General features: G+C 44.2%; 2 protein-coding genes and 1 long non-coding RNA gene across 4 annotated transcripts; all 3 read right to left on the reverse strand.

The window, feature by feature from the left end:
- Positions 1 to 4702: 4702 nt before the first annotated feature.
- Positions 4703 to 9845, reverse strand: LOC119159892 (3-beta-hydroxysteroid sulfotransferase). Its single transcript, XM_037412702.2, has 2 exons — positions 9608 to 9845; positions 4703 to 5701 (listed from the first exon to the last, which is right to left on the reverse strand). Exon 2 carries the CDS (start codon positions 5682 to 5684, stop codon positions 4725 to 4727), a length of 960 nt encoding a protein of 319 aa, XP_037268599.2. The 5' UTR covers positions 5685 to 5701; positions 9608 to 9845; the 3' UTR covers positions 4703 to 4724.
- A 20113-nt stretch (positions 9846 to 29958) lies between these two features.
- On the reverse strand, positions 29959 to 31919 carry LOC142785354 (uncharacterized). The gene is made up of 2 exons (XR_012888935.1): positions 31599 to 31919; positions 29959 to 31188 (listed from the first exon to the last, which is right to left on the reverse strand). It is a non-coding gene; the product is annotated as an uncharacterized LOC142785354 (long non-coding RNA).
- A 2249-nt stretch (positions 31920 to 34168) lies between these two features.
- Positions 34169 to 38826, reverse strand: LOC119169910 (sulfotransferase 2A8). Of its 2 annotated transcripts, none has more exons than XM_037420918.2 (2): positions 38671 to 38826; positions 34169 to 35163 (listed from the first exon to the last, which is right to left on the reverse strand). In XM_037420918.2, exon 2 carries the CDS (start codon positions 35146 to 35148, stop codon positions 34192 to 34194), a length of 957 nt encoding a protein of 318 aa, XP_037276815.2. In that variant the 5' UTR covers positions 35149 to 35163; positions 38671 to 38826; the 3' UTR covers positions 34169 to 34191. The 2 variants fall into 2 exon arrangements, with proteins under 2 accessions (XP_037276815.2, XP_037276812.2); XM_037420915.2 differs by lacking the exon at positions 38671 to 38826 and adding an exon at positions 37963 to 38173.
- Between the last annotated feature and the right edge of the window lie 22732 nt (positions 38827 to 61558).

The raw sequence follows: 61558 nt of genomic DNA on the forward strand, positions 1-61558 counted from the left end.
TAGTGTGCATACGAAGTCAGCATTGAAAAGTGGATGCGAACAGGCTCCCAAGCCATGTAGACACTGATAGGAGCCGTGATTCCTCCATGGACAAGGGTGCTGATGTAAACCACAGAGGGCTTGGAAAGCTCGCAATGCATTGACACGGCGGACCTCCAGCGTATGGATATTATTAGTTTACCGCATAGCTCAAATTTGTATACGTGGTCAATTTCGGCAAACTGAGGTTCCCACATCTAAATCTGTCATGTGGGCCCAGTGGCAACAAACTCTGTTCAAATTGTCTTTCTGGACCTCCAACACAGCTGCAACTACACCCACGTAGACACGGCTCCTTTTCGAGTTAGAAACGACACCCATCAAACGGAGATTATCAGTCATTTTTCTTGGCACTTATTCTTTTCTCTCTGACTCTCCTGTTTGCTACTAACAATGTTCCAAATGGGAAATGAATGTTTTTTTCTCACCTTCTTTTCGTCCACTTACAGTTTGTCTGCGTGTGTGTGCCTCTTGTTGAGAGAAGTTTATTCTTAGAAGCAGTGGACATTAATAGCATTCCAGCACAATATCTCCACACAACGAAACATGCATAGACACAAACATTTGTTACAAATATATATATCATCATCATCAGCCTGACTTCGTCCTCTGCTGGACAAACGCCTCTCCCATGTTCCGCCAGTTAACCTGGTCCTGTGCTTGCTGCTGCCAATTTATACCCGCAAACTTCTTAATCTCATCTGCCCACCAAATCTTCTGTCTCCCCCTAACCCGCTTGCCTTCTCTGGGAATCCAGTTAGTTCCCTTAACGTCCAGTGGTTATCCGGTCTACGCGCTACATGCCCGGCCCATGTCCATTTCTTCTTCTTGATTTCAGCTATGATATCCTTAACGCCGTTTGTTCCCTAATCCATTCTGCTCTCTTCTTGTCTCTTAAGGTTACACCTACCATTTTTCTTTCCATTGCTCGCTGCGTCGTCCTCAATTTAAGCTGAACCCTCTTTGTAAGTGACCAGGTTTCTGCTCCGTAGCTAAGTACCGGCAAGATACAGTTGTTATATACCTTTTTCTTGAAAGATAGTGGCACTCTACCTGTCATAATTTGAGAGTGCTTGCCAAATGTGCTCCACCCCATTCTTATTCTTCTAGTTACTTCAATCTCGTGGTTCGGCTCCGCGGTTATTACCTGGCTTATGTAGACATAGTCTTTTACAACTTGAGTGTACTATTACCTATCTCGAAGCACTGCTCTTTTCCGAGGTTGTTGTACATTACATTCGTTTTCTGCAGATTCATTTTAAGACCCACCTTTCTGCTCTAAGACCCACCTTTCACCTCCCACATGCATACGTCAAATATATATATATATATATATATATATATATATATATATATATATATATATATATATATGTATATATGTATATATATATATATATATATATATATATATATATATATATATATATATATATATATATATATATATATATATATATGGGAAAGAAGTGTATACCTAACGGCTTGTTTTTCCGTGTTTTGACACAATATTAAGGAGATCTAACAGACAATAATGCCTAGAAATGTATAGGGGAAGTTATTAGAACCAATAAAATGTAAATAGGAAAAAAGAAAAGTGGGTGAAAAAATAACTTGACCTGAGCAGGAATCGAACCTACGACCTTTGAATAAAGCGTTTGATGCTCTACCACTCAGCTATCATGGGGGCTATCCCCCCAGCCACTTTATTTGGTTTATATATATATCAATATATAAGTATGTGTTTTTATATGTAATGAAAAGAGCCTCGATGTCTGATTCTCTGTGTCTATGTAGCCTATTTTTTGTATTTATATGTCACCTATTTATGCTTTTATGCTATTTCTGTGTTCTGTTATTATGCTGCTCCACGTTTGTCCTATTCATAAAGGGGGTGCCAAAAATGTATTATCCAACTACCACCCGATATCGGTTCTACCGGTACTCTCCAATGTTTTTGAAGGAATAATACACTCCAGACTTTAATGCTTTTTCACAAAGCACCTGATCATCAATAAAGCTCAGTATGGGTTTCAAAAAGGTAAATCTACGGAGTCGGCGCTATTAGATACAAAAGAGGAGGTATTAAAATTATGGAAAACAGAACTTACTCCATAGGTCTTTTCATTGACTTGACGAAGGCCTTTGACACAGTCAAACATGATATTCTTATATCTAAGTTGCATGATTATGGTGTAAGGGGCGTGGCAGCTAAATCAATTAAAGTTATCTTACCGAAAGAAAACAATATGTTAAGGAGGGTAACCTTGTTTCCCCAATGAAAACTGTAAAAAATGGTGTACCGCAGGGTTCAATCCTCGGACCGTCACTATTTATAACATATAATAATGATCTGTGTGACATTCCACGATCCCCAAAATTAGTTAATTACGCTGACGACACCAACGTATTTTTTACAGGTAGAATACTATGCACCTTGAAACTGAAGTAAATGATTACTTACTCAAATTGGAAAAATGGCTTCATCAAAATAAGCTCATGCTTAATATATCTAAAAGTAAGTACATAGTATTCCAGCCTATCAACAAGCCCTACGAGGACGATATTAACATCTTTTTCAAAAAGCAAAGGCTGGAGCAGGTTAAATCACAAAAATTCCTCGGAGTGTGGTTCCAAGAAACTTTGTCTTGGAATACTCATGTTAATAGTCTCACATCCGAACTAAGTAAGACTGTTGGGTGTATTTTATTTATTTATTTATTTAACATATATTTAAAATAAATCCACTTATACCAATTTTGCTAAAAAGAAGATATATTTATAGCAATTTTGCTAAAAAAAGATATACTACGCTCTTTTTTATTGGCGTTTAAACTATAGTAGGCTAGTATGGGACACTACAAGGGAGAAGAATTTAAATAAGCTAGAAATATCACAGAAAAAAGTTCTCCGCCTATTCGATAATTAATATGGCAACCCAAGAGAGATGCCTAGCGGTCCATTATTCATAAAACATTCTGTACTCAAAGCAAGACAGGTGTATGGATATAAGCTATTACTTTACATTTATAAAAATAAACTCCACACTGTTACGGCACAGGAAGGCGCACTCAAATACTCGCTCCGTAAGCAACAAATTCGCGTTCCTGCTACTAGGACTGGATATGGTAGAGCCCTAACTGCATACCGCGCCCCACAGCTTTTAAATCATTTAGGTGAACAATTAAATTTTAACCTCTCATTAACGCAATTCAAATATCACATAAAACATGTCCTCAGTATTAGAATATAGTAAACATCATGTTTTCAATAAACTTCTTGTTAGGTTCCACTTATACTCTCACCTTTAGGTACAAAACGCGTGTATATACAGTAGTATGTACGTACATATGGGCAGATGTACGTATGAATATATGAGTGTATTATATGAATATATCAATAATTAAGTATGTGTTTTTTATATGTAATAAAAAAAGCCTCGGTGTCTGATTCTGTGTGTCTATGCAGCCTATTTTTTGTATTTATATGTCACCTATTTTTGCCTTTATGCTATTTCTGTGTTCTGTTATTATGCTGCTCCTTGTATTGCGATAGTTACTACTCAATGTAGCACTGTTTGCTGAACTTTTTTCGCGTAGCGAAGCCACGTCAGGCTGAATGGCCTTTAGCTTCGATTTGTTTTAAGGAACGCGTTATTCGAAGGTCGCAGGTTCTATTCCGGCTCCCGGCATGTTATTTTTTCACCCACTTTTCTTTCTTCTTATTTGGATTACATTGGTTCTAATAACTTCTCTATACATTCCTTGGCATTATTGCTACTATATATATATATATATATATATATATATATATATATATATATATATATATATATATCACGTGGTAAACAAAGCAATATATTCTCGAAAGTTTAAAGAAATGCTACAGTGTAGCTATTGTTTCCGAACCATGACGCACACTTCCTGTTATACAAATGTGCGTGCGCTAATATGGCCGGGTTTAGCTCATCTCGATGATCACTTTTATCTAACGACACTTACATCCAAAACTTTTCTTCTTCATTATCATTGTATTATCTATAATTGATTCATTCGATTTAGTAACCATACTACCACAAAGGTGTTGAAAAATTCCTTAGTATGGCGGCTAGTGCCGTATGCCCAAACCAAGATGACAGTCTTTAGTGTTGCGATAGCTGTTTGCTTGCTTGCTTGCTTGCTTGTTTGTGTGTGTGTGTGTGTGTGTGTGTGTGTGTGTGTGTGTGTGTGTGTGTGTGTGTGTGTGTGTGTGTGTGTGTGTGTGTGTGTGTGTGTGTGTGTGTGTGTGTGTGTGTGTGTGTGTGTGTGTGTGTGTGTGTGTGTGTGTGTGTGTGTGTGTGTGTGTGTGTGTGTGTGTGTGTGTGTGTGTGTGTGTGTGTGTGTGTGTGTGTGTGTGTGTGTGTGTGTGTGTGCATAAAAGGCACAGGCTACTATTCCCTACAACAAAAATAATCGTTGCTTACTCCGTGCACTCTAAACTGAATTCCACTCGGCCAAACTCATTCAGCCTCCCGATTATCTCTGAGACTAGGTGAGCTTGAAAGTGAATTAAGGGGCTTACCTGTATATGCAAAGCATCAGACAGTTTCATTTTCTTCATATTCATTTGACTAAGTTAGCGAATATGATGGAGCAAACGATGACACTAAAGAAGGAAAGTATCGTAAGGGCGACAGAGAAAACTGTTTATTCATCTTTCTGAATGCGCTCAATCGCTTCAGCTCGAATGTCCTTCCACAGGTCCATGAAAGACGACTTCCTCTCCGCTTCCAGAATCCGATTCTCCATCTTTCTTAGTAGATCAGGTGTAAAGTAACTCTTCCAGCTACCGACTTTGCCGATTCTCACGTAACAGTACTTGTTCTTGTCTCCTTCGTGGCCTTCTTTGCAGGTTATCTTGCGGCGAGAGAGCACTTCGTTCCATTGCGGGTTTCCTTTGCCACTCATATCAGCAACCACCACACTGCGCATGTAGTCAGGCTGCGATCTCTCGAGCAGTTTTTGTAGCAACGTGTCGTGTTTCTCCAGATCGCGGCCATACTTCTCCCCCAGGAAGTAGGCCAGCCTCAGCGCCACCTCTCGGGTGTTCCTCTTGAGCTCTTCGTAGGTGACGAAAAACATGTTCAATTCTTCTCGCAGAGCGTAGCCAGCTGCTACGTGTTCAAAGTAGTCGCCGTAGCCAAAATCGCCACCAACAAACGTGTCGATGAAATCTTCGAACGAGCCGTCTTGGAATTCGAAAGTACTCATGTTGGTCGCCATGTGGTAGAAGGACACGCAGACATCCCAAGGATTGCGGGCGATGTAGACATACTTCCCTTCTTTGGTCATCGAGTGCTTGTCCAAAGGCATGTGTGTGACGAACGTTCTCAGAGGTAGAGATGAGCTGAATTCCTTGATGTTCATGTACTCGAGGAAGCGCCACTCTTTGGCAAACTCTTCGTACGTGGGGATGGGGTCTCCCTCTCTAAGAATTAAATGCATGATGTACAAAATCCAATGCGTGCCGTTCTTCGGAAACGTTGTCTGCACAAGGTCTCCATTCTTGGCTCGGAACTTGAGACCTTCTTTGAGAAACTCGGGCTCCACGGCGACGCATCTCCGAACCCCGTCTATTACCTTAAAGGCTGGCCTTCTTGTCTGCATCTTCGTCTGGCTTTTCTCTGAAAGAAGTAAAACATGAGTTTAAAAAACATTTGTTCTACACAAGATATCTATTATAAAAGAAGATTCTGGGACCTTGGCCCGGGATTTCGGGCATTCACAATGTCACGATTGCACTAATCATCCATTTGAAGGTGATCAGACCTCACGAGCGTTTCTGTAGTTTGTGTTGTGTGTGTTCTCAAGACTGTCGATTTCTTTGTTTTTTCTTTGCTCTTAATCTCACCTAGTATTTCCCTTTCCCCCACCTTTTGTGCAAGGCAGCCAATGGAGCCAAGCTTGGTTACCGTCTAGCTTCCCGTGTCCTTCGTTTCTAGCGCTTCCTCTGCATATATATATATATATATATATATATATATATATATATATATATATATATATATATATATATATATATATATATATATATATATATTTATTTATTTATTTATTTATTTATACTTTTTGGTCTGTAATGCAAACTGTTCAGGCACTGCAAAAGCCTTTAAGTGCCTGCTATGCTCTTGAACGCGTTTTTAAAAAATGTAATACAACGTCAAGTTCTTTCAGCTGAACAGTTCGTAGACCACTCTTCGAACTTAGTGAGAAAAAAAACGCGTACGTTGACCAATACACACGGCTACGAGCATCTCAGCTAAACCTGGCATTCGTACACGGCAAATAAATTGAGAAGTGTAGCGCGGAGTTGTTGTTGAGAAATGGAGCGCTGGGTGTTACTGCCTGCCAACTCCATAGTTTGCTGACGTTACACATTGAGCCACATTCGTGCACAGGAATCGAAATTGGGGGAAAGCATTTCAACGCGTTAACTGAAGGTGATGACGTGCGCGGATGTAATATTTTTCGCCAGTGCCCTCCATGACGAAAAAAAAAAGAAAATCGTGGAGTATTACGTCATGCAGTGAGCCTTGGCAAGCCAACCAGTCTTGAAGCTAGAAGAGTGAAGCCTGCAGAGCGGCAATACCACGTAAAAATGAGTTTAGCTGAGACATCGTGGTATAACGCCCAATAGCGTTTAAATGAAGCACGCTTGTTCGGCGCAGACTGGCCGGCTTATGGAAAAGCTTCATAAGTGGCACGCCACCAGGAGTGCTAATTAAAACCCACCGCCCACTCCGACGTTTTCATCAAGTGTTGGGACGACACGGGGGCCTTCAATCGCATGGCAGAATGCTCTCTATTTTTCTTCCTACATAGCACCCATCCCTCCTTGCTTTAATCTGGTGCGCTCGTCGATACCAAAAGAGAGTGAGAGCGCTCAAAGCAGATGACAAATACCGTTAACTCCGCTCGTGCTTGAAATATCCGGCAATCTTTCGCGACAATCGAGTTGTGATGCGAAAGAACTCCTGTACTGCGGCCATTTGACCGACTACTTGGAAAAGAGCTTTATGGCACCTTGAATACTTGATCATGTTGAGCCCGTGATAGCTGTTTTAGGCTGCTGTGTCGCGTACCGCGCATATTATCCGGAAGAATATCTCAATTTATTCCAACATTTCAGCTTGCTGTAGTTGGCCACACACTTATTTAATCTGCCTAAAAGAAGTAAATTGAGCAAGATCTAGCAGGGTGTTCTCACCCTCGTCTTTCAATATTTGAACGTGACAGTGCCATCAGGCCCTATTCGCCTCGCTTTCTCATTTACTTGCCATTGGTCGTCTCTCATTGGACGCAACCACGCCGTTAACGGAGGAGCGTCTGTTTATGCCGTATTGGCCGTTGTGAACTTTACTGGGATTCTTGCAGGAAGCACAGGTGCCAAGTACCTACTTCATCGCAACTCGTCGTTTTGCGAACTATACACGCGCGCCTGCGTATCTGCTGACATTGTCGATGATGTGACTGATGACGGTGATGAATGATTAGGGCTGAGCACTGTTCAATGGGTGGGCAACAGGAATCCACCCACTTTTTTCGCGACTCCTGGGCGTGACGCCTTTCGCGACTGTGTGCGCTTCTGTGATGCCATAATTATCTCCAAAGCAACTCCGCCGTGGCACGCCTGCATGAAGTCTTTATTTGAAGCATTTTGGAATACTGTCGTGGCTATCTGGCATAAAAGTTCACCACAACACTGCATCCCCAAGTTTCAATCCTGTTGAAAACCAGCTCATCTCTAAAATGCATCGGAATTTTAGCCTCATGGGAAACGTCACTGACATTCTCTTCCCCTACGTTTTCTGTATTTTTCGTGTCCGTTTCCTTCTCTTTCTTTCTATAAATTTTTCTATGTCTTTATTTCTTGAGTTTCTCTCGTTCTTGATTTTTGATTACACACTCTACCACCCGGGCTCTTTAACGATATTGCGTCGACAAAACGTACGCTGTCAGCTGAAACATCTTGCCTCAAGATGCAATAAATACCCGCTGACCTAGAACACGTCCCGAAGCGGCAAGCGCAAAAGATAGGTGCAAACTACTTGACTTCTTTCAAATGACAGCTCTCAGAACGCAATGTCACCCAGGCTCAGCGTCAAATGACACCTCCCAGGCGTCTCGTGACGCTCTAATAAAGCCGATCCATTGCATGGTTCACAGAAGCCACGTTCATTCATTGTGACAACAAACATTCCTTCCTAGCAACAAGGACCAGGAAAAATATCGGATACTGTATCCAGCAAGGGCCAACAGCTGATCAAATAAGAATTGAATGCGATGGCATTTCGGGCCACGTTCGCATTGAATTTTTCAGAAGCTTGCCACGCTTTGCTTCTGCGTAGACACCTCAATTGTGCCGGCAGGGAAAGAGCGTGTGTGCGCGTGGCAAACTTCCACAGAGGGCCTAAGGCAAGTACAGTTTCGAACCAACGGTACCTTGTACTTTGTAATTAACCCCTTATTGAAGTAGCGTAGCGTCCACTGTACGAACGGCCTCCAATTCGAGCACGTACGCAGGTTCACACTATCTTGATGCGGCAGCGTATATGATGGAATATGGTTGAGCTCTCTCTAAAGGGCGTGCCGCATTAGATCCCTCACTTGTTATTCAGTCCGCATGGTGTGAAAGAGTTGTGCAATACGCTTCTGCCAAGCAATGCCATGCCTGTTAATGAGTCTCCTCGCCCGACATGACACCTTCGAATTGAACTTTGCGACAGCCCTTTCCAGCATTAGCGAACTCTTGACAGCCACCCAGAATGTCTGCGTTTGAATGCGGCTCGAACCCAGCAGGTTTTTTTATTACTTGCATCTATCGGGATTTTCGGCTCACGAGGAATACGTATTTTTCTTTTAGAGGCAAGGCCACCAATGCTAAGGTGGTATTTTTTATAACACGGGCTCTTGAACGCCATCGCGTACAAATACTTTAGTGCGAAACTGCTTTAGCGCAGCTCAGTTTAAGTGTGAAGGAAAGATACCATGCAGTCAAGAAGGGGAAAGAAACACACGACAGTTTGAGCGCTAACTTACAATTTTTGTTTATTGCGTACTCTTACAACGCATTATGAATTGAGCTATATCATGTGTTGTAAGGGTAAACATTAAACAAAAGTTGGAAGTTAGCGCTCACCCTGTCGGCTGTTGTTTTTTTTTTTTTTTCGTCTTGACTGCATACTATCTTTCCTTCACGCTCAAACTGAGTTGCGCTAAAGCAATATCATTTTATCATACAGCAGCTCGCCCAGTCAGCAGTACTTTAGCGCGAATCACTCTGAATATGTGAAATAGTCTCATTGTGAATTATGTTGTCAGTTACCATTAGCAGAATTAGGCAAACGAAATGCCCAACCGGAGCATACGCGTTGCGCAGTGAAGTATTTGTGAAATGAAAAAAAAACTTGAAAAGAAAAGATATAATCAGAGCAACTAGCACACTTGTATCAATGCACTCCCCACCTAAATTGCACTAAAAACCCAAAATTACACTCAGAATCAATCCAAAAGAGAGAAAACCAACTCACCTTATCTTTATTTGCAAGTACGATTCAACTTCACACAAGTGGTCTTCGAACTTGGTCTATTGTTGAACACTAATCCAGAAAGAGTGCCATCGTGTCCCGTTGAAACTTTCAGCGAGTGGTGTTCATTGTGCGAGAGCGAGCCCGCTACTGAAGTCCACACCAGCCCTAGTGAGTCTTTATTATTTCGCTGGAGTCCAGCCGGTGGCCAGCTGCCCAACGTGTAACTTAGACGTTTACCAGTGCTGACCTTTTCAACGTTTCTAGGAGTCTCTAAGTCAAGACTCCCTATCAGTGTAGGAGGATGCATGGCGTAATCATGCTTTTGTTTGCGCCGTTTGCCATATCGTAAATGCATACCACGATAGCGCACGCCTCGCAAGTGCACTTTTCTCTTCCCAAGCGCGCAGTGCAAGCTCAGTGCACCCAGAAAACAAGATTCCCAATTTACAACACTACAGCAATTCCTACACGTGTTAGCTTAATTTGTGCAATGTAATTTTTGAACTCGCCCTACTGAACGTGCCACATTCAATAAAATCTTCTTGTTTGTTCAACACAAACAACTGAGCACTGCTCTACATATCACCATAGTTTCCTTAACGTGTGCAAAGACACTTCGAATCTCAGAACCGTTCTTTGTGCCACACACGGCACAATAACTAAGAATCAAACAAAGCTACTCAATAAATTTGTTGATGAAAGTGGTGGGCTAGTTGGTTTGGTAGCATTCTAACAAAAAAGCAGCGCGAAAAGACAAGGATAAAACGGGCACACGCATGAGCCTGACTCACGATTGAATTTCATTTGCCGCTGTGCATGAAATGTACAGTATACAGCAAAATAAGAAGACGTTTAACAATCTCTTGCACTTATCATTCACCGATTCTAATCACTTGCTCATAATCCCTTTTATTTGTCAGTCAGTGACGTCATGCTTACACATGCCGCGTCCTGTTTTTCTGTGTGTACGTACAGTCCACAGCGCATACCTCACTTATCAGCAGACTGACGAATGGCACATTGGCATAGTGGGTGACTCTCTAATTCATCAAATTTAGGTGGACGTGTAGTGCGTGCATCTAATGTGCTGTGATGTGGTGGACATACGGTGGGCATATAGCGGGTACCTTGCATGTGCTGCGCCGGACAACGGACAACGGGCAAGCCTACACGCTAAGGCGATTCGCCCCTTAGAAGAGGGATGACAAGAATCAGCAAGCAGGCTTACACTGTGTGAGCCAGGAGCGTCGTCTCTCATTTTGGTTAATTGTTGAAAAATAGTTTATGAGTGGTCCGCTCGTTAAAGCTTCAATAACCGTGCGCGGCAGCGCTGCAGACCTAATCAATGTCAGTAATATTTATGGAAGCCTAATAGATGTCACTCATTGAACGAAATTCAGTTGTCATCGTAGCTGTATTACAAAAACGTTCATCTGGGGAGAAATAGCACTATAGGAGAGATATTGTTACCCTCATGATGCATCGTGAAACGGTGCGAGCTTGTGTTACCATGCTTCCCTCATATCTTCTTGGTCAGAAATCATTTTAGCCGGGCATCTACCTGCATTTCTTTATTTCTTAACATACGCTAACCTTGAATAATAGTACATTATGAAGTCATAATAAAACAATAGCATTTTGTATTACTCACGTTCCCTCACTATCTAACGAATGTAGACAAGAATGTCGTGATCCTCTCGTCTAAGATGATTTGTTCGCTCATACGAAAGCACACAGCTGTGAAAGGGAGGAAAGAACGGGAAAAAAAACAAGCAGGGTTAATAATCACTTTGGAAGGACCGCTATGCTACCCTATACACAAGTAGGAAGGCGAGGGAGTTTTAAAGAGAGAACACAGTGGTGAAAGCTTACTGCAGAGCTAGATAACCAACTTTGCAAAAAGTAAAGTTGAGAAAATGGCGCAACGAGCCAAATAAATGGGCTGATCTCTTCAAGGTGTGTTTCAATCCCACTATAAAAGAACACATTCACACCAAACAGTAAAGGTCAATATAATTTTTGGGGGTTTAACATCCCAAAACTACAATATGATCACGCGAGACGCCGTAGTGGAGGCCTCCGTAAATTTCGGCCGCCCGGAAATCTTTACCGTGCGTCGAAATCGAAGAATCGACGGCCTCGATATTTATCGCCTGCATCCAAAATGAGGCCACCGCCACCGACCGGGGTTCAAGCCCGCGATCTCTGGGTCGACAGTAGAGCACCGTAATTACTAGAACACCGCGTCAGGTAACAGTTAAGATTCACAGGACTTCTTTTTTTGTTGTCGTTGTTGCAAATTGCTCAGTTCTAAGCTTGAAAATATTGGTATTCGCAGAAGCATCGCGAAGAAAGATAGTAAACCGCAGTAAAAACGAATGCACTTATGCGTGTTTCATATTTAGAATTAAAACAGTTTTTGGTGATAGGGTAAGTGAGCATCCACTCGTTTTGTAGCACAAAGCGGCACCTGATGGCATTCGAAGGAATGGATATCCCATACTTTAGATATTGTATAATGTATGCCTAGTTTCCCGCTCACGTTTCAGATGTACCGTTAATCTTTCAAGGAAGCTTCCTCAATACTGTTTGGAACGCTCGCTACTCGCATGAGAGCTAACGTATCTCCTGCGCCGGTGCGTGAAAGGGTGAGATCGATGAGCGCACTGATAGACCTGTGCGCGTTGCCCCAGAAAGGTTCAAAAACCTTAGGTTATCTGAAGCATCGTTTCGGCGTTCACATCGTTTCGCTTCTTAAAGCAGAGTAAAACTCGGCTACACTGCAATATTTCTCGCACACGCAACCGCCAATGCATATGCTGTACAAGGTACAGCAATCATCACCTACGCCTATAGCACGTCCACAGAATGCTACAATGCATCGCGTAATGCAGGAGAACGATGTCGGGGTGTCGTAAAAACGAGAACGATAAAATATTGTTTGAGGAAACAACGAAACTGTGAAAGCTAAGTAAGAAAACTTGCATCATAGGTTGAGGAAAATCGAGGTCACACGCATTAGATAGCGGTATGCAACCGCTCCCGGAGCACTAGCTGCCTCGACCCCAGATATCGCATAGGCTCGAGCGCCACATCTACTCGCGTAAAGTTCCATCGCGTTTTGCTACTCTGAACGCGGAGATGGGCGGGGGTAGGGCGGTGGGGGGGGGGGGGGGGCAAACGCTTGAACATGCACATGAACGCTTGCATTAGACTGGAATAAAAAAATATAAAAATGGTGCGATGGCACCACCTGTCAGCAAGAAAGAAAACAATAAGGAATGATGAGTAGCGGTAGTATTACATTATGCCGATATGCTACTGCCATTGAAAAAATTATTAAAGCCATAATTTCTCTGGTGACAACAATTTCGCTCAGAATTCGAACCCTGTCTATTCCGAGAGGAGCCTATCTTCAAGACGGTCTGACACGGCCATAAGCGAACACCTTTCCGCCAGTGAATAATTGACAATTGTTGATATGTAACGTCTCAAAACCACTACATTGTTCGAAGAGATGCCGTACTAGAGAACTCTGAAAGTTCTGACGAACTGGGGTTTTTCATCGTATACCCAAATCCAATTTCATGGGCTTGAAAGCATTTTCGCTCCACCGAACATTTGGCCACCGCGGCCAAGATTCTATCTCGAGACATTGGGGTCATCAATCGAGCACCATAAAACTAAACCATCCTTACAGGTAACGGTACAACTACAGCGACAAAGGACGTATTCTTCGACAGTTTCTTCGCTGCCGATAAGGTGGCAAGCAGCGCATTCATTCATGCCGATTCCGAGGTCAGAAGTTCTGGTGAAAGCAGCAACAAGGCACAGTAGGCCAAGCTCCGTTGTCCTAAGTCGAGAGAGCTCACAAAAGGGCACAAAAGTTGACAAGGCGCTTCCTTTTGGTGCAGTCATGTGTGCTGTAAACTTGGTGTGTTTTATAAAGGCTGCATGGCTTCACCACCAAGCTCAAGAATTGTAATCGCAGCATCTGTTCCTCAGAATGGAATTGAATCTGCTTTGCTGGATATGCTTGACCAAGCCCAGCGAGTCGCAGGGGCCAGTCATCCACTTAGCCAGACACATTATTCATTAAATGTTTTCACCACTGCTTCTAGGTAATTTTATCTGCAGGTCTAGTTGCTGCATCACCATGTTTCGTTGCCCACAATGCCACAGCTGTTTGTGAGGAACTGAAATGTAGTTTGTCTACACTAGAAGAGGTCATTGATTAGCCCTGTAAATTTTAACGCTATAGTTAATCGTACGGTCCACGGCGTAAGTTACATATCAAGCACTGAAGTGCTGCTGTGAACAAGCTCCATTTTTCAGATGGCTTATCATGAATACGTGAAGCATGTTAAGAGCAGCAAGGTCCGGGTTTTCAGTGTTTTCTCGTAGGACAGTCTAAGATTCACGATCGTGGCTTTTGCATCAACGATCACCGATCCTGGACTCCCGTTCACCGTGATTTAACCGTCAGTATACGAGTTTATGTGCACGCTGAACGACTCCTACAGCAAGCGCAGAGAAACGTGCTTGAGAGGTGGCAGTGCTCAGGTCATAAGTTAGACATCTTTCTCACGCCCTAAACCTACTACGCGCCTTTTAAATGCGAAGCATTTCTTAGCGAACTTCGGCGACTTTGAGCGTATCTATCTATCTATCTATCTATCTATCTACCTATCTATCTATCTATCTATCTATCTATCTATCTATCTATCTATCTATCTATCTATCTATCTATCTATCTATCTATCTATCTATCTATCTAGCCGCTTACTTTTACGTGCTCTCGTGGTCACCCCCTTAACTTGGCATGAACCAAAATTAGCACGGGTGGGTAAGATGGTTTGACGAATATCACGCGCTTGTCAAGACATGAATAATGTCACAATCACATCGCGTGCATCGTCAAACACTTCGCACCGGACAGTGGCACATATCCACGGACGGGTATGTGCCACTGGCATGCGGGTATGTGCCACACTTAGCATCTGCCTAGAAACAAAGAGAACGCACATGGAAAATTTTAACGCGCGAGTGTTAAAAAATACCTGGCATTGGTAGCGTCGATCCTACGAACGCAAAGAATATATTTCAGGGTCGCAGCTGGAATCGAATCCAAGCATTCTGCGCGGCAATGAAGCATTTTACCACAGAGCTACGCCAGGTCTCGGAGCTACTTTTCAAAAAGACGCTAATCTTCGTGAAACATCAATAGTGCTTGCAGAGCTGTCTACCCAATTTTATAAATATTATATATGTACTCCTTCAATACAGCCGTCACGTCGGGTTAACGTCAATTGTGCTTAGTGGCCATGCGCTGAAGCTGACTACTGTAGCAGTGTCCAGGATCAGCATCCTCGCGAGCATCAGCACTTCATGTCAGCTTCTGGTGTTGCTAATACGCATGTTCCAGTTGGCATCGTTGCGCAAGTGCAAGCAACTGGTTATATAAACATCTGCAACACTTCAACATATCTCTGTGCGTGCTACATTTGTACACTAATGTAGCGTCATTTCATGGCGTGTCGCGCAATAAAAAAAATGGCAGCATATAGACGGAGTGAATGATGGAGAGTGGGGCGAAGAATTCGTCTGTCCATTCGTTCTTGCTTCCGTCCGTCCATGCGTCCGTCAGTGTGACCGTCCATGCGTCCATCAGCCCGTCCGTCCGTGCGTGCGTCTGTTCGTGCGTCCGTCCCTGCGTTCGTCCATGCAGCCGCCCCTGCGTCCGTTCATGCGTCCATCCATGCATCTGTCTATGTGTCCGTTCGTCCATCCATTCAACACTCCAAGTACCACCATCTCGCATCTTTTCATCATATATTCCCCATATAGAAGCACCGCCATCCAGCGGACATTCCAAGGATTAAACGAGAGGTGGCTCACGCACACTTTCTTACGGCTTGCGCTTCGGGTCCACTTCCCACCTTTAACCACCTCGAGTTCATGGTATATACTAGTTCACTGTATTCATGGCACTGCGGCCAAACGCTCGCTAAACCTTTCGAAAACCAAGGAGGTTACGCCCAGCGAGTATGACGTAGCAATCTTTTTCAGTCAGACAGTGCTCAATGTACATGCCAGCTGCTAATGGGAAATGAGAGGCGGAGAATTCGGCTTTTACTTTCTTACGGCTTGCGCTTCGTATCTACTTCCCATTTTTAACCACCTCGAGTTCATTCATGGTATATACAAGTTTATTGTATTCATGGCACTGCGGCTCAACGCTCGCTAAACCTTTCTAAAGCTAGAGTGTACTAGAAGCTTTTGAGTGGCGCGAGCAGCTGCCTGGGAGCGGCCGTTTTGGCGTGGAAAGATGCGGTGGCGCTGGCGTCGACCAATGTACCCTGGCGGATGGATGGCAGGCGTTCCGCGTACGTGTTGGTACCTCTATGTCGCGCCTAGTGTGAAGATGATCTCCCTCTTTTTTTTTTATTCACATACCTCCCCTTTTTTGCGCAAATGAAGGTTATTTGACATTATTGTTATTGAAGTTGCTGCTGACCGCACTGCAGCCCGAAGCAGCATAGCACATTGTACAATATAACGAGCGCGTTTTTTTTTTATTTTTAAAGTGTACGCATTTTAGACGAGAAACCAGCTGGCCGGTACACACCGGAAGCGCCCCCCTCCCCTCCCCCCCAAAAAAGGGATATGGTGCACACAAAACGAAGAACTCTTGGTCCATTCCACGTAAAACACCAAAGCTGGACTCAAATAAAAGGCTCATTGCTTGTGGCAGCGTGCACACACGACAAAAAAGTACGCTTTATAGATATTATTTGAAGAACAGCAGAGTTTTTCAAAACCTCCCTTTGGTTTTGAAATATGGGAATAGATTCAATGTTGTAGGACCCACAGAATTGCAAATACGTAATACTGCAAAAGAATGTCTTAGGTGAAACATAGTAGTGGAAGATTTTGAGAGTTTAAAAAACGGAACAACACTGCAAAGCAGAGTCGTAACTAATGTTAATCATAATTGATAACATAAAATGCAAGGTTTACATATTTATAAAACAATACATTTGCAATTAGGTAAAGTGTAAAAAACGTAAAATATAGAGCCAGGATACAGAAGATAACATAAAGCAAAGCAAACAGAACGACAGAGTTAAGGTTGTCTTTCCAAAATGCATTTAAAAAAAAAAAAGATGTTATAGTCGAAAGATCGTTTGAAGGGACACTGAAGTGCAACAATGAATTGGCTTAGATCGATGAATTATGCACCGAGATCCCTAATGCTGCTAAATTTACCATCACAGGTTTATTACAAAAAGATTCAAGATCAAAGATTTATTTTGAGATTTCGCGTCATTATTTGCACGTTCTCTCGCTTACAAGCCTCTTCTAGGAAAAATTGTTTTTCTTCTTGGTGTACCGTCAGAAAATTAAGAGTGTAAGAAAATATGCACGAAAAATGATATCCTTTTTACGCCACTGTAGCAATTTATAGCCTGCTCAGTTTTAGGTACTTCTGTGCGCTTTTGACACTGTAGAAGATTTCTCATCTTGACTTCATTTGCGCGTGTAGACCGTGGGTAAGGTCCGATGGTGGCAAAAATGAAGTTTCTGCTGCTCCACAACAGAGTGGGACGCTTGCAACAAGCTGCAGAGCATCTGAGGCTTCTCGAACAGTTACTAAACTGGACTTGCAGATTAGTTTCTCTTGCACGAATGCTTCACATTGCACGATTCCATTGTCTGCACAGGTGAAGTATACGTCTCGTTGAATGCAAAGTTCCCGAGTGCTAGGATTCAGTGAGCACGCTACGCACGACACGCCAACAAATCCAGGAAACTCGTGCAGCGCCAATGACTTTGATGGTAGGACAAGACCACGAAGGTCACCGAGAGTGACAACCGCGTCAGACGAGGGACTTGAGCTTGCCTCGTCAGCTTCGTCGCCATCTGCAGAAGTTGCACCGTTGGTATCCACAAGGAGCTGTGCAGGAGTGCTAATGCGTCGCCGTTTTCTGTTGTCATTCTCAGCCGGCACACACTGATGACGCCGCTTTGTTTGGGTCCGCGGAGCCGGAGTTTTGAGCGTCAAATATGCAGGCATGCAGGTTGGGCCAGATCGTCGGGACTGCATCAGGGACAAGTGTCGGCGTTCCCCTAGGAATTCGGACTTGAACACCATTGATAACGTGTACGTAGTCTCTAACAATGAAATGCGGTTTGAAATGTACATCGCACACAGCACAATCGGCGTCAAGCGTCTTGTCAAGCCGATGGAGGTTCTGCTCACAAAGAAGTCGTCGTTCTTCGTCTTTCGGGGCCTTGAAAAGTGATAACTTCCGACTTTTTTGCACACGCGGATATCCAGTTGTGCAACCTAGCGTGTAACAATGGTTTAGACGCTACTTCTTCGTCATTTCGCGACTAAAACCGAGATGCCGGCCATGCCGCCGAGCCAGCCGAGTAAACCAAGTGGGAAGATTGGGCGATGGCAGCGCCGCCGCTACTTTCGCCACAAGTTGGGGATGAAAAAAGCAAAGGGAAAGCGTTTCGGTCGCGCCACTCAAAAGTTCTAGTACACTCTACTAAAGCTAAGGAGGTTACACCCAGCGAGTATAACGTAGCAACCCTTTCTTGTCAGATAGTTCTAAATGTACATGCCAATGGCTGCTAATGGTGATCGGAGCCTGCGCGTTAACTAAAAGCCGAATGCTCCTGTCTCTCATTCCCCATTAGCAGCCATTGACATGTACATTGAGCACTATTTTTTATTGTTCAACAACGCACAGAAGAAGTCTCTCGCCAGCACCACCTGGGAGGTCAAAATTTTATACCTGTTACATACTACGGGGGACGAACGGGTGCCATTATAAGGAGCTTCGCCCCTAAAAACTTGCAACATGGTCACCTCCCCTCCGCATGCTTCGCATAACGTCAATTCTCAGGCACGTGGGATATGCCTAATTTTTTTAATACAATGTTGTCCTATTGTGCGCAACTACGCTTAAATTAAGGGCCACAACGATAGGTTCAACCCCCCTCGCGTGGTATTTCATCACTATCATCATCACTAGCCAGACCACCCACCACGGGGCTAAGGTTTCTCGCGTCTTCCACCAATCAGTGTGGTCATGTGCTTTTTGCTGCCACGTCGTACTAGCAAATGTCATCTCATCTGCCCACCCAGCTTTCAGTCTCCCCCTCGCGCGTTTGCCTCCTTTTGGAATCCAGTCACTTACCCTTAATGACCAGCAGTCATCTGTCTACGCTCTGCGCGAATCGTACTTCACTCATCGGGAAGTTTGACTCATGTCATCAGGAATTCAGACAAATGCACAACAACCAGCAGGAAGTTCTGATAACACTCATCCATTCCCCTTCATTTGCTGGTTATCGGCTGATTGGACCGAGTTGAACAGAGTGGATGGAAAAGCGACTGCCGCTGCAACTCAAATGATTCACTCGTTCGTTGTTCATGCGGTTCAGTGTTTGCACCAGGCGTTTACCGCGTTGAGCTTTCTGTTTTGCGAGACTTGACCGTTGCAACAGTTGTTTCAACAGTTTGGTCCTTAAGTATAATGCAACCATCTGCAAACAATCTTTTGATACGCTTTGTGTTAGTGATACGCCATTGATGCAAACTAAATATCCACGCATCTTCACGAAGTGAATCATGACGAGCCGTCGAAGTACTGGGTGCTACTGTAATTCACCTGTTACATTGCCCACCGGTGCACGTAAATGAGCTTTCTCCTACAGCAGCCGCCGCTTGCAGCGCGTTTAACCGCGGGGTAGCTTGTTGGCATTCCCGCTTTGGTGCTTTTATAGTGCTTCCTTTGTATTTCGTTCTGGCTAACAGCCTTTTGTTTGGTTCTTGATAACTTGATAACCTTTTTTTCTGTCATGTGTTTTGACTGATAGGTGGTGGTTGAATGTCACTGGTTTTGCGGTGTTGTGTCCCTTTGTTTTGTTTGTTTTTGTGAAAAGCCTTTTGTTAGACTTTTTGGTTGTTCACAGATGTTTTGGTTTGTTCACACAGGCCAGCGCTACATTTTCTGTAGACGCCAAACGGCAGTGTATGGACGCAGAGACATTGTGAAATATTGAGGTGATTTGCCCTAAAATATAATGAATCCTAAGGCCTATTCTTGGGAGACTCCATACGAGATGCGAACAATATATGATATGGCACTTTATCGAGAAAGAGCAATTGCGAACAATGGTAGCGAAAATGTACAGATGAAGCTCAAATACTGTCAGTGCCAAATATATCATCTAGTTTCGCAAATGGGTTTCTTTGGGACACGGAACTCAATGCTTTACTAAAATTCAGGAATATTATTTATGTAAAATTTGTTAAATATCTGCGCAATGTCGTCCATAACTTAAGTCATAACATTCCACATCCAAACTCGTGCTTTTTTTTGTTTTTAGTATGATATTGTTTTCTAAGTATACTGTAAGGTGCCCTAAATTTATGTTTTCGAATTTTGCATTATGTACTGCATGGTCAGGTAAATACAACGAGCGTTTGTGTCAATTTGTTTAGGGCATCGTCAGGGACACAAGATTTTTCGGGTCCCACCTGAGTAGAAGAGTAAAAATTACCAAGTCAGTTAAGTAGATCAATTCTGAGACCTCTAAAGGTGATTGGGGGAAGAAACTCGTGATTTGCTGTAAATAGCGACTGGAACTACTTTTTTGTATGCATTGGCTTCGAAAACATTTGATCGTGGGGTCTTTCGAGCATCATAATACTGCACGCACGCAGTTGCTTACAAAATTTGGTGAATTAGATTGGAGGAAATCAAATAGGTGAGTACTGAAGTATCTTGAAAGGTAACCACGTGTAACAAATTTCAACAACCGCTGTTGAAAGTTAACGTGTAACAATCTCTCACAGAAACTACAGTTAGCATCCCTGTTTTCACGCAAGCCTCCGGTCTTCCCCTATCCTGCAAGCCACGGTAGATGGTCGCATACCTTTCTTACGTATTTATTTATTTATTTATTTATTTATTTAATTCAGTACCTTCAGGGCCCGAAGGCGTTAGAGGATGGAGTGGGTAAGAGTATACATAATAAGAAAAATAAGACAAACGCTGCTGAGAGTAAACATCGCATTCAACAGCAGCCTTAAAAGCAGTGGCATCGGTCAATTGGGCAACCGAGAAGGGTTCCATTCGTTCGAGGAATAAAGGAATCGTTAAAGAACTTGGTATGTGAAAAAGGACTTTGTGGGGTTGGTCACATCTTATGTAGTGTGCTTTGGAAACAAGGTCTTCTTTTAGTTGTGGAAAAATTCATAAAAACGAAAGAGACGGGATACTTTCCGGCGCGAACAAAGAAGTGGAAGACCCAAAACTGTTTTCATAGATGATACACTAGATGTGCGTGCATAGTCTGAGAGGATGGAACGTGCACTCCGATTTTGGATGGATTTCAAGGTTTTAACTAGTGTGTTAGTGCCGGGATCTCATACAGCACTTACATAGTCGAGCTTAGGACGAACAAGTGTTTTATATAGAATGAGTTTAAGAGCTTAAAGAACCATTAAACGTGTCTTCATAGGTAGCCAAGAGTACGATTGGCATTGTTAGTTACGTAGGTGACATGAGTGTGCTATGAAAGATTAGAGGTAAATTTTATACCAGTGTACATGTAGCACGAAACACTTTCTAAGACACTATCGTTAATTAGGTATTCCGAAACATCAATAGAACTTGAGGTGCGAAAAACTCGCATTACGTTGCAGTTATTAGCGTTAAGTCGCACGTTCCATATAGTGCACCAGGAAGAAACTTCATTAAGATCTTGTTCCAGGAAATGAGCATCAGTATTAGTGCAATCATATCAATAGATAACACAGTCGTCAGCAAATAATTTAATTGATGATAGAATATTATTATGCAGGTTATTGATGTAAAAAAGAAAGATAGGAGGGTCCAAAACTGACCCCTGTGGCACACCAGAGGTGACAGGAGACTGTAGTGAATTGTTATTGTTGAAGGTGACAAACTGAGTTCGGTTAGCAAGAAAGTATTCGATCCATCTTAATATATTGTGGTAAATATTTAATTTACTTAGCCTAAAACAAAGTAACTGGTGAGAAACAACATCAAAAGCTTTAGAAAGTCCAAGAATATACAATCCACGATGACCCCACTGTCCAATGCCGCGAAAAGGTCATGTGTAAACGAAACCAGTCATGTTTCACATGAAAAATGTTTACGGAAGCCATGTTGATTGGGAGAGAAGAATGAATTTATATCTAGATGGCCTAAGAGAACAGAACAAATTATGTGTTCTAAAAGCTTACAAGGTACACTGGTGAGGGATATCGGTCAGTAATTCAAAGGGGACTGTGCATCACCAGATTCACATTATGGTACCGCCTTGTCCACCTTCAAGTCACGTGGTGAAGAACAAGATTCGAAGGACTGAGAAAACAGTTTAACATAAGACAATGTGTCATGCAAACCAGTGAAAAACGAGGAAGAAAAAAAATTCGGCAGATCCCACGTACCTGGGAATCAACGCTATGCGAAGCATGCGGAGGGAAGGTAACCGCGTTACAAATTTTTATTGAGTGACACGTCATGTAATGACGATAATTATATGTGCAAATGTTGCACGCACAGACATAAGGTGAACGTTGCAGTTGTTTATATAACCAGGTGCTTGCACTTGTGCAACGATGCCAACTAGAACATGCGTATCAGCAAAAACAGAAGCTGATATGAAGCGCTGATGCTGGCCCTGGACACTACTACATAAATCAACTTCAGCGCATGGCAACCAACCACAATTGACGTTAGCCCGACGTGACGGCTGTTTTAAAGGAGTACATATGTGATGTTTATAAAAATTGGTAGGCAGCACTGCAACCACTATTGACGTTTCAAGAAGATTTCGCGTCTATTTAAAAAGTAGTTCCGAGACCTGGCGTAGCTGTGTGGTAAAACGCTTCATTACCACGCCGAATGCTTAGGTTGGAGCTGGGACTTTCACCTTTATTCTATGCATTCATCGCGTCGACACTACCGATGTCGGGTATTTCCTAACTCTCACGCGTTAAAATTGCCCATGTATGTTCTCGTCGTTCCTTGGTAGATACTAAGTGTCAATTACCTGTGGCGCATACCCGCACATCAGCAGCACACACCCGCCCGTGGGTATGTGCCACTGTCTGATGGGAAGTGTTTGACGACGCACGCGATGAGATTGTGACATTATTCAAGTCTTTACGAGCGCCACATATTCATCAAACTATCCTACCCTCCCATGCTAATTTTGGTTCACGCCAAATTAAGGGGGTGACCACAAGAGTCCCCAAACGTTAGGCGGCTGGATAAATAGATGGATAGATAGACAGATAGATAGATAGATAGATAGATAGATAGATAGATAGATAGATAGATAGATAGATAGATAGATAGATAGATAGATAGATAGATAGATAGATAGATAGATAGATAGATAGATAGATAGATAGATAGATAGATAGAAAGATAGATAGATAGATAGATAGATAGATAGATAGATAGATAGATAGATAGATAGATAGATAGATAGATAGATAGATAGATAGATAGATAGATAGATAGATAGATAGATAGATAGATAGATAGATAGATAGATAGATAGATAGATAGATAGATAGATAGATAGATAGATAGATAGATAGATAGATAGATAGATAGATAGATAGATAGATAGATAGATAGATAGATAGATAGATAGATAGATATGCTTAAAGTCACCGAAGTTCGCTAAGAAATGCTTCGCATTTAAAACAGGTGGTCGGTAGCAGCAAAAAATAATGTTACAGTGGTTGATGCGTACGCACACACAAATAAGCTCGAAGGAACACGCAGTAGGTACAACGTATGAGTGCAAGTGATCTGAAACGGTGATGAAAACACCTCCTTTCTGTCTATTGTCGGGATCACAACGATAGATGTTGAAAGTCAAGTTACATTCTCGTATTTCGTCGTTAGTAATACTTGGGGAAAGCCACGTTTTGGTGAGCGCTACTATATCAGCATTACACGTGTTGATAAGGGAGGACAGGTCAGTTCGCTTGTTCATTACACTGCATACATTTCAAAAAGGAAAACAAACATTTCGACAAGTAACCTCAGGATTATGTTGTTCACAGGCCGATAGCTACGCTGAAGAGGCCTGTCCATCGAATAAAGTGGTAGCATCCTTCACAAGAGGCACTTCACTGCCGCCCGTGTCTATTTCGCCTACGCTACCAAATGACGGAAAATATGATTGATTGATATGTAGGGTTTAACGTCCCAAAACCACCATTTGATTATGAGAGACGCCGTAGTGGAGGGCTCCGGAAATTTTGACCACCTGGGGTTATTTAACGTGCACCCAAATCTGAGCACACGGGCCTACAACATTTCCGCCTCCATCGAAAATGCAGCCGCCGCAGCCGGGAATCGAACCCGCGACCTGCGGGTCAGCAAATGACGGAAAATAAGCATACCACTTTTTTATTAACAAATGATTTATTGTAGGAAACAGAAAATTGCTGGCCACTGGCCTTTCCGTATTCATGTAGTTTCTTACGTGAAGTACGAGTGGCAACGCAATAATCCTCGGATATCTGAATACAGGAATTCTTTACCTTTGACCGAGCAGACAAAACAGACTCCTTTAGCTTAAACTTTGAGGACTTCGCAATCACTGGGCGGAATTTGTCAGAAGAAAAGTTCACTAGTCTATCTGCCCGTTGAATTGCGTCCTCAGATAGTCGCAAGTCAAGCGTGAAAGACAAAAGTTCGCGCACTCTTTTTTTCAATTTGGACCAAGATTCAGATTAACTCTCCTTGAAGACATAAAAAAAGGAAATTATCGTGCCTCGAACGGTCTTCGAACTCGTCAAGACGTTTGGCGAGACTGCTTGCTTCTGAACAGGCTGCTTCTGAGTTTACTGCCTCAAGTTTACTCGACTTTCTTCTTTCTCTCTCGGTTCGTCACAATTTAGGTGAACTTGTTAAATGTGAAACATTTCTTAGCCAACTTTCGTGACCTTGTTCGTATCTATCTATCTATCTATCTATCTCGCTAGCTATATATATATATATATATATATATATATATATATATATATATATATATATATATATATATATATATATATATATATATATATATTCATCTATCTAGCTGCGTGTGAATTTTGTTCTCCTCGCTGTTTTGGTAATGGAATATATACCAAAATAATTGGAGAGTGAGCCATACAACCAAATAGGAAGGCAGGGAGATTAACCAGATGCTAGGATCCGGTATGCCGCGCTGGAGTAAGGTTGGGGAATAGAGAGTTGAAAGATAGTGAGAGAGATAAAAAAAGAATAAGAAGAAAGAACGCAGACACACACGCACACACAAAATCAATCCACTCGGAGTCATTCACACAGGCACACACGCACACACAAAATCAATCCACTCGGAGTCATTCACACAGGCCAGTAGTTCGCAAGAAGCCCCAGTAGCACTTGCACGGCCTTATTCTGTGATGATGAGTCTAGAAGATGGCGTAATATACTTTCCTCTGACAGCAGGTAGCTGGTCATCTAACTTGCTGAGTGTACTAGAAAGACATTATATATATATTTTATATTCCGCAAAGTTGCACAGGATGTGACGAATCATCTCATCTCTGCAGTGCACGCAGGTGGTGGGGTCAGCCATCCCTTTGCGGTACGCGTACGCACGAGTAAACGCGATGCCCAGCCATGGCCTGCACCATACAATAGCGTCCTGTAGTAAAAATCGTCTTGGATGCCGTAAGCTTAACATAGTATAAAAGGAGCGTAATCTTGTATGCGTAAAAAGAAAGGTGCATTCCAGTGTGACGTCCAACATTGGCGGGCAATCATACGAAGCTTCCTGGCAGCGTCGGTCCTAGAGAGAGGTATTGACAGGTCATAGTCTTCTGTATGGGCTGAATGGGCCGCTGATCAGCACGTTCATTACCGATAATTCCTCAGTGACTTGGTAACCACTGAAATATAATGTGGTGCCATTTCTGTGTTATGTGGTGTAGCATTTCAGCTGTTTCAAAAACCAACTGTTCGTGCGGACCATGGCGTAGATTTGACAGAAGTGCCTGCAGTGTCACCTTGTCGTCACAGAAGATCGTTCACCGTTGCGTGTTTTGGTCGTTAATGAAACGCTACGCAGCGCGAAGCGCTTCAGGCTGTACTGCCATTGATGTTGTTGCCTGACCTATTCTGATTGATTTATTTGCGGGGTTTAACGTCCCAAAACCACAATATGGTTATGAAAGATGCCGTAGTGGAGGGCTCCGGAAATTTTGACCACCTGGGGTTCTTTAACGTGCACCCAAATCTGAGTACACGGGCCTACAACATTTCCATCGGAAATGCAGCCGCCACAGCCGGGGTTTGATCCCGCGACCTGCGGGTCAGCAGCCGAGTACCTTAGCCACTAGACCACCGCGGCGGGGCGCATGACCTATTCTGAATTTGATGGTTGTGGCATGTGTTGGAATAACAACCGCCGCTTTTGAGCTGTTTGGCCGGACGTATCGGAACCATCGGTGTAGACGTGGGTACAGTAATAATTAGAATTTAACAAGAGAGTATGACGAACCAAAATAGCAGGTCCTGACACGAAAATCATAACGTGCATGCCAAGAGCGGCATAATTTACAATCTTACGTTTTCGATGCTCTTGCGACCGTTTTGTGAAATGGATGTATAGCAAAATAGGTATGACACGACGTGATTGTATGACGAACATAAGTGACAGACAAGTTGTCACACGCAAATCATGGCATGCATATTATGTACAGCGTGATTTACATAATCTGATCTTGAGCGGCTCGTGGTCGTTTATTTAAAAGATTGTATACCAAACCTGATACTACGAGACATTTGTATATGACGAACATAAATGACAGGTTTAAAGTTAATGACAATGACATCCAAGTCATTGGAGGCATGACTGGCACACCACATGCATTGTCAGATCGCGGCAATTTTGCTAGCTTGACATGTACCAAATTTAGTAATGCGTGACGTGAATGTACAACAAAGTGAAGGGGCAGGTGGTAACACAGAAGTCACGAAATGCGTGTCATGTTACGACTAAACTTACGTCACACTCATTGCACGCTCGCGACCGTTTTTCTGGCATTATATAAACTAAAATTGGTATTGCGTGGCGGGACTGTATGACCATTTTAAATGACAGGTGAAACATGAAAATAACGACATACATGTTATGTAGGACATCGTGTACATATCACGTTAATGAAGCACTCGTGGCCGCTCTGTTGCTGATAAGCACCGAAACTGGGATTGCGTCACGCGGCTGCATGAAAAATACAAATTACAGGTGTCCACAGGAAAATCATGAGACGCATGCCATATACACCATCATAAGCATACGATCCTCATGGGGCACTCGTGGCTTGCTCGCTAGCTTGATATACACCAAGATTAGTATTGTATGATGTCAAGGTATGGTCAACATCAATAGCAGGTCCTGACATGGAACTAATGACATGCATCTTATGTACAGAATGATTTACATTACAATTTCTGCGCGCTCTTTGGCTGTCGAGTTGGCTGGATATATATCGAAATTGCTGTGCTATGACATTAGCCCGTGAGGAACATACATGACAGGTCATGCATTGTAGGCAGGTGGAACCTTGGTCCTCGCCTACGGCCACAAGTCATCATTCCAATAAAGCATGGTTCTTGTCTACCTTTTTTTTTTTTTGCCCTGCCCCGTTTGACACGAAATTACACTGCCGTGCACCTTCGAACAGCTGTTGGTTGCGCTTTTGCGGAAGACACGTTAATGACCCGCTTCTAGAAATACCTAAGGGTGGATATTCGCAGTGCGCGGCCAGTTTGGCACACGACCAGCCATCAGCAGTGCGTGGTATCCTCCGAGATTGTGCGCGGGAATCGTGGAGGCCTTAATGAGCCATGATTCCTTTGGTGGGATTTTTTTTAACACTCGACTCGTCGACGTTCACTTCTGGGCTGAGGCAGTGATGTTGAACTAAGTTGACAGCTGCCTGCAATTTCCTCGCAATTTCAGTCCTGGTTGCAAGATGGATGAGGGCCCCAAAAAAAAGAAGGGGACGGTCTAAAACCAAGAGCCTTGCATCGTCAACGTGCACGCTTGTTTGGAACGCGCACAAAGTTCGCTAAATCACACGGGATATTCAAAGCTTTAGCAAACCTTTTGTCAGTCCAGACATGGCTGTCAAGCTTCCGAAAAACATCCTTCGCTCCAAAGCAATGACAAAATAACAACACAGGAAATTAATTCTCAAATTTGCTGACCTTTCTCTACCGTAGGCAAAGCGCTTCTGCAAAGCACTCCTCAGTAACAAGAAGTGGAAATCTACGCCAGCTTTTTCTGTTCTTGCATACGGATTTTTTATGTTTCCAGTTGGTCACAATTTCGGGTTATATGAATATCTTTCCTTACGCCACATGATTCGTATCACCGAGGTTTCACTACAACAGTATATGTTTCGTTTGCATGTTACATAGCTGACAGTACATGCATGCGTGCACGAAAGACGTGCCTCATGTATTGAACAAGTTGTCATGGCATTAATGAATTCATTTGCCCAAGAGGCTATGTATGCAGCTCTCTGCGGGCTAATTCACATTAAAATGATTCTCATAGTGCATGGTATCTGCCGCATTTTTAAACACAGAAGTATTTTATGACAGAGTCAAGCAAGACTTCAGGGACGTATTTCGTCACGGTAATGACGTCAAAAAATGCACATGATCAGAACACAAAGAAAAAAGTTTCCCTGAACAGGAGACGAACCTATGACATCTGGGTCTGCGACAGCACATGCCAAGCACGCTAAACCCGCTGTGCCACGACCGGAAGCTTACCAGGCTTTAAACAAAACAATTGGCAGCCTATCTACGGAGTGAATGATGGAGAGTGGGGCGAAGTATTCGTCCATTCATTCGTTCTTGCTTCCGTTCGTCCATGCGTCCGTCTGCGTGACCGTCCATGCATCCATCCGCCCGTCCGTGCGTGCGTCTGTTCGTGCGTCCGTCTCTGCGTTCGTCCATGCATCCGCCCCAGCGTCCCTTCATGCGTCCATCCATGCATCTGTCTCTGCGTCCGTTCGTCCATCTATTCAACACTTCAAGTACCACCATCTCGCATCTTTTCATCATATATGCCCTATATAGAAGCACTGCCATCCAGCGGACCATCTAAGGACTAAACGAGAGGTGGCACACGCACACTTTCTTACGGCTTGCGCTTCCGGCCTACTTCCCACATTTAACCACCTCGAGTTCATGGTATATACTTGTTCATTGTATTCATGGCACTGCGGCTCAACGCTCGCTAAACCTTTCTAAAACTAAGGAGGTTACACCCAGCGATTATAACGGTGCAACCCTTTCTTGTCAGATAGTGCTCAATGTACATGTCAATGTACATGTCAATGTACATGGCTACCACTGGGGATCACAGCGTGCGCGTTAACTAAACGCCGAACGCTCCTGTCTCTCATTTCTCAATAACAGCCATTGGCATGTGAATTAAGCACTATTTTTTATTGTTCAACAACGCACAGAAGAAATCTCTCACCGGCGCCTTCTTGGAGGTCAAAATGATATACTTGTTACACACTACAATGGCTACGAAGGACAAACGGTTGTCGCTATAAGAAGCTTCGCCCCTAAAGAACTATGGGCTATCTCCGCAAAGTGAACCCTGATGGAATGCGAAGCAGCAGCGGTGCGTACAGCGTTGATTCGTTTGAAATGGGCGTCGACGTGGGTGCTGCAAGAACGCAGTGAAGCGAAAGTCGGTGTAGTGTTTACTCGAGTGAACGTTTGTTTGAAACGCAAAGCCTTGGGAGGCGGGGTGCGTTGAAGCGTCACCCCCGGAAGCTTTTCAGGCCTGCGCGTCACGTGACGTGACGTCGACGACGTCACATCGCGCCGGCCGGCCGGCCGCCCTTCGCTGGGTGGCTGCGCCAGCCGCGAGCGCCCTTCACGCCTACCGACTCGGGCGAGGTTCCTTGACACCATGTCCGCACGATTTATCAAGGTATCCATTGATTGTATGGTTTAACGCGCCGACGCAACGCAGGCGATGAAGCGCGCCGTAGGGGAGAGCTCAGGATCAAGTTTTACTACCTGGGAATCTTTATTGTGAGCCGAAATCTCGTACACACGGGCGTTTTTGCTTTTCGCCTCCATCAGAAATGCGGCCGCCGCAGCCGGGTATCGAAACTGCGCCCTAATGCTCAGCAGCGCTACGCCTTAGCCACTGAGCCACCGTTGCGGGGGAACTTATCAAGGTATCAAGAAATAATGAATATCGTGAATGGAATAATGCGTATTTATTTATCACAGCCAGACGCCGTCTGTACAAATATCACAGTGCACATTGTTCTCGGTCCAGGCAGACGACAGGCAACACAAGATGTTGCCCTTAATGCTGAAAATATGCCAAAAGTACAAAACACAATATCTTGCCCGAACAAGCAACGACAAAAACATCCCCGAGCTTTGGAACAGAAAAATCACACTTTCATTTAAATTGTAGGTTAGAGGAGAACATACCATTCGTTTATCATAGTAGCAGTAGCAACACAAGGTATCAGGTTCAAACACTTGCCAAAAAATACAATACAAAAGAACACTGGTGACTAAATTGTGGTCCACAGCATGATAAATGACAGAAAGAAAAGTAATTGTACTGCCACAGGTAGGTGCATGTCCTAGAGAAAAAATCAAACAAAAATCTAAGAAAAAAACAAATCACAGTGCACAACATGTCTGTACACAGAGTGCACAAGGAAAGTGTACACAGCTTAGGTACCAAAACGGACTGTACAACTGCTACAGTGGGCACCGAGGCAGTTCGAGTTAAAAAAAAAGAAAAAAGTACAGCACCTTTAAAAGCTAACAACTTGTAAAGAGATACAAAACTGGAAACAAGGCTCAAACAAGGGAATGTATTGCTTGAGCCAGGTGGCAATAAGTGCAGCGCTCCTCAGACAGCATCGACAGGTTGTTCAAAATTTCCAACAAGGAACTTACTTTTTGAACTGAGTCTGGTACAACAGCGCTACCAAGGTTCTTGATTGGTGAACCTTGATAGCAGGCAAAGACTTCAAGGTTTGCAAACACGGTCAATGACGCATTCAAACAAGGTTCACGATAGTCGATAATGTTCAAAAACATGGAGCACTCTTCTTTATGAATCACAGTCCACTTTGGAGACACTGACACCCCTTGCAGGCGAGCCCTTAGTTCTTCGAGGGACGAAAACCGGTCTCGTTTTTGCTCCGCTTCATATGACGCCAGCGACTTTTCTACAGCACGGGCGAGTTGGGAGGCTTCTTGTCGGCTCCTCTTGGCGTCAGGGGTTTCTCTCGTGCTCTGGTCTCGTACTGATAGGTAGGACGGACAGCCGGAAAATACCGTTGGGACAGATCCAGGACGCAACCGTGGTACTGGGAGTGCAACTTCAATAACTCTCCCTGTCCTTGGATCCGTCTACGATGTCGTCTTCTCAATGCATGAAGCGTCGAAATGATTCGCGCACACCTGCAAAAACGTTTCAAGAACGTCTGAGACGCCACTTCTCAAAAGAAAAAAATGCGCTCCCGTTTGCATGACCGCGTTTACAGTCCGTGTAGCTAAAACAAAGTCTACCTACGTTTCGCAAGCATCTAAATAAAAGCGCTGCGCTAAGCGGTACAAGCAACATGAAAGGAAACACGGGAGCGTGATGTCACCGCACTCCACGAAGCGCTTCCACCGAGAGCTTGCAAGAATGGACGACACCACGGCACTGTTAGTGAACAAAGCGCAGCTGACCATTCTTGCTGCGAACGCTGCTGGCGTCAGCGCTTCGCGAGGCCCGGCGGCCACACGCTCAAGTATTTCCCATCATAGGTGATTTCTACCCGAACAAGCAACGACAAGCTAAGAACAGGAGCATCTCAAATTCTTACCTTAGTGCACGAAGTCGGCACGAAGTCCTTCCTAGGAATGGCGCGTAGCCATTGTTTGAGAGCGTCGGCGTCTTTAAAGAAGGAAAACACTTGTATCTTCTTTCCTGTTTTGTAGTTGCCGGTGCATCCGGGTACACAACACTTATTCGGCATTGTCGCATCACTCCAGCATCACGCACGGAAACGAAATTGCCGCAAAACAACAACGGAAAGCAACAAACGTGAAACACCGTCAACACCACGCCGCCGAACCGTCACCACCGCCGCCCGCGCTGCGCTCGCTGCCGCTGCGGCTTCCCCGAGAGTCGGCCGGCCGGAAATGACGTCAAATTGCTGGGCGCAGGCCTGAAAAGATTTTCCGGGGGTGACGGTTGAAGACGCTTGTTTCGGGTTTCTTGGCTCGCGTCTCGTCGGTGTCACTAGCACGCCGTCTGTATTCTCGAACGCGATCGGTGTTCTTGACTCGCACCTCGTCGGTGTCGCTGGTCTTTCACTGCCGACGCTTGCGTTCTGCTTTCCTGACCCGTGCCTCATCGGTCTTGATGTCGCCATTCGAGAAGGCGATCGGCTTCGCTAGCCGTTGAAACGCCGGCGACAGCCGTGAAAGGTACGCGCACACTAGTGTGAAGCATGCCACGATGGCGTCCCGCTCGTCATTGCGATCACGAGGCAAGCACCAGCTCACTGTCCACAATGTCGGTGTCGCGAGAGTTTTGAGACGCACGCAGCGTGCGCACCCGCCAGCTCGTGGCTTCTCGCCGACAAATGGAGAGATGTGGCATGGGTGAGATGATGCCCCCGTGGGGAGTGGGCTCGAGCATTGCGAGTGGTGGGGAGGGTGAAGCGAGAGAGAGCTTACACGGGGCGAGTGCGCGGCAGGCAAGGGCGAGAGACGTCACCGCGCATTATAGGAGGGCGTGAGCTACTTTGCACTGCTCCTACAGCTGCGGTGAGAGGAGCGATGCGGACGGAAGGACGGCGTTACGCAGGCTAGGCAAAGAGCCACTTCGCATCTAAGGCGCCTTTTATATCTATCATTGTGCTCTCACATCGTTATTAGTAAAGTGCGGTATTGTATTATTACCATGGCATCCGCGATTAGTTCGTTGCACGCGTCGTTTCTGCGCGTCCGTAAAACTTGGTAGCGCAATTTTGTGAGCGCCTTATCACGCCACCGGGCGGCGACCTTACCACGAGCATCGGCGTCACTAATAGGCACCCGACATTGGAGCGGAGGGCGCGACGAAGCTCTTTGGGCCGCCTCAGCATTGGTGGTACCGACCGCCAGGGATGGTAAGAAAATGGAACGCTCGCTGAACAATGTGACACGCTGGAGTGTCAGTGCCCTTTTTGGCACGTCTTCAAAGAACGCTTCCTGGGAGCTTACATAATCAGCCGTGACTCCCTTGCGCACAACTAAAAAAGGAAATTATAGGCACGTGCAAGTTCAGTGTTGCTGCGTCTACTCGCTAGGCTACGCGTTGGAAGACTCGGTTTTGTTGCGCCTACTCACTAGGCTGTGTGATCTGGCACTACCATCAGATCTCGTAAACTGGATTGCCGGGTGCCTATAGCATCTACTCATGCCAAAAAGCTCTGACGCCCATCGGCTTCGCATGGCTTTAACTCCGAATTCTCCGCTTACGCTTGTCACGTGAATAATTACAGCAGGTACACAGCAGCTGACTCGCAGTTCACATGATCGAATCCTGGCAGCTGCATTTTTGAAGGGGCGAAAACGCTGTAGGCCCGTGTGTTCATATATGGATGCACGTTAAAGAACTCCAGGTGGTCGGAATTTCAGAATCATTTTACTACGGCGTCTCTCATTGTCATATGAAGTTTTGGGACGTTGTAACCTACGTATTTATTGAGCAAATATTTGCGGTGGGCCTAAGAGAAGACACAACGCGCGCGGCGTTTTTCTCCGGCCAGACATTAGTGTTCAGTAACTCCAACACAGCGCGAGTAGTTGAACTTAGCCCAAGTTCGGTGTCCAGCCAATCGCGCTCTCTCGCTGTCGCATCGATTTCTTTGGTTCCGCTCTCACTGTTAATTAATACGCCCTCCACAAGCATCTACATATGACCACAAGGGTTTTTATAATCATTAACGATGGACGTTGTTCGTTGCTATGGAGATGTGTGACTAAGCGTCAGTCTAGGTTCCGGTGGATGCGCTTACGTTAAGTGCTGCTATAGCTGTCAAGCATTAATAGACATTGCGCAAGCTCTTTTATGCAATGTAGAGTAAACATTAAACTACTTCTGTAGTACGCTCTTTAGTTTCGCGTTTCACCGAATCCTATTACGGAGGTATCAACCATGCTTTTAATGTACTTCTGTAATTGCTCAGTTGCTTTCCTGAAGTTGTAATTGAAAATTGTAATAAATTACGTGTTTATTGTAGTACTTCGAATTGTAATTGGTTACTTCTGCAACGTATGCAGGTCTGTAGATGTAACAGATCACTACTATGAGCGAAACTGCACCATTACTCGCATGTTTTTCTTCTTTTTAGCGATTGAGTAAGAGCATCAAAGCATACTATATTCACAAAACAAAACATGGTAAAGGTGCCAGAGGAGGTCTGTTTATTGGGCATTTTGCATAGCTCTGATTGCTTCGGCTCGAATGTCTTTCCACAAGCACACAAAAGAAGATTGCTTTTCCGCCTCCAGAATTTTATTCTCCATTTTTCTTAGGAGATCGGCCGTGAAGTAATCCTTCCAGCTTCCAGTTTTGCCGGCTCTGACGAGCGCGTATTTGTGCTTGTCCCCTTCGTGGCCTTCGATGCAGGTGACCTCACGCGAAAGTGCAACTTCCCATTGGGGGTTACCATCACCTTTCAGGTTAACTATCACCACGTTGCGCATATACTCTGGCTGCGATCTCTCGAGCAGTTTTTGGAGTAAGACTTCATCTTCCTCCAAACCGTGACCGTACCACTCCCCCAAGAAATACGCCAGCCTCAGCACAACCTTGCGGGTGTTTTTCTTTAGCTCCTCGTAAGTCAGGAAGAGTACGTTCGGTTTCTCCCTCAGAGCATAGCCCCAAGCCACGTGTTCGAAGTAGTCACCGTAGCCGAAATTGCCCCTTAAAAATGTGTCGACGAAATCTTCGAACGTTCCCTCTCGGAAGTCGAAAGTGCTCATGTTGGTCATCATGTGGTAGAAGGAGACGCACACGTCCCACGGATTGCGCGCGAGGTAGACGTACTTAGCTTCCTCCGTTATATCTCGCTTGTCAAACAACAAGTGTGTAGCGAAGGTCCTCAGGGGTAGAGACGATCTGAAGTCCTTGATGTCCGTGTACTCCAGGAAGCGCCATTCTTTGGTGAATTCCTGGTACGTTGTCATCTCTTCTCCATTTCTGAGAAGGAACTGCGTGATGTACATGAGCCAATGCGTTCCACTCTTCGGAAACGTTGTGAGCACGACGTCTCCTTTCTTTGCTCTGAACCTGGGACCTTCTCTTAATAAATCGGGGTTCACATTCACGCACCTCGGAACTCCATCTATTATCTGACACGCAGGTTTCCGCCTCTGCATTTTCACCAGGTGTTTCTGAAAACAGCAGAACCACGTACTGTCATTTACTTATAACATGTTTTATATTAGACTGTGGTATTTGTTCTCTGACAAAGTTTTCCCCGCATTCCAAGTACAAATTAAAGTGAAAAAAAGTATGACAGACTAATATGAGATATTTAAATGCCTTTCTTAGTACCGTGTACAGGTTAGGTGTGTAAAGATATGCGGATTATTATTATTATTATTATTATTATTATTATTATTATTATTATTATTATTATTATTATTATTATTATTATTATTATTATTATTATTATTATTTGATTGTCATGCACAGATACACAAGGACACAGAGGAAAGAGGGAGAAAACAAGCTGGCCACTGCCACCTGGAGGGGCACAACGCCTGCTATACGGATGCCCGCATTACGACTACCTCCTCTGAAGTAGCGATAACAAAGAGCATGTGCATATGAGAAATAATCAATGGCAATTTTCGTTTCCCTGCTCAAACAGCCGTAGCTCCTCAGAGGATTCTGTAACTATGTTTTGTTTTTGTTTTTCGGGAGCCTTGATGTCAATAGAGCAAGTTGTTTTAGTTAAAAACTTAGAACATGATTGTCATTTTGGGTTTCGGCGCTCCGCAGACAACCCACTGCTCTTACATTTTGAAGCGCTGAAGCGCCAGAAATATTGTATCATGTAAACCTTCTCACAAAGCCACGTTACTAGAGCGGAAGCTACTGGATAATTGCTGACATGACGTTGATCTGATGAACGAAACGAGAACAAGGGCAATCGCTTTTCAGGGAAAGCTTTCATGGAATCCCGAAAGCTGCTTTTTCGCCCCTAATTGTCCGCCGCCGCTGGTGTGCGTAACCGCTACCGCGGTATCGTACTTTTGCAAGTGTGGAGCACACGAGGGGGGCAGGCTGCCTGCCATTTGCGGTCGTCGTCACTTAGCTTAATGCAGGCAGAACTGGCCGTAGCATGCTGAGCAAGCACTCGCGCTAAAAGAAAGTCTTCTTCCTGTTGCTCTTCGAGTGCCTAGATGGTAACATATAGTGCGGTAATCGTAACTATGGATAGATAGTTAGGACAACACAAACCATGCAAAAAATTAAGAGGATGCAAGCAGCGAGAGGTAAAGAGAGAAAGAAAGAAAGAAATGGGAAGAAAAATAGAATTAAATGAAAATAAACTGCAAAACACAAAAAGTGGAAAGGAAGACAATGAAGAAAAAGGCGAGGAAAGGAAAGCAAAACTGGACAGAAATAAAGCAAAGTGCAAAGTAAAGTGAATAAGCAAAGACTTGGCTCCACTGAGGCGAAACGTCCTTTTTTTTTTCATGAAACGTAGTCTCCAGTCGTTTATAATCCTTGGCTGTCGTACTTGCACCCGAAAAGGATTTTTGAGCAAAACATTTATAAGTGAAATATTTCAGTAGCAGCGTCACAATTTGAGAAAACATCCTCATGCTTCGTCGTTCTGGTATTTAATAAGAACTTTCCAGCTAAATTTTTGTCAAACCGTTTCACGTCACTTAAAACCACCATACGCTCTCCCGGACTCTGTGGCGTAAGGTGTATTATATCCGTTGCGAGACAAGCAGACAATGAAACAGCCTCAGTGTTAGACCGAGTAACCCCTCTCAGAGTAAAAGGCTCAATATCATTTACATCTAATGTCATTCGACACATCGACAGACATAAGTTTACATGCCTTGCTACGCATCAAGGTGTAATGTGATTTGTAGATTATGACAATCGCAATGTAGCGAACATGGCATCAAAAAAAAACGTCACACCCTGTGAAGAAACATGTTGCGATGTATACAAAGCTATAATAGGATTATTTACAAAAGATTTTCGCCAGACTGCTTTGACCTTACTTATCAAGCAGCGCTCTTGACAATGTCAAAAGCGCTGCTTGAGAACGTGCGTACTCACATTTGAGAATGAATAAGTTGAATAAAATAAAAATAAATAAATATATTCTATTGAAATAATTACTCATTTACGGTATTCTACATATGTGTATGCAGGCCCTCTTCGCCGTGGTGCACTGTAATGAGTTGAAGAAGATATAGTTACTTTCAACAAGTACTTTTCATTTAATGATATTGCATGTGCCTGTGTTACAGGCCACTCAGCTCATGGAAATCACATCAACGTTTCTCGAGGGACAGGTGTAAAATGAGCTCGTTGCAGTGCCAATTTATTTCTGGTAAGCCGGCACCACACATCTCATGAAGGAGGAAGGTTGCATGGTGTCTCAAACCGGTGAACTAAAGCAACCTGCACAAAAATATTGAGTGATCTACCCCGACGGGTCTCACCAAAAATTATATGAACTAGGGTCATTTACTATTTTGAAATTTTTCACTTGTGGTCGATGGTGTTAACTTATATGAACAGAAAACGTACACGCTCTTGCTTCAATACCGAGTTTAAGGAATTTTAGTCAATGTATGAGTCGTGCAAATAGCTCACGGATGCTTTACAAGGGAACAGAAAAGTTTTGCTACAATCATATTTGAGTGGCGAAATCGGCAGCGAAGCCTTACTATATTAACTTGTATTCGAGTATGACGAAACAATACCCTGCGGTGCTGCTAATTATTTGTTCTGGAGGCCAGAGCACATAAGCGCTGGACGAAGCATTTGGACGGCAGGTTTGACACCTAGATATTTCTTGTATAAAAACGTTAAGAGGAACAAGAAACAAACGTCTACGGCAGGTAAATTTAGAGCAAACGGCGTTCATTGAAACGGCACTAGCATTAGTGGCACCATGCCCTTGCCTCACTGTTAAAGATTGAGTGACCACTCACCTGTTGCAAAGTCGCAAGCACGAGTTCACAGGACAGAACAAGACTTTGTTATTTGGCTAGGGCTACACAGCAGCACGAAAAGAGTACTGTTCATTCACATGAAATTCACAGAGTCTCAGTCGCATATGAGAAAACAAGTATAACAGTCTCGCGTTTCTGCGCAAATGGCTCTCTTTTACTAAGCTGCAGTCCTCAAAGCTGCGTGCTGCGAGACATGTACCTTATCGGCATGCCAGCTTACTTTTTTTTTCTTCCTCGGAGTCTCACAAGCTACGCTTCCTTATCAGTGTTGAAGGAATAATTGCTTAACTGCGTCTCTTCGTTTCGCTGTTTGTCGCAGCGAATATGACGATAACGCAACTCGTAAATGTATAGTATTTTCTTCTCAAGCACGCATAAAAATGCTAACTCAGCTCATAGAGAAAAAAATACGCAATTTAGCTACTTCTCCACATTCTAACAAATTTGTTACGCGCTCTGTATTCAATACCAACATTGCGATTCATGTTCACAACACTCCACGCTGCTGTATAAATTGTCAGCTGTGGACTAATGCATTAAGGCAGCAAGCCTTAATGCATTACTAACTAAGGCAGTAAGCCGTATTGTCACTCAGCTGTCACAGGGAAGAATACAACATAAAACGCTTGGTGAATGACTAACATTTGTTTCTGCAAGTTTGTACCCAGCAATACAACGAAAACTCACTGTATAAAAACAGTTGGGACTGTTGTAGCCTGTCGTCGGAAAGCAGGTCTACGAGTCTAACATGTCGGCTGCTGAAGCTTTGCAGATATGAAGCGTTGAAGGCAGAGAAGAGGAGCGCCAACGTGGCACGCCTAGGTTTAACTCGTGGAACACGTCACTAAGCTTCAGCTCTTTCGCTTGGTCAGCCGGCAAGGGGACGGAAACTCGTCATACGTCCCATGTATTCGCTCTCGGCAGCAGCAGCGCCGCTTTCAACTGGCGTTTACCGGCCATCCTACTAGAAATAAATCACAAACACAAAGTTTTTTTCATAACGTCACTGCTTATCTCCCTAAATAAAGGGAAAAAAGGGAAAGTTGAGAGAAGGGTCGCCGCGAAAGCTCTCTTTTTGCACTTCGCATGTAAGCGGAATGCACTCGTGCCTTCTTTCAGGCCGGCTGGTCGCTTGGCCATAAATTTTCTAAATCTTTTTTTTTTGCTCGTGTTTTCTGAAAAGGTGAAAAAGCTGACTCATTTCTCTATAGGACCAAACTCGATCGACACAATTGAAATGCACTTTTTTATTGCATGTTTTGTATAAAAACATAGATACATTAACGTAGTGTGAAGGTGTCGGTCTACATATGGAGCTTTCAATTACAACTGACATATGGACATCATGAGCGAACATTGAGCTCAAAATATCTGAACCAATGCGAAAATTATCAACAATCACGAGTAGGATACATCGTATTTGACTCAGTCGCGTTTGTTATGACGGCGCGCATAGCTTTCTTACAGAACTTGAGTACTAAATCAGACTGAAGTACAGAGGCACGGAAAGGCTTGAAGCGATCAGAAGTTTTGGAGAAAGAACGTCGCTGGAAACAGTATTTTGGTAAGATGACTTGTCTTCGTCAGGACAACAGCATTGCCTCGACGAAGAAAAGGTCACGTGTCAAAATGTTGGCTCCATTGAAAATCTCTGTAATAGTTTTAGAATTTAGTCTATTCCGTGTAATTGAGATACTCTATTAGAAGTAAAGACTCAAATTGCGAAACCGCGGCTGCAAAAAGTTCATGCACAGCAAGTGGCCTACTATTACCTGACATCAATTGAACTACACGCCAAAAGTAAAAAAAAATAAAACTATGTAGCTGAGCCAATTCGAATTCTAGCTTCTGAATAAAGGCATTCTCCTGACAAGAGCTTGACTGCCGTCTTCGCCAATTAGTCAAGCGACACTGCATTTCTTTTAGTCCAGTCGGGCTTGCAGTGAACTGAGTTTACTTATATGTACTTATGCAAAATCAACACCTCCTCAAATGAAATGAGTTCAAATTTTTGTGTTCACAAGTTGCCCTCAATAAACGCTATACGACCTCCGCGGAATTAGAAATCCTCGGGTTAGCACATCGCAGAGCCGCAGAAAACTCGTGTCCCGATTAAGTCGTCTTCAACGAATGCATGGTTGACTTGTTCGGCGTAGCTAACCCCTGCTTCCGTTCTCTGCCCGCCACAACTTGCTGTCTTTATCTTCCCCGTAGTGGAAACGCCCACCGAGCGAGATGCAGCTTCTAATATCACTGAGCGAGGGGCGAGAAAGAGCGGAGGCTGGCACTATAGGAACGCAAGTCAATCCCTTCCCGTGCTTCGCCATAAAATTAACAAAAAGAAAACTGAGAAAAAGCATAAACGAAGGGCAAGTTTTTTACAGAGGTACTACATTTTTTTATTTGTAAAAACTTGCGAAAGTCAATAAATGCCAACATTCACATCGACACCACTCCACTGAACCATATCTTAAGATGCCCGGCCACCGCTACTAGCGTGCACGTTCTTTGAAACCAAAACTAGCGCTGAATTTTCGAGGCCACCCAGCTGCATTGCAGATAAAGATGTATATTCTAAAGACTTCGCTCACATTCCACCACGATGATGGGACAAGTGTTGAAGAAGTAAGGTAAAGTATTTATATTATAGAAAAGAAAATCATGTCTTCTTTTATTCTTTAACAATATTTTAAGAATATGAAAAATTTCGCCAATATTCTGCCTTGTGGGAACCGGTTTCATGCTAAACAGCTGGCTAGTAACTGTCTATGCTGCATTTTTTGCTTTGAGGCATGCGTTAAGAGTTTGATCGATGTGTTATTGTGTATAAGTGTGGCAGTTAAGTGCACATGGTGGGCGCACCAGGAACTTCACCTACACAGGCCTTCAAAGCATTACTTAGGGTGGGACGCAACTTCAAAACACCCGTAAGAGCACTGACGCACAGACGTTAGTATCAGCGAAACGAAAGCCACTTTACAGAGCACTGGATCTTTCTAGTGTGAAGCGCCGGTCACAGTGCATTAAACGTATTCGCGGATGTATACCGTCCGGGGTGACCACTACAATGCACTACCCTATTAGAGTTGTGAGCGATTATTTTTATTCAGTAGCGAAAGCGTTGAAGAATGTATTGTTACCTTAAACAACGCTACGCAGAAAAGGTTCAGGCTGCAGCGCTGCCTTTAGTTGCCAACGCGATGCCGTCAACTCACGCCGACAGCTTACTTATATTCACTGATTAATACTCGCTTCCTTGTTTACTTGCTCAATCACTCGCTCACTCGCTCACTCACTCAATCACTCGCTGACTTGCTCGCCCACTCAATTTCACTTAATGTGCACCTTCAAACACCTTGATAAGTTTCAACGCTATATTCTAACGTTGACACTATACTGTTCAAAACGCCGTGAAACTGGATTCCGTTAAATATAGGCGGAGGCGTCATCCTCACCAATCATCATAATCACTCTGAAACACATCGAGTACCAGAACCTAAACAATGCAACGGTGGGGTTTGTTAACAGAAAACAAAAACTAGGGTCATTTTTACACGAAAAGCCCGACGATAGCTTTTTACAGCGATATATATAACACAATTTGCATAACAACACATGCTGAAGATACGGCGCAACAAACCAGATGAACAATCTGGAATTTGTAATATATGCGTTTGAAGGACACAATGTGAGGACACAATCAGAATTAGCACTTAATAGGAAAATAATTTGTTTTATTGCAGATAGCTTTTTTAAAACTTCAACAATACGGTGGTCGGCATGTGATCGCGTTGCAAGGCGACAGTAACACGTGCTTGAAATGAATGCACATGCGTGTCCTTTCTACTTATGCTTGAGTTACGGTAGGACTGTATGAGATATGGTAATAGAAAATATAAAAAATAAAAAATTACCATTCACCCGTTTTGTTGCACGAACCTCCATTTAGCGCCTACCACGAAACAGATTTTCCAGTCTTGGGCATCTACAGTGTGTGCTGTCTATCCAGAGCACGATTGAGTTGCATCACTAATCTTTCAAGGAAGCCGTCCTGACGCCGTTTCGTAAGGTATCTCCTCGCGTAATACATCGCACATCTGCAATGCCGCTGCGTGAATGAGGTGAGCGTGCTGATCGGAGGCTGTGCACGCTGACCCAAAAACGGTGCAGAACTTATGCTTATTCGGAACATCATTTCGGAAACCGCATCGCTTGGTTTTTGAGACCAAAGTGTAACTCGGCTACGGAGCGATATTTCGGGCTCCAGCGACCGCCTATATATATGCGGTATGCGGTACGCCAACTATCGCCTGCATTGAGGACACCTCTACGGAGTGCCATATGTGCATCGAGCAACGCAGGAGCATGGTCTGGGGGTGTCGTAAAAATGCGAGAGATTGAAATCTACGTTGAGGAAACATTCAAAACGTGCGTGTGGGAACAGAAACACTAGCATAAGTTCCATTAGGTGCTGAGAGAAATTGAGGGCACCTGCACTTGTTATCGGTACGCAACCGCTTACGTCACAGCGACTGCCTCATTGTCAAACATCGGGCATGCATCAGTACCGCATTAGCGTATGTCACAGTCGCGCAGCGTTTCACCGCTATGAAATACGGCAGCAAATGCTTGAAAATACAGCGGTGAAAAAAGATTTCGGAGAGAAGTTCAACTGATCTCAGGCATTGTGAAAATCGATTACGTGCGAGGCAGTCATTGAGTAGCAGCCAATGTGAAGTTTTTTTTCTTTAATTGATTCAAGCGGTATGAGTTGGACCGTGTCTTTGGCTAAATGTTTTAATTGTGCTCACAAATTTTGCACGGCATGCAAGTTCACAACACTGGTGGATAAAAGATGCCTCCTGGATCGAGGTAATGTCGACACTCACGTCGAAGCATCGCCAGCTGCCTGGCAACGACGGGCGTGCTCTATACTTTACGGAAGTAGTTTTCGTGGGCGTATTGCACTAATGTGGGACAATAGCTGCAGAGGCAATGGCCATTACACTGTTATAAATGCAGATAGCCAATAGTGCAACCATAGTAAGTGTTTCCTCGACATTACGTTGACAGAGGGCATTTTTTCATGAGAAACTTGAAACGCTAACGTGGTTCTGTGCTACAATACTTGAGTGCATGTCATGCGAAATGCTCTCTCAAAAAATATATAACATTATTTATTAGTTTTATGTACCAGTAATTGCGTCATTGCGTTTGAATGTTTTCACTTTTGTGATCTTATACGCTGCATAACCTCCTCCTCAGACAGTTCTGCTGGAGCCTGGTGGGCCTTGTGAATAAATAAATATATTTCAAATCGAGCCATGATCTGTATAGTCTTAGCTTCGATCGGGTCTTTCCACTCGTAGACAACGCCGTCGTCACTGGTATCGTATGTTAAGCAGCATGCTTCGTGAAGCGGCTATGTTTTGATTTTTAAAGGGTTTTCTCATAGTGTCTGGGTTAATACATACTGTGAATCACCTGCGGCGCATACCTGCATACCACAAGCTGTGTAAGGCAGGTATGTGCCACACCATATTGGTAGAAAAGTTTAGTTGACATCTGAGACGCGCTGATTGAACACAAGAAAAAGAGGAATGACACACACGAGCGCGGACTGGCAAGTGTATATTTGGTGAAAACATGACAAATATATGCAGAGAGAAAGAATAGGGCCTCATATACGCGACAAGCAAGTCATATTACTTATGACGTGTTGCTCTGTGGATCGTGTTCGTCATAGCCCCATCTTTTTTGTGATAAATTTAGACATGGGGAATGTGACTCTGATTAATCAAGAAATGATTCGCGTTTAAACAGAAAATAAGGCGACAGTGCTGCCTGTCAGCTGGAAATTTTCATGACAGGTGTGCACAGGCTTTGCGTAGGCGGAGCATGCCCACCCGTCCGTGCGTCCGTCTGTCCGTTCGCGTGGCCGTCCATCCTTCCGTGCAGCCGTCCGTGCGTTCGTGCATCCATCCGTCCATTCGCTTCACCCTATTCGACATCCTTTGCCTCACGGATATGCTGTGACTTTTTTTTTTCTAATGTACGCTTGGTGCAGTCATGTAGTCCATGCCTTGGCACATTCGCGCAATATATCTGTTTGATGTGCATTAAGCTTTTCATCACTTCAATATTTGCTTGCGCATACGCTCTTGACATGGGTTAGTACGAATGAACGCTGCCTTACAATATTATGCCTTTTTAGTTAGATTATTCTCGGCAGCGGCGGTAGCATTTTCGGTTGAGGCGAAAATGGTTGAGGCCCATGTGCTTAGATTAAGGTGCACGTTAGACAACTTCAGGTGGTCGAAATTTTTGGAGCACTCGACTACCGCGTGTCTCATAATCATGAGCTTATTTTAGGACGTTAAGCTCCAACAATTCTTACAATTTTAGTTAACTTGTTCTTTTGAGTGTGTAGTTTTTTGCAATTTTTCTCTTTGGTGGCTACACCTACTTTTTGGTGTAACAAACGAATAAATTTGCTGCTGAAGTAGCACTTCCCTTATGTTATTTGTTCATGTTACGCGTCTTTCGCGCTTACAAAAGCTATGACGCTAAGCTGCAGCTTCTTTGTATATAATTTTGTCAGGAATCATTACTTGAGCAACGCTGGGGCAATCAGAGGAGCTTGTGATTACCAAGCTTCTTCCACAGCTTTTAGGGGCGAAGTTCCTTATAACGGCATTCGTTCATCCCTCGTGTCCGTTGTAGTGTGTAACAAGTATAACTTTTTGACCTCTAAGGTGGTGCCGGTGAAAGATTTCCTCTGTGTGTTGTTGAACAATAAAAGATGATGCTCAATGTACCTGCCAATGGCTGCTAAGGGGGAATGATAGACAAGAGCATTTGGCTTTTAGTTAACGCGCCCGCTGCGACCCTCATTAGCAGCCGTTTGCATGTACATTGAGCGCTATCTGACAAGAAAGGGTTACTACGTTATACTCGCAGGGTGTAACCTGCGAAGTTCTAGGAAGATTTAGCGAGCGTTGAGCTGCAGTGCAATGAATTAATTAATTTATTTATTTAATACTTATTGTACTCTATTTATAATTATTGTATTGTAGGGGGGATATACATAACAGAAGCAAATTAAAACAGCAAGGAAAAAACTCACAGCACATAAGTGAAATAAAGTAGGCATAAATGACAATTCAATAGGGAAAAAGGTATACTAACAAAAATAAGCTTATATATACGCACATATATGTATACGTATAAACAAACATATATATATATACACAAACATTTAGAGAAGATCAATGGTTTTACTAAACATATTATTATCAGCTATATATGCGATATCATGGGGAATATCAATCCAAATGACTCAAGTTCTGGGTATGAATGAGTCATGAAAACGTTTTGGTGTGACTTGATAGAACTTTATTGCGGTGATCAATGCGAGCTGATATGTATGATGGCCTTGCTAATAATTTCTGTTTCAGATAGCTGTTTTAATAAATTTTGTGAAAAAGACATAGTGAAGCTACTGACCTGCGATGAGAAAGAGGAAGGAGGGACAAACTTAATTTCATGGTGGTTACGCTGCTTGTTCAGTGATAGTTGGAGAGTATGAAGTGGCAGGCACGGTTCTGCACAGCTTCCAAATCGGAAATTAGTGATTCAATGCCAGGGCTCCAGACAGATGCAGAATACTCTAATTTTGAGTGAACCAGTGTTTTATAAAGTAATAGTTTTATTGAACTAGATGAATGAGAGAAGTTCCTGCGAATATGCCCAAGCATGCGGTCGGCGTTATTTATGATATAATGAATATGAGTTTTCCAAGACAGGTTAGAAGAAATGTGAACTCCTGGGTACTTATAGGAGAGCACAGTTTCAGGAAAGACATTGTTAATGTGGTAAGTGGAAGCTGGGCTAGAATTTCGAGAAATGTGCATGTGCTTACACTTACTAATGTTTAGTTTCATGTTTCAAGTAATGCGCCAGTTCATGACCTTGTTAATGTCAAATTGCAGGCAAGAGACATCGTTATTGTCGTTAATTTCGTGATAAATACCACAATAATCTGCAAAAACATTAATTGAAGAAGAAATCTTAGTCAGTAAGTCATTTATATAGATTAGAAACAGAAGAAGCCCGAGAACGAACCCTTAGGTACACCAGAACGGACACGTAAAGGATGTGAGTTAAAGTTCTTTGCTGTTACGAATTGTCAGCGGTTGGAAAGAAAACAGATAAACCATGCAGCTATATACAATAAACTAGAATATACTATAAACTCGAGGTGGTTAAAGTTGGGAAGTAGATACGAAGCGCAAGCCGTAAGAAAGTAAAAGCCGAATTGTCCTGTCTCTCATTCCTATTAGCAGCCATTGGCATGTACATTGAGCACTAACTGACAGAAAATGGTTGCTACGTCATACTCTCTTGGCGTAACCTCCTTGGTTTTGGAGAGGTTCAGCAAGCGTCGGGCCACAGTGTCATGAATACAGTGAACTAGTATATACCATGAACTCGAGGTGGTTAAAGGTGGGAAGTAGACCCGAAGCGCAAGCCGTAAGAAAGTGTGCGTGTGCCACCTCTCGTTTAGTCCTTAGAATCTCCGCTGGATGGCGGTGCTTCTACATGGGGAATATATGATGAAAAGATGCGAGATGGTGGTACTTGGAGTGTTGAATAGATGGACGAACGGACACATAGACAGATGCATGGATGGACGCATGAACGGACGCAGGGGCGGCTGCATGCACGAACGCAGGGACGGACGCACGAACAGGTGCAAGCACGGACGGGTGGATAGACGCATGGACGGTTACACAGACGGACGCATGAACGGACGAAAGCAAGAACGAATGGACGGACGAATGCTTCGCCCCGCTCTCCATCATTCACTCCTTGGATATGATGCCATTTTTACGTGACTCGTCTACTCAGTCCACTCGCTCTGCTTCGGAGTGAAGACTGCGTACGTTTGGTCTCAATTTTGATCGGACAAATAAAGAAAGCTTAATTAACGTGATATGGAATAGTTTTGTGCTTATTGATAAGGTTTTATTTAACACATCAATATTCTTGAGCCTAAACGAAATGGCAGTATAGTGGCTAAGGCACTCGGCTATTGACCCGCAGTTCCCGGTACAGAATCCAGGCTGCAGCGGCCACGTTTTGATGGGGGTGAACACGTAAGATTTAGACGCACGTTTATGAACTCGGGGGGTTGAAAGTTTCAGAGTTATCTAATACAGCATCTCTCGTAATCATATCGTGGTTTTGGGACGTTAAACCCCAAGGATTGATAATCTCGAGTCTAATGAGCCAAATGATTGGTTAGGTTCGATCTAGCATAATCCTAACTTTCAAAATTTTAATTAGCTAGATCCTCAAGTAATTAACCTGGTTTTACTGAAGGGATCGCTAAACTGAAATAACAATTTAAGTCAGAGGGGAACCTCAATGTATGGTATGACAACGTCTAAAACCACAATATTATCAACAGCAGTGTTCTACTTACCGAGAAATTATTGTAAATGAACGAGAACACATGTGTTGAGAGTAGGACGTTCGCTTAATGATTCCGATGATGTCAAACTTACAGCCTACAATCAATCACTAGTAATTGAGCTAGCTGGACTAAGTAAAGAAGCTTCCGTGCAATAGGAGGCGTAATAAAATGCTGCTTGTTCATTTCTGTTTGATTTATGAAAAGAAGAACCACCAGATGTTACTATGGCAAATGGCACGAGCGGTTCAAAAGTTCAATTTTTGCCTTGTTAAACTAGACAGGTCATGCCTTCTAGCGGGACCGAGTTGAGCCAAGCACGCCTGCCATTTCGGAGTTCATGGCAAGAAATTGTTCAATGGTCGTTGTTTTCGTGCCTTCTAGCAGAGCCCAGTTGAACCAAGCACGTCTGCCATCTCAGAGTTCATGGCAGGAAATTGTTCAATGGTCGTCGTTGCTGCTTGGGCTCTCCCTACTTTTGTTCTGCAGTTACTTGCGTTGACGGCCACGCAGTAAAGCCTGACAGCGTTGTGTACGGCAACAGTGACGTAAAAGGTTCCACTTGGGTTGGGTAATTTGAAGTGTGTCAACGCGATGCGGGCCACTAAAACGTTATTTAATTTTAACATAAGCACTTACTTGGCACACAATTAGCACTACAAGGTTTCTACACTGCTATTTCAGCGATCAACATCGACTTTAGTGTCTCATTAACGCATCTCTAATTGGCATCGCGTTTGCATGATACAAGATACGCGTCTGCTGTGCGTACCAGAGTTGTACTTACCGACTGCTGACGTCAAGGCCGACTCTGGCTTGCACGTGTCAGTGGCACTATGAAACTCAACAACTGCTATCAATAAACGTTCTTTCTGTTCCTGCTTCAACTGACTGTTACATGGTGTCAGAAGTGGGATGATTGTTAGCCTACCGCACAATGGCTTGAAGAAACGGGGAGGTGTGACGCCAGTAAGCCAGAAAAGGGAACATCGCAAAGAAGTGGGCGTTGTTCAAACAGAAATTTGAGCGCCTCCTGAAGGCAACAACGTCCACCAAAGAACTACGGACAGAGGCTGCTAAGACGGCACTGCTGCTGAGTGTGGCTGGAGAGAACGCACTGGAGGTATTTAACAATTCACTCTCACGGCGGAAGAAGAAAAGGATGACTATGCAACAGTTGTGAGCAACTTTGAAGCGTACTGTCAGGAGCAACAAAATGAAGTCTACGAGAAGTATGCGTTTCGTTCAAGGAGTCAAGCCGAAGGCGAACCTTTTGAACCTTTCCTGCGCGACCTGAGAAAGCTAGCTCAGACTTGCAACTTCTCAACATTGAGCGACTCTATGATTCGTGACCAAATTGTATTTGGCACGAATAATCCGAAGTTACGCGAAAAGATGCTCAAAATTAAACAGCTCACGCTGCTCAAGGCAGAACAGATATGCAAAGCGGCCGAAGTGTCAGGTCACCAAAATGAGACCTGGACCCAAGCAGATAAGCACGTAGTGGCCGTGAAATAGCGTCAACGGTTCACATGTAGCAGATGCAATCGAACGCATGACCGTAACAAATGCCCGGCGTTAGGGAAGACACATTTTGCGTGCAAGAGGGCCAATAACTTCGCGGCATGCTGCGGGAAAGAACCTGCCGTCGGCGCCGTAGTACACGACGAGAACGACTTCGACATCCTCAATGTCAGAATGTGCGTCTTTGAAAGGACAGCTGACTGGACGGTCGTAGTCAAAGTAGCTAACCAGCAGGTTGTTTTGAAAGTAGACACTGGATCCCAGGCTAACTTGCTGCCATATTGTGTCTTTCGCAAATACCAAGCGAATGGTGACCTGAAGCCCAGCAGCTCCGTCCTTCGGTCATACAGTGGGGACGTCATTAAACACTTCGGTGTGGCCACCGTGCCAGTGGTCATGAATGACAAGTCTGGCACCTTTACCTTTTTCATAGTGAAGAAGAGCAAACAAGCGATATTTGGACTACACGCAACGGAGGCGCTGGGATTGATGGTGCGTTCAATCGACACAGTGGATGCCCAAAGCTCTGACAAAGTGCTCCAAGAATTCCCGCAGCTTTTCCAGGGTACCGGCTGTGTAGCCCGCCCATACGGGATGGTCTTGCATGAAGATTCCATACCAGTGATACAGCGAGCACGACGCGTCCCCTTGGCACTCAAAAAGCCACTGCGAGCGGAGCTGCAATGCATAGAAGAAGCCCACATCATTGAAAGGATCAGTGAACCAACAGATTGGGTGAGTCCTCTCGCCATTGTCAGAAAAAAAGGTGGCCAACTGAGGGTTTGCATGGACCCTAGAAGCATCAACTAGTGCCTGAAGCGCGAGCACTATCAGATGCCGAAGCGAGATGACATCCAGGCAGAACCAGCGGGTGCTAAATATTTCTCTCGCCTCGATGCAAACTCGGGTTTCCATCAGATTTCATTGGATCCGGCCACATCAAGCATCTGTACGTTCGCTACTCCCTTTGGGCGTTACCGTTTCTTGAGACTGCCGTTTGGATTTTCGTCAGCGCCTGAAGTGTTTCAAAAAACGTTGAGTTCCATTTTCGATCGAGCACCAGTGTGTATGTCGATGACGTCCTGGTATGGGGTGCTACCCGGGCAGAACACGACGAGCGCCTTCGCGGGGCGCTATAACTAGCAAAGAATGCGGGTCTGACGTTTAATGCAGCCAAATACAAGTTTGCATGCAGAGAGGTCGAGTTCTTGGGTGACATCATCAGTCAAGAGGGGATAAAGCCAAATCCCGCATTCAGTGCGTCAATAGCGGAAATTCCGCGCCCGACTGATAAGCGGGCGGCTCAGCGAATGCTTGGTGTGGCAAGTTACTTTGGCAAGCATATCCCGCATCTGACCGACAAGACCAAGTTGTTGCGCGGTCTTATTAAAAAGGACACAATCTTTAAGTGGACAGAAAAGCATACCGCCGAGTGGGCAGCTATTCAAACAGTTGTAAGCAGCACACCTGTACTAGCTATTTTACGGACGTATGGACGCACCAAACTATATGGGCGCATCAAAAGATGGGCTAGAAACTGCGCTGTTGCAGCGTCACGGAGATAGCTGGCGTCCTGTTGCCTACGCGTCGCGTGTCATGACTGACACGGAGCAGAGATACTCGCAAATAGAAAAAGAAACAATGGGAATGACATATGGATGTGACAAATTTTACTATTTTGTCTATGGCCAGAAATTTTTTGTCGAGACGGATCACCGCCCACTTTTAGCAATTGCGTCTAAAGGAATCGGCGATATGCCACCAAGGCTTCAACGTTTTTTTTTCTGAACCTGTTGAGATATGATTATTCTCTTCACATTGTTCCAGGAAAAAAGTTGCTGCTGGCCGACATGTTATCAAGGGCTCCCAAAAAACCACGGGACATCGGGCCCTCCCGGAACAACGTAGAGGTGCATGCAGTAGGTGTGATCACGGACATGGTGAGCAGCAAAACACTGAGTCGGCTTGTTGAAGCTACTGAGAAAGATGCCGATCTTCAGTCAGTCATACGATTCATAAGAGAAGACTGTAGCTTGGTCGGCAGCATGAGGCCGTTCGCGGCAGAATCATCACTGGTAGAAGCAATGTGCTAAAAGGGACTAAAGTAGTCATAACGAAATTGATGAGGGCGGAAATGCTTCAACGGATACAAGAGGACCACTTGGGTTTAAATAAAACTAAAACAAGAGTTCGTCAACTCGTGAACTCGTTTTCTGGCGCGGACTCGACAGCGACATCGAAAGGTTGCAAAACATTTGTGCTGTTTGCAGGAAATATGCGTACGAACAACAACGTGAACCATTTAAAATGTGAGAAACACCGCATTATGCATGGTACAGGGTCAGAATCGATATTTCCCAGCATGCCGGGAGTTTCTACTTGTGCGTGTATCATGCCTTCTCCAACTTCCCCCAAGTTGAAAAGCTAAACGACTCCACATCTCGTACTGTTGTGGAGAAACTTGCCACTCGGTGCATCGTGATGAGAGCGGAAAAGGTAGGAGGACAGCAGTAATTCCTCACCTTCATAGGACATCGCATGAATTTCCGCAGCTCGGTAATAGATTTAAAATCGATGTGCTTTTCTCAGCCAAAAGCAAACTGCAGTGTTTTTGTTCACGCATGCGCAGAGAGTTTCCGCAATGTCACATAAAACACAGCAAAAGTTTCGTGAACTGCACAATGGGCGTTGTTTACATGACTCGTTTTGCTGCGGTAAAGTGTCCATAGGTCAGTCGGGAAGGTGCATCTATGTTCATATTAGAGAGCATGATTCTTCTTTGAAATCCTTGGTGCCTCGCATCTCGTGGCTCATTGCAGAAAGTGCGGTTGCTATCCTCTTTTGCAGGATACTGAAGTGGTTTTTCGATCTAACAATCAATTAACGCGTGAGTTGACAGAAGCTTTTCACATAAGAAAAAGAGGAAAACAATGCGTTAGCCAGCCTTCGGTTTTGCTGCACGATAAAGAGTTTGCTTTCTATATTATGTTCCGAGATAATATTTCTCCTTTTACTTTGTGTTTTCGAGGTGCCACAGGTGTACTTTTTGCCTGCACACGCACGCGTTGTTTTTTGAATGGCTGTTTATATATTCTTTCCTTTCTAATAAATTGTTTAGTCGCCAGAAAGTACTTGACCTCTTTTCCTTTCTGTTTATTCGTGCACTGGAACTGACAATTATACCATGCATATCCAACTAGCCCAACTTTTGATTCTGTTGCAAGACATAGCAGGACTTTGGATCGGGACTGTTATCCTACCGTGCGACGCCAGTGGAAGACGGTTGGTCGCCGGGGGAGCTCTTGCAAGGCCGGAGACTACGTACATGCCTTGCGGACTTCCGCCGCCAGAAGAAAACAGCCGTCTACAAACGCCAGCCACGAGATACTGGTGCCAAATCTCTGCCGGACCTCCAGAAAGGACAAGTTGTGAGGGTTCAGGACAAACAGTGGACTCGAAAAGCGCAAGTAGTAGGACAAGCAGCGCCACGGGCATATACGGTGTGTACCGAAGATAACGAGCTGCTTCGTTGCAACCGCAGGCATCTAAGTGCGACGTTGGAATCTTTAGAGAGCAGCACACTTGAAATCGAGGAATCGGATAACAAGTGCGAGCCCTTCAACGAGCAAGAGCGTGGTCCGAGACAGCAGGACGCGAACACTTCTACATCCTCCACCGATCGACAGTATACACTGAGGTTTAGGCGCTCGACCAGAAACAGGAGGTTGCCAAACAGGCTGCACTACAATCGCAACTTTAATCCAGTGAATGAGTGACGTGTTTCAAAGAACTGATAAACAGCAGATGCATAGTGCAAGATACGCATGTGCTGTGCGTACCAGCGTTGTACCCACCAACTGCTGACATCAACGCCGACACTGGCTTGCACGTGTCAGTGCCATTATAAAACCCAACAGCTGCTATCAATAAACGTTCTTTATGTTCCTGCTTCAGCTAACTGTTACAGTGTTGGCATGGTCTTTACTAGCGTGGTCTTAGCTATCAGCAGTTTCATTAGCACGGTATTTATTAAGACGTCGCTTAATTACTTCTGTATTGGCATCACTTCACATAATCAGTTTGCTCATGACATGTTAATTAGGTTGGTATGGCGTCTAGTCAAATAGCTACTCACCCGGCCACACGTGCTCAGGGACCTAGTACAGGATCAGGAAGATGGCGAAAAAGGCGTGCGCCAGCCGAGCAACAAGCTGAGATGTACTTGCTGACCATCATGGTTATATACGAGCCCTCAGCATTAGCAACGGCCGCAATGTTGTCAGGCCGGTAGTAATCTCAGAGGTCATCGTGCTGATTATTGAAAAGGATACTTAGAGGCACTAAATGAAAATTAAACAGTCCGCGCCTCTGAAAATGAGGTTAGTAAACTTTTCTTGTATAGGTGCACTTCTACACTGAGTGTAACAGTGTAACAACAAACCAATAAAAGAAGATGCCTCTAGCTCAAAGACACCAACCAACTTTGTCACTGCCCTTGACGTGACGCCGTGTTCCATCGTAACCAATGAAACGCATTCCGGGCTGAGGGATTGATTAGTTCAGCTCGTACTGTTGGCGTGTTCAAAAGCGGTTGTAGCCAAAGTTCCGAAAGATTCCGAGTTTGGCCAAACGACAGGCATCTCGCACAGATCCCCAGGACCTCTTTCAGTGTTCAAGTAGCCTGTCTGTGGCGACAACGGTGATGGCTGTAAATAGAACATCACTGAATGATAGGTGAAAACAGGGTGACGCTGTACTTTTAAATTATTTTACTTGTCCCACTAACACACAGGCGTGATGCTCCTGTTTTGGCAATGTCAGCGGCAATCCCAGCTTAGCGTTCTGGAATTAATAAAACCACGCGATGTATGTTGCCGATAAAGTTCAAAAATATTACAGAGAAAACGTGTATTAGCCCCTTGACAAGGCCCATTTCTTGCCATTGTAGCACTGACGTGCTCTGCATATTGATTTATTTCCACGAATTCCTGTCTACAGAGTGATCTCGTGTACACACAGGGCCAGCTAACGGAGGTCGCGGGCAAGAGTCGGCGAGCGGCTGTGACACTCAATCGGCTGCAAGAGCCCGCGCAGAGCTAGCGCTTCCTGGCAAGCCCGTCAAGCCTCTTCGCGTGGACGTCTAAGGCCCCAAACAATCCATTGCACGCATTAGCGTTGCCGAGTTCATGTCACAGAAGAATCTCTCAGTCCCTTATGCTGAAGACGACTGGAAGGCAAAATATATATTCTTTTCTCTTAGCCGATTGCGTTTCACGAACACGCTGTTAGACAAGCACCATCTCCAAACGCTGTGATGGTTCTCTAGCTCGAGTAGAATAACGAGACACATGGTGAGTGAACAAGCATTTGTGTTCTAATGCTACTGCCATTATGGCTATGGGCAGCCTCTGAGAGCATGGGCAGCAATGCGTTCACGTTCGTTGTGCCAAGCAGCCCCTATCACAAACGATATAGATTGGATCCAGTGGCGTAACCAAGGAGTGGCACACCAGGTCCGTGCAACCCCCTCTCTAAAAAAATAATTGATTGATTGAGTGATATGCGTGGTTTCATATCTTAAAACGCTCATTTGATTATTAAAGACACCGTAGTGGAGGGCTGCGAAAAGTTTTACCACCTGGGGTTTGTTAGCGTGCTCTCAAATATAAGCACATGGGCCTACAGTGTTTTCACCTCCATTGAAACTTCAGCCGCCTCAGCCGGGATTCAATCTCGCGACCTGCGTGTCAGCAGCCGAGTACCTTAGCCACTGGACCAACGTGGTGTGGGAAAAATATCTCACAAAATAATATATAGAGCGTTCCATGACACGACCAAATCTCTGGGCCCGGCCACCACTTAAGATCGAAGTGGTGCAACGACCTTCTCTCAGCCCTGAAATAAATTTCTGTCTGCGCCCCTAACGGGACCCGATAGCACTGCCTGTTGAATGGCGAGCTTTACTAACGTCGAAACTTTGTTTGCCTCTCTGATAAAATCAACAGCAGAGAAAACAGCACGCAAAATTTAGGGTGCTCCTTTTACAAATACGTTGAATTACACCTAACACTGTTCCATCACCCTGCGAGTTCGTGTCTGTTGTCACTTTCGTGGCTTGCTATCTCTGCTATTTACTTGCGTCCTTGTCGGGCTCTTTGCATTTACGTACTCAGACGATTACATTGTTGGAAAGAAAAGCAAATACTTCGAAGTTTTATCGGTTCTGGCCTAGCGGAATGCTTCCGAAGAAAATATTTGTGTTACTGGTATGCCTCCACGAGCCAGAAGCTTATTAGTAAGGAATAATGATTGATTTATATGTGGGGTTTAACGTCCCTAAACCACCATAACATTATTAGAGACGCCATAGTGGAGGACTCCGATAATTTCGACTACCTGGGGTTCTTTAACGTGCACTCAAATCTGAGCTCATGGGCCTACAGTATTTTGCCTCCATCGAAAATGCAGCCGCTGCAACCGGGATACAATTCCGCGACTTGTGGGTCAACAGACGGGTACCTTAGCCACTAGACCACCGCGGCGGGTCTAGTAGTAAAGAGTAAAAAATATCGTCATATGAAGCACAAAAAAAGAACTTTAGCGCTATTGATGGACTCACAGCATTTTGTCAAGCGTATATATTCTTGTGCCCTCGCACAAACAAGTAAACGTAGAAGTGCCGCCCAGCATGTCATTCACATTTTCTCCTTTTGTGTGCGTGTTTATTAGAGGCAAAGTACGCCCTCCGTACCTCACCGACTAGGCCAGAAACAAGTTCTTCTCAAGGCTTACCGCAGTTGATTATTCACTAATGTAATCACAATGAACGGTTGCTTTATGGCAATATCTCAAGCGCCATCTGTCATACATTGCAACGAAGCTGTCTTAGTCTTCTCTGTACAACCGCCGCTGTGGAGGTTTCTATAGAGAAATCTGGCGCTAGTATCTTTGGGAGCTGCAATGTCTGGCACTTCAGAATACGGGAATGATGAGTAGTACATGGATTTGTCTATATTCTTTCGGTTTCGTTTGGATTGGTGTGGCTTGGAGCCACTTTGTCGGACAATCAGCAAATGCCCAGCAGTTGCACTTCACCACAAAAACCATTCAGGCTAACCAATTCAAATCGGGTCACGAAGTTCCGAATGTTTTTTTTTCTATTCGAAACAAAACGAAAACAATGCAATAAACAAATCCACAAGTGCGTTCAGAGCCCGCAAGCACGATGACTAGGCAAATATGTGTTCTATACCCGTCATTACCATGGTCGCTGAACGATTGCTGCGCCGCAGTGCCCTCTAGTTAACTTTAGGAAATTCTATGGTTGACGCCACGCTCATTGTCATCATCGTAGTTGTGGCAGTAGTAGTATCATAGTAACGGGTGGTTAACAAGAGAAGCTCGAATGTGCCCACCGGCTTTTCTGTGACCCAGCCTTGTGTGACAGTGCCGGTTGTGCTAATGCTTATCGGCGCCGTCTCATTTTTTGATTAGCCGTGTAACAATTTTGTGGCTTTAAACAAGCCTAACTTTATGTCTGCTGCCACATTAATAAAAAACGATATGGCATCAGGTCCCGTTGAAGAACGTGGATGACAGCTGCCTAGGTAGGCATTGGTTTTAAAGGGTAAGTAACTCCGGCGCATTTTCCGCAATATTATGATAATGCAGTTTTCAAATAGTATTAACAGCCCTGTAACAGCCAGGGGGGTTCATATTGCCCAGATACTCGTAAATTATTTTATAAAAGTAATAAACTATGAGTCAGAACAGTAACAGGCAGCTGCTTCGTGTGGGTATACGATGACGTCACGAAACAATGGCTACACGCAACTACGGCTGGCCAAAGTGTAAACATAATTACGTCCTTCTTTTATCGCGCGAAAAAGCAAGCGTTCAATGTTATCCTATAGGGAGTCAAGCTGTGCCACCCAATCTGAGCTTACCAGTTACAACTATCACGATGATCGCAGTCATCACGTGAACGCGGACGCATTGCCTTTTTTGATTTCAACCCACCGGCCCACGAATCAGCTGACTTGCCTCGCATCTTTCTCGAGATTGCTCAATATTACTGGAAGACTCGATGTCAACGAAGACTAACTGGCTATGGAGCTGACAAAGCCGAATGCTTCTCGCCTCGTAGTCGCCTCGTAGATGAAAGCTAGCACTGCATCCGTCTGCCGGGCGAGGCTGGTTGAAAGACTAGACACGTACGTCACATACACAGGGTTGCTCGTGTTGAGAATCGGGATTAGTGAATTGGCTACCAAGTTTAAAATTTGGTAGCCAAAGGTCACTTACGGTTTTATAATTTGCCACATGTGATAATGTGTCATATAGAACAAATTCTTAATGTTTTAAGAAAATAGCTGAGTATAAAAAAAATGCCGGAGTTCTCTTTTCTCGTACTCTGTTGGAGAAGGCAACTATACAGCGGTTGGCTTTAAGGACAGCGAAATGGTGCGCCAGATAATGTCAGATAATTAGTGTTAGGTTTCCGTCAGTCTAATTTTATTGAGACGTTGCCATCCGAATACCAAACATGTTCCTCGACTCCGTTTTAAAATGACAACCACGCGAGTGTTTCCTTACACGTGCACAACTAACTTTTGAAACGAAATTCTCAAAAACGGCACTTCCTGTTATGTACACTTCATACGTTTAAAAGATATGTAGTTGGTTTAGCCTTTGTTTTTAACCTATAATATTTGCAGCTTGCTCTTTGTTATTGTTTTTTCAGTTGTGTAACTATTGGGTTTGTAAGACGGATTAAAATAACACTCGAACCCATGGACATTTTCCCCGAACCATTTTTTTTTCGAGTGCCATACCGACCAATTCGGTACGTCCTCTAATATTTGTCATGAATATTAAACTGAACTGAGCTTCGGCCAGGAAAGAACATTGGCTATAGCATTTCCGGAACCATCACCTTCCCATTCGACCTCTCACATCCACATATATTTAGCCCATTCACCTTTGTATAGTCTACATCTTAATCGCAATGCGTCGTAAGTGACGGTGAAAGCATCAATGAACTACGAACTACCTTACTTTTGACTCTTTAGTATGCAATCACGCCATTAGATCAACAGCTGTAGAGGAAAAATACAAAGCCAGGCACATTAGTTTACCGAGCAGCGATAACGTCGACTCCTCGTGAGCGAACTTGTGTGAAAGCCGACACTGGCATCGGAATCACGCCACGGAGATGGGCGAGGAGATCGCGGGATGACATAATATAAACAGAGCGGCTGGGCTGTAAGCGCAATCTCGCAATCTCCGAGAGTCGGCCGATTGCGCGAAAACTAGGCGCTTCAGTGACCTCACGTGGCGTCCCCTTTAGCTCTATGTTTACCTCTATCCTTGTGCATTGGTAGCTCCAGCAGTACGCACCATACATGCCACTGCTTTTCGCCCAGATAGGAATGCGCGTTCGGTGCCGCTTGTGTACAGGAAACTACGCATTTTGAATAAGAGCAACTCTTTCGTCTCACTTCCTCCTTCTTTTTGATGTTTCTCTTTTTTTATTATTTGTTCCTTCTCCGAGTACCTGTGTTGGAGTCGTCTAAGCTGTTATCGAGACGTGCCAACTGTGCGTGCAGCAAGTTCAGCAAGAGGAGATGGGTCCGCAGAAAGCGCGTGCGAGCATGCGTGTAGTGTGTAGTTGACCCAGAAGTCGCGTCTCCTCCCTGCTTTCCTCTTTGAGTCGCATTTCTGTTTCACTATCGCCGCGAGTTGAAATCCCTCGCATACCCCACATATGCCGTCGTATGTCCGGCGTTTTTTTTTTGCGTTCTAAAGACCCTGTTCTGTGTCCAGTGCTAATGGCGAGTTTCTTTTGACCAACATTACACTCCTAAGAAATTCTTGCAGAAAGTGACAATTTTAGGGCTGGAATATTAACTCATTGAAATACGTGAGGGTAATTCTGGCGGTATGGACCCAGCGTGGTAACTCCACAAGTTTTCCTAAATGCGTCCATTTGACTTCAAATGCTTCTTCCTCATGGGCATCGTTAACAAGGAAATGTTGTTTCGTAAATTCAGTATTTCGTGCTGGTTTTGATGGGACCTACGAAGCTCAGAATGGCGCCACGCGTCAGAACATCTGAAATGTGCAATGAGTGACTGTTTTATAGGCAAAGTCATCACAAAGCGTTCCGACCTACCTCATCATCCTTAGCAGCAAAAGCACCGACAAAGTGACTAGCTGCTTAGGTTCGCTTGTTGCTCTACGAATGCGCATGGTGGGCTATTCGCTGAGTAGCGGAATGAAGCGTTAAAGCGTTATGAGCTTCAATTTCACCCGTTCGTATAGTAGGTAAACTATGGCTAAACTATTGGAGCACTTTAGGGGCTAAAAAACAGTTTCCCGCCTATAATTTCCCACACTTTAGAAGCAAGTATGGAACATTTTAGCGGCTCGGGCTATAGTAAGCTTTCGTACACGCGTTGTTTAGTCTTTTGTGTGTTTTGTCTTTACCGCTGTTTTAAAATTGAAACTATGTATAATAGCGATGTATAGCAAAGAGGTGGGAAAAGCTACTAAAGCTGAGGAGGAAAGAAAAGAAGAAGGGAGGGTGAGGAAGAGAATAAGCTGTCATGATTTGCTGCATCCTCTTTCAGTGCTTCGCGTCACGCAGGGTAAACATTCTATAGCATAGCCAAGTAAAACAAGGGTAGCAAAGGGAAGTAAGGATGAGGAGGAGTGGTGCGAGAGAAAAGAGGAGAAAAGGGAGAAAAGGAGGTTAAAGCATGGCATAGGTAATGCGTAGCATAAAAAGGGAGGGTACAGTTTAGCGAGGGGAATGGATAGGGACGTGAAAATGCGGAGGAGAGTTGTGAGGGCAAGCAAGGAAAGAAAAGCGGGAGGGAGAGTAAAGGGGATCATAGCCGTGTATAAAATTGGCATGAATTTATCTTTTTAATTAATTTCCATCCACGAAAGCTGTTAGCAACGCTCGACGCAGATCGTGTCTCTATGCTTGGAGGCTACGTCATTGTTTGAGATCGTCTCGTGTAGATTACACCCAGGACGCAAATGATCAACTTTATACGAGTTGATCAACTTTTAATCTCACACGTGTCAGTGGTAGCGCTAGAGCCTTCGATGCCACATGTACCAGTGCAGACGCGTCTAAATGCTAATCAGTTTTTATCGACGGCCGATGCTCCATTCTCCGCTATCCGCACGCTGCGTATTGCTTTAGTGTGACTTCCCGTTTCCCCGCCGCAAGTTTTGCGAAACATGCCGACAGTGTCATTTTGCACATTCGTATAACCAAAATCGAAAAACAATTTCTTACCGTACCAAAACTGGAATTTTCGCTACAAACGAACCTACACTCGGATACTTTCGGATCATGCTTCCGCTCAAACCGAACCTCAAATGAAAAGCCTATCGCTTTTCGGCTCAGAACAACGACGTTCAGTGTATAGACGAGAACAGTCGTTCCAGTCTAGATTTATCAATGAACGGCTGGGTTCCTGAAGAAAGACAAGAAGAGAGGCCATTTACGCAATTGTCTTGTCAGTCACGTTTATGCAATCTATCTATTCGATGTCTCGTTGTGGACGAAGCAACTTATTATTGCACCTATCGCAATATGTTTTAATTCCTTCGACACGATGCCGTAACGTTGAACTCAACGTGCCCTGCACTACACTCTCTATGTGTTGATGGCGTTCTTATTTTTCTTTTACAAATAATGTAAATGCTTTCGGACAGCATATACAATCGTGCCGTAGTACATGTGATGTACATGCTTAAAAATATCTTAAGATAATTCCACGAAACATTTATATTGTGCAATTTTATTTAATACACAAAGCTCAGAGTTATTTAGGTTTGTTGTTTTATTTGCCTGAAAATAATACTATTTTAACACTAATAATATATCTACGGATTTAGCTGTTCTTATTAATGTGAATATTATTATAGTGGAATGCAATGAAACGGAAACTGAAAAGTGACTAGTGGACGCGCCGCACACACTTGCCAAGCAACGTAGTGTCAAGGCCCCTGGATAAAAAACAAGGTTCATCTGGCGGCTGTGGTATAGCTCTCAAGATGGCACTGTAGACACCACTCAAGCTCCGTCTAGAGCATTGGACGAGTTATTCGAATGTCACAGGTTGGGTCCCTGCCAGCAGCAAGTCATAATTTCCACAACTTTACTTCATATTTGATTATACCATAATTACTGGTAATAGCATCCTCTATACTCTCCTTAGTAATATTGTAAGTGAGTTATAAGTGGCGTTCTCCTCGGCATTCAGAATTGGCTGGAGCATATCACACAACACACATGGCACGTGGTCAGTGAGGGCGATGAGATGGATGCTAAGCGACAGCAAGCGCCGCCGTGAACAGCAGAGTGTTGGGTGAAGAGATGAGGACGAAGTTGAAGATCAATGGAAGAGGCGGAGCTTTTGTTCTGCAGTGGACATAAAGTCCGCGGTTGGCGAACATTTCATATTACAGAAATAGCATCAGTCGACTGTCACTCAAAGCACTCGTAATCACATAAAGTCATCCGAAACACCCGTTCGGTCCCACATATGCATGCAG

This window comes from Rhipicephalus microplus, unplaced genomic scaffold (genome assembly GCF_043290135.1).
Source record: "Rhipicephalus microplus isolate Deutch F79 unplaced genomic scaffold, USDA_Rmic scaffold_21, whole genome shotgun sequence".
NCBI lineage: Eukaryota > Metazoa > Arthropoda > Arachnida > Ixodida > Ixodidae > Rhipicephalus > Rhipicephalus microplus.

Excerpts from the sequence above, each read along its gene's own strand:
- LOC119159892 (XM_037412702.2), bottom strand. The coding sequence starts at position 5,684 with ATGCAGACAAGAAGGCCAGCCTTTAAGGTAATAGACGGGGTTCGGAGA.
- LOC119169910 (XM_037420918.2), bottom strand. The coding sequence starts at position 35,148 with ATGCAGAGGCGGAAACCTGCGTGTCAGATAATAGATGGAGTTCCGAGG.